The 72089-nt window shown below is 36.0% G+C and overlaps 1 pseudogene; it reads left to right on the top strand.

Moving 5' to 3' along the window:
• Nucleotides 1-11712: 11712 nt before the first annotated feature.
• LOC131429261 (uncharacterized) lies at nt 11713-44481 on the top strand (annotated as a pseudogene).
• The last annotated feature ends 27608 nt before the right edge of the window (nt 44482-72089 follow it).

The raw sequence follows: 72089 nt of genomic DNA, 5'->3' as shown, positions 1-72089 counted from the left end.
TGACGTCGAAACCGCACAACAATCGACCGAATGGCGCTTCGAAGGCGAGCCGAAACCATCCATTATAGAAATCGCCACACGAAAATTTTTCAACTTCTTTGTATAGACGCCAAACAAAGAGGAGGGTGGGTAACGTCAGAGACATAACTGGATGTCGTGAATACGAAAAAACTGGCACACTCCCATCACTTTTCCGAATATCAGTTAGTTGATTGATTGCATGAATTGTGCAGGCTTTCCCCTTTTTCACTAATAGAGTTTGAAGCGATGCACCTACATTAAAGTACAGATTAGTTACATTAAACAGCTACTATTCTACAACTATATATTCCAAACTTGAAACAATTCCTTTTTAATTTGCTAATATAGAAAGCTAGGTACGACAAATTTGTAGTTTATTTTTATTGAAGCTATGAAGTTCGAAGATATCTGATTCTTCTCGAAATTTCAATACGAGACAATTGCAATGGTCTGGTATGGAATGTATCGACGATCTTCGGTATGCAAGAGTAATTTTAATAATAATAATGATAATAATAATAATAATAATAATAAAGATTAATCCGTATGTATGGCAACCCTGTTTCCCATGGCATATTTTCACACGACCCATACTAGTATAAAGATGTGTTCAACATCATCACTTCCACTTTCGCATTGCCGTTCGTAATGGAATGTGTTAGTGACGGTGCAAATTATTTTAACTTTCATCTTGATGAATCTTTTGGTAGGAAATATTGAAAGTTTAATTGACTCTTAATAATTATCTGTGGCACTAAAAAGTGCCTTGAATTGTCACAATCATCAAGATCTGCATTAAGATCTGAGATGGTTCTCGTGTGTGTCTTGTTTCGGCAACAGTTGCTCAGAAAATTATAGGAAAGCGACAAAATTCAATTAGTTCTTTATGATGATCTTTAGCACTGAAAAGTGCTTTGAATTGTCTGAAAACCACTGAAAAGTGCTTTGAATGGGCCTTGCTGGACTTTTTGGCTGCCTTTCTACCGATTTTCGGTGTCATCGTGCTGACGGTGTCTCGTGCGTTCAGGGTAGCTTCTTTAACTTAAATGACGCTATTTCTCACATCACATTTCATTTTATACCTGCTACTGGCAGCGGTATCCGGACAGCCCCTTTGCCAAAATTCCTTTCCTGTTCGCAGATCGGGAAACAGTGAGACGACAGGTCTTCTATGTTGCTCTCGTGTGTCTTGTTTCGGGAACAGTTGCTCAGCAAATGGTAGGAAAAATGAACCACTCAACTTTTATATGGATGCTCTTGCAGACATTTTGCGTTCTGATTGGCTGGTGCTGTCATGGGTTAAATCAAACAGGTTTTTCAATAGTGTACTATTGAAAACTTCAATATTGTTGCAATACACATTCAAGTTGAAAATTTTCGATTCTATTGGTAGTTAGATTATATAAATTCTTCCACAGATCACTGAGATATGAGCTTTCAAAATACGAGAAAGGCAAACGCGCCTTATGAATTATCCACTTTGATACTCGTTTATACCAAACATTTCAGAGAACTTGATTTTGAACTATTTGAGATTATATCACACCACTGGAAATTTTATCATAAAATTGTGATCATATTTTCGATGGCATGTAGAAAGAATTATGTTGATTCATTAGATACAACCGGAGATATTCACGATCAAAAACTTATCACTCTCTCAGAGGGTAAATTTTGAAAAGGCGCCCCATAGTAAAGTAAGTAGTATTCACGACAAAACTAATCGTACGATATGCGTCAAAATTTTACAGAATGTGTATAAAAGTGTTGCCAACGTTGAGAGAATAAAAGTTTACCGATTGGACAAGCGCGGGAATTTTAAAATGAAAATTCCGGTTCTTTTTTTATCATAAGGTACACCGATCTGTGCTATCTCTGTTATTAACACTGTAATAATAACGAACTTTTGTAAAAGTAGATTTCTATCATTCAATTTATAATCTTGAAAGGTAAGCAACAACATACGCTGCTAAAAATCAACACTTTTTTAAAATATGTTTCTGTAAATACATATTTCTGGGCGCGCAAAGAAATCAATTACGCTCCATTTGTACTTTAAAAATTGAACGCATTAATTTAAAGTGTTTCGTCATATAATAACAAGTGCGAGTGTCATTACATTTGAATCCTATGTGTGGGCACGTTGATTTTGAAATATTTGAACATAAGACTAAAGTGTGTAACTTTCTGACATAAATCAATGTCATAGCATGTTAGTTTGAAGTGTCGCCATAGTGATGCGTATATGTCATCCCAATAATTTTTGTGTTCTTCGGCAATTGCATCAAACATATTATAAATAAGTTTGAACAAAACGACTGCAAGAAACTTCGTGAACTGATTGAATAAAATGTTCCTTGAATGTATGTACGTGCATTAAATTGCCGGTGAATTTTTATGAAAAACGGTTAAACAAGTGGCTGTCTTTGTTTATTTTCTCATCTCAACTCTATAAGATGTAACGAAAACCTAAACTAGCGACTTAGTATTGGAAAATCGGCGATAAAAATTATGATCATACACAGCAAAAAAATTTTTTTTATATAATATATTTTACCCCGACCTGAACCGTTTTGGTCGTTCACCGGGGAATATATGTCACACAAACCCCGCCTTTCAAGCAAATGGGGAAATTTGCATGTTTTAGCACTTAAAAATATGTCAGAAAACATTAAATATAAGTTAGATTTACTATATATAAGTGAGTCATTTTTTATGCTCATATATGGCGGTTGTTGAGGACGTAAATTTTCACCAGTTTTTCTATGTGTGCACCAGTCGGAAGAGAAAGTAAACAAAGAAAAATTGTCACTTCCTGAAGCAGCCATTTTAAAAAATCACTAAGCATTTTTTTATTCAATCAGGTGTACAACTTTGCTTCCGCCGTTCTTTTTCCAAAATTAAAAGCTTTATTGCGAAAAAGTGCTTACAGATGTATTATTCAAAGTATTGTCCGTTGTTAGCGACAACTTTCTCCCATCTTTCTGGTAATTTTCGGATCCCGGCTCGAAAAAAGGAGTCCTCTTTTGACGCTATCCATGAAGCAATCCATTTTTCCTACTCTTCGAAGGATTGAAAATGTTGATCTGCCAGGCCGAGTGCCATCGAACGGAATAGGTGGAAATCAGAAGGGGCGTCATCTGGGGAATACGGCGGGTGGGGCAAGACTTCCCATTTCAGCGTTTCCAGGTACTTTTCGACCACTTTTGCGACGTGAGGCCGAGCTTTGTCGTGTTGGAGGATGACTTTGCCATGTCGCTCTTGATATTGTGGCTGCTTTTCTTTTAGCGCGCGACTAAGGCGCATCAGTTGCGTTCGGTAGAGATCTCTTGTGATGGTTTCCGAGAATATTCGGTTTTACCTTCGACGAAGTAGCATGCCCGGGCTTTCCTCATGATTTTCTGCGTTAAGGATTATCGTATCGAACCCACTTTTCATCATTGGTTACGATTCAATGTAAAAACCCCTTACGATTTTGTCTTTGAAGCAGTTGTTCACATACAAATAGACGACGCTCTATGTCCCTCGGTTTCAACTCGTACGGCACCCAGTTTTCTTCTTTCTGAATCATGCCCAGGGCCTTGAGACGTTTTGAAATGGCTTCCTAGCTCACTCCCAACGATTCGGCAAGCTCTTCTTGGGTTTGGCACGAATCTTCATCAAGCAATGCTTCTAGTTGTTCATCTTTGAATGGTTTTTCTCTTCCACCACCATGTTCGTCTTCGACATCGAAATCACCATTTTTAAAACGTTGAAACCACTTCCGACACGTTCTTTTACTCAGAGCAGCATCACCGTAAGTTTCTGAGTGCATTCGATGCGCTTCAGCTGCATTTTTTTTTCGAATTATAACAGAAAAGTAAAACTTCCCGCAAATGGCGAGAATTGAGCACATAAACAGACATTTTCGAGCGTGAATAATACGAAAACAAGAACAACTGTCACTGAAACGGCGATGACAATTCGTTAGGCACTGTACACACTCACTTCAAAGGCTATGTATTTTGTATTTTGACCAGCCTCAGCCGGTACAGCCATCTATCGGAAAACGGCGAAAGCAAAGTTGTACACCTGATAATTTGTAAGTTCCCATGCATTAAACATTAAAAAGTATTCTACATGAGAATTAAGTGTGAAATGAGCTAAAACTTAAACAGTTCAATCAGTTTATATTGCTTGATAATTCAACTGTAAGTGTTGAAAGTGGTTATCTATATGTTTCAATGGGATTTCATTTGAATAAGATTTGTAGTGATTCATATCTGCACTTTATGTATCCAATCAAATACGGCAAAATAAAGTGTGAAACACTTTAGTCTAACGTGTCGATTTTTATCAGTGTGGAAGAAGAAAACATGCCACATAAAACTTTTCTCAGATACTAGATGGAAATAGGTGAAAACTATTATTAATCCACCTAGTGATATGATAATACCTCTCTCTCTTTCATCGACATAGCCTCATTAAAATATTTAAGGCCTTTTTATTAAGGTAATTTCTGACACTAATTTGAGCTCATTTTGGATACTAGTTTATTCAGATTGATTCGGGTAGTTGACAAAAGCACGCTTCCGTGTTTATGTCACGTATTCGGCAACATTTCCCAGATCAAACGTATCAGCATTTATACATTTGTACGTGATCATAGGTTCTGAAATAATTTTACGAATAGAAAAAAAAAATTTGTCGATTACGCGCCATTTGTACGATTTTTTCTCCAAAATTAGAAATTTCAGCGATGTCAAAGATCATGAATTCGACCAACAACCCAATTTTAGTCCCGAACGAGTCTAAAATTTTTTAAATTTCGGTTAATTCATATACAAGAAAATTGAGCGGAAATGAGTTTTAACATTTAAGTCATTTGGTATCTAACACATTTCCTTTCTATACAGAAAAACAAAAAATAATTCTATCATAGGATTATGAGAAAATATTTTTGAGAAAAAACTATTTGTTGTATGAAGCAATAATTAGGAAAAATAAACCGACCGCAGATGTAAATCGTTGAAAAATTCCGATGATTGAAAAAAAAGAAACTCTTGCAATTGTCGCCTTTTTACGACATGGAAACGGGAACCCAAAGGATCTATTCTTGGTTAAGATCTTTTCCCGCCGGACCAGTGGGCAGTAGCTCATTTTATGTGGGCAGTGAACTCAAAATTGTCCAAAGGTGGGCAATGAGTCTTAAAGAGTGAGTTACACCACCTCGAATCTATATCTATTTTTATGACAAGTGTATATAGACATGTGAGAAACTTTTCAATAAATAATTACTAAATCCAACCCGGAATCAAACCAATCTAATAGTTACAGAAATAATCAAATATTTTTATGCGGCTCTATGTGACCTTTTCAAGTGAGTTTTCAAAATTATGCGGGTTCTTATGCAAATTTTCAAAGTTATTCGCTTTTCTTGTTTTGTCTTAGAAATTCTCGAAACGTTGAAATCTATTGTTATCTCGAAAAAAAAATCGAACGTGGAACTTATAATTTTTGTTTTTGTTTTTTTAGATAACACCAGATTATGATGTTTCATGCATTTCTGAAGCATTTGGCATAAAAAAATCGATTTCGGAAATCTCAAAGTTCTAAAGTCGATATTGAAAAAAAACTAATTTTTCTATTATTTTTACGTTTCGTCTTTGACTCATCAGTGCAGAGCAGTTCAAATTGAACTGCTTAGTGCTAAACTCGGCAGTTCAATTTGAACCGCTAAGCAGACGTAAAGTTTCTGCTACTTACAGAACACTTTTTGTTTTGCAACGAAGTGCAATGTCTTTTCTGACGTGCCGAACGAAAACGTGTTTTCGACTATTTCTGGCCGATGCAGGTATGGTCATTTAGGGGTTAGCCAAATTTTGTGCTAGGGCACATAACCGTTTTCATTAATTTTTCTAGGTAACACCAGAATTCGATGTTTCATACGTTTTTGAAACATCCGGCAAAAAAAATTTCTACATTTACGACTTTTTAATTGCAATTTTCTACGTTATGCGGCTTTTTTGAGGCAAAACTTTCAAACTTATGCTGTATGTATCACTCGAGTATGTTGAGAATAGTGAATCATTCAATTCTTGATTAATAAGAAATAAAATAAAAGTCGCTCTTCAAGTCTTTGTACGAGATGGCTCGCTACTCGAGATACCTCTTCAGTATTGCAATCTCTTCTTCCTGATAAAGGAACCTTTTCGACTCAATATTATTTAAGAATGTCGAAATTTAAAACCGTAACTAACCACTTCAAATATCGTTTTTCGTCATCTACTCATCAATCCCGTTCCGAAAATACCCACATTGTAAGGGTTTTTATTATTATTATTAATATCATTTATTTTACCCCGGCTTTAACCTTTTGGTCGTTCACCGGGGAGCCGTAAGGGTTTTTAAGCAACATCGATAAACCGGAAGTCGCCATCTTGGATTTCCGAACCGCTTAAAACATCGTTTTCCGTCATCTACTCATCATTTCCGGTCCGAAAATATCTACAATGTAAAGGTTTTTAAGGAATATCGTCAAACCGGAAGACGCCATCTTGGATTTCCGAACCACCTCAAACATCATTTTCCGGAATCTACTCTTTAAACTCGTTCCGAAAATACCCATATTGTAGTGATTTCCATGGAGCCCGAAATCGTTTTCATTGGATGCAAAAACCTCTTTTTACGTAGTTGGTTCGTAAAAAAAGTTTACGTTATTTGGGATTTGGTTCGTAAAACAAGATTACGTAAAAAGAGGTAACGTAAAAAAAGTGTTCGTGAACGGAGGTTTGGGTGTACTTCGACATTGTTCGATTGATAATAATCGAGTGATATCTTGCCAGTATTACGGCTGGCTATCGAAAAAAGTAGAATACAATAATTAAATGTATGATTTGATAGCGACCCGAGCCCGACAGCCGGCTGTCCAGAGTTCTACGAGTTCCGGAAGAAATTTCGTACTTTAATAGGAATCAATATGCGATAAAAATTGCAACATATTCTCGGTAGCCGGCTACCCAGAGCAATGAACACATGATAATATCAGTCGAACATTTACTAACAAACAACCCCTTCCTGTCATGCATGAGGACATGCAGAGGATTCCTCACAACATGTATTGAACTAACAATCCTTTCTTCCCAAGTAGATCTGCATTCGGATGTGACCGGCGTCGGTAATGATCAGCATGCAGTGGATCAATGCAGTTTACACAATGTGAAACAATCAAATTGTTTCAGAACAACATTTTGCAAGCCTAACTGGTTCTGGTCAATAACGGAGTAGCAACACACGGGCGGTGTCCAATGATGATGCTAAACAGTTGCTGTTACTCAAAAGAATTATTATTTGCTTTATACGTCGAATAATTTAAGGATGAGATGAAAATGCTAATTTAATGATAATGCAAGGAATTTTACAGACGGTCCTTATGACATCAAGTTGAAAAACGATTGGATAAATCAACGTCAATTTAAAACCACAGAAAGGTGTTCGAACTAACATCAGCAACAGGATAGTTGATCCATTTGAAGGATTTGAACAAAAAATTGCAAACCAATTCGCATCCTCTCATTCTGCTACTAACGCATAAGGTGATAGCACCCAGTCGGTGCCGTTCTATTGACCAAATGTCATAATAGACACACGGGGAGGCATGAGATAGGAACTTATGAACACTTATCTCACCTATTGACGACTGTATTTTGTAACTAAATTCTAAAACTGAAACTAAATTCTAAACCTTATATCAAGTTCAGAAATCAGGTGGACAAGAGTCCAAGTTCTGACTTCAATTCCAAAATGCAATTTTAGAATTTTGCTACAGAATTCAATCCAAATGAGGCTTTACAGCACGCAAAATGGTTTAGTTGCCAAAAAGGGGTATCTCCATCCATGAAATATACACGCTTTGTCACACTGAAGATTTATGCAAAGTTTAACTTTAAATCAAAGTTTTGGAAATCTAATAATCTTATTAGGAAAATGTTTAATAATATGCACCTAAAACGGTGCCATTTTCCTTGCTGCTACAAAACCGGGGTATGCCCAGCTAAAATTCCACGTTTACGCGCATTTTTTACGCTGACCTGCTTCATGAATGACATGCCTGCACTCGCCGTTTGTTCCAACACGGCTTTGATGGATTTATTTGAGTAAACTTCAGCCGCATTCCCACGCTCTCGAGAGCAATGGGCTGCTGCTGCAATGTTGGCTGAACCCCACCGATGGAAATCGCGGATAGGCCGGGTGCTAACAACCGCACATAAACCGCCCCGAACTGTCGGTCGGCAGCCGGTGAAAACATGTTACGCGTATAAATACAGTTCGTAATGTTTTCTGTTGATTGAACGGTGTCGATCAAGCGTGGATCACCACACAACGGTTGGGTTGATATGGTCAGTCAAGGATCTTTGCCATGCCACCTTTTTTTCATTTGCTGATAGTGGGTTCATTTTTCAGTTTCAGTTTAATTGAAACAGACTGTCAGCATAATTCTTAATTCTAATGCTGAATTCATCTTTTCATAGCACTTGCGCCAGGTACGGAGCCCATCAGTTCCGCTGAAGGCTTAAGCTTAGGGAAGACCCATTTATTCACATTTATAATTGAATATTTAATGTTACAAACGGCAAGAACGAGTCACTCATGGTTCAACCCCGTTTGTTTCGAGCCAAGTTGTATGTTTAATTATTCCACTAATAAACGAGAACATTGCATTGCTTTGGAGTGGGAAAAATAATTATCATTCCAGCCCAGGACCCAGATGTCGGCAAGACCGACCACGTGTGAGATATGAATGCGGGAGTAGAAATTAAAGAAAAACAGCACCCATCTCTAACGAGCTGCATGCTGCTTGAAAGTGCTCTCATTAGACTTGGTTGGCACCCGGAACTGTGTGCCTTGGGGCCCTCTCTCCCAATTCCAATCTCCGCAAGCCGACTGCTTGGCACATACAAACTCACACACACACGGAGAGAAAATGAGCTTGATTTGACACCGTGCTTCCCGTGCCTGGAATGGGGACTCGGAACGAAGCAAAACTATTTTTTTGCGGAGTGACCCAGGTGTGAATAAATGGAATTGCCTGTGTAATGATGGGACCAGGCTGGTTTTTTAGCCTGCAGATTCCAGAAACAGCACAGTTATTTGGCACAAAACTCGTAATGAAATTTGTAAGACCTGTACCCTTTTTAGTTCCTTTTCTTTTTGTATATCACACTAGAAATCATTTGGAGTTGGAAATGTCCCAAACAATGGTGGCAAAAACTCGCTCATGAGATTCGATTTTTTCTATTAATCAGCTCACCTAATGATTTACGATGTAATCCGTAAAATGATTCTACGCATAAAACTTATCGCTAACCAATACGAACTCACTCATTTGTAAAATCGTCGCACCAGGTTGTGATGGCAATGATGGTTTTCAGTTCTGATTTAATAGTTTTTAACTCCTTCTCTCAGTTGTCAAAAGTGAGTGGTGAGTTTGGCATCATCGAAACGAGTTACTCTAGTGATTCTATCAGTGCTGTAAAACTTCATTCAATTCAATTGAAACTGAATGTGGAACACATTGACGATCTCTCTAATGCAGTAAACTTCACTCTCTGACACACACAATGTTTGCTGACGGCCCGAACGGGCAGCATTCAGTTCATCACTCGTTTCTCTTCAATCGAGGCTCAGTTTAACCACCGTCAGTTGATCTCTTGAAATGACAAAATATCTCTTTCAATAGTGTGAGAGCGGCCTTCAAATGAGGTTCATGTAAACATTCGAATTGGTTCAAGAAAATAGATGAAAGACAAACCAGATAGCTGAAATATCAATCACAGAATACACATAAATTAATTGTTTCCTCCTTCAGTTTTCATTTTTAATACTTTACTCCATTTATAATTCTATTCGTTCGAATTTGCTTACTACCAAGAGCGAAGGCATTGAAGCAGGTAGACTACTTGGTACTCGAAACTGAGCAAGCAAAACTTCAAATGACTAGATACGATTATTCAACTGACGATGAATTCCGGGAGCTTCACTTGAATATGGCAGCAAAAGTCAAATGAATTAGTAGGGATATGCTGACTGTCAGCGGCCATAAATTTCATTTTCATCTTATTTTATTCGATTGAAAATGAAATTTTACCGCACTGGATTCTATGTTTATTCAACAGAGATGCCGATACTGTAGATTTATATTCATTTGCACAATTGTCCTGCTAATGATAATGATTTGGTCATTTCACGACATTTTGGTTTTCTTACAAAACATCATTGTGATGTGTCATCATTTTGCTTATTAAAATTGTCAAAATTGAAGGATTCATTCATTTATCCCCTTTTCAGCTATCATTCCTCTCCGAAACATTAGATAAATTCAAGAGATTTGAAAAAATGCCTGGCATCCCTGTTGCCCTATACACCGAAACCTCCATTTACTAACTAAACGGGGGTTCGTAAAAAGAAGTAGTTCGTAAAAAAAATTTACGTTATTTGGGATTTGGTTCGTAAAAAGAGTTTTGTGTGATTATTGTGGAAACCGCGCATCATATGTTTATTTTCGGAATGGATGTGAAGAGTAAGTGCAAGAAAATGATGTTTGGGCTCGTTTCAAAATCCAAGATGGCGGCTTCCGGTTTATTGAGATTGCCAAAAACCCCTAACAATATGGGTCGGAACGGAATTGATGAGTAGATGTCGGAAAACGATGTTTAAAGTGGTTCTGAAATCCAAGATGGCGACTTCCGGTTTGTTGATAATACTTGAAAACCCTTACAATATAGGTATTTTCGGAACTGATTAATGAGTAGATATCAGAAAACGATGTTTGAGGTAGTTCTGAAATCCAAGATGGCGACTTCCAGTTTCTTGATAATTCTTGAAAACCGTTACAATATGAGTATTTTTGGAACGGGATTGATGAGTAGATGTCAGAAAACGATGTTTGAGGTAGTTTTGAAATTCAAGATGGCTACTTCCGGTTTGTTGATATTCCTTGAAAACACTTACAATATGGATATCAGAAAACGATGTTTGAGGTGGTTCTGACATCCAATATAATGACTTCCGGTTTCTTGATATTCCCTGAAAACCCTTACATAATGGGTATTTTCAGAACGGGATTGATGAGTAGATGTCAGAAAACAATGTTCGAGGTGGTTCTTAGATCCAAGATGGCAACTTCCGGTTTCTTGATATTCCTTGAAAACCCTTAGAATATGGGTTATTTCGGAAAGATGGGTTATTTCGGAGATTTAAAAGTAGACGTCTGAAAATTATATTTGAGGTGGTTTTGAAATGAAAAACAGTGACTTCCGGTTTATTAGTATCTTTTGAAAGTTTTTGCCATTTTCCTTTAACTTGGTATTCCTTTAAAACACTATACCGTTCCGAAAATATCCATTTTGTATGGATTTTCAAGGAATATCAACAAATCGGAAGTCGGCATTTTGAATTTCAAAACTGCCTCAAACATCGTTTTCTGACATCTGCTCATCAATTCCGTTCCGAAAATACCCATATTGTATGAGTTTTCAAGGAATATTAACAAATCGGAAGTCGCCATCTTGGATTTCCAAAATACCTCAAACATCATTTTCCGGAATCTACTCTTTAAACCCGTTCCAAAAATACTCATATTGTAGTAGTTTCCATGGAGTCGGAAATCGCTTTCGATGAATGACAAAACCTCTTTTTACGAAGTAGGTTTCTAAAAAAAGTTTACGTTATTTGGGATTTGGTTCGTAAAAAAAGATTACGTTATTTGGGATTTGGTTCGTAAAAAGAGGTACGTAAAAAAAGGTAACGTATAAAAAGTGTTCGTAAACGGAGGTTTGGGTGTACTGTCAACTTTCTCTCCATTTCACAGTTTGTTGATAAACTGCAATGTGAAAAATATTGTTTTGCATCGATTGTAATTTTGTCTGTTCATTTAATGAAATATGTACAGCTCATAACTTTTAGAAATTGTTTACCTGTAGAGATTAGAGAGTGATTAGTGATTGGAGTATTTTGGTGTTTCGCGGTAGGTGTATCAGAGTTGATTTAGATCAGTAGGTGTATCAGAGTAGGGTTAGAACACTATTTTTATTTCCAGACAATGAAACCAAGAAGCATATTCGATTGTTTAATTTGGGAGGAAAACGAATTGTACAGTTGTATCGTGACGGGATGCACTTATAGTCAAAAAAAATTTCACTCTGGGAACTTTTCTCGACATGTACTGGCCAAACATCAACACACTGCCAATAATTTGGCACTTGCAAAACCTTTCGCACAACACAACAATGGGAATAAAAAAAGAACGAAAAAACTTACCGTCGTTAGTGATAAAGAAACTATTATTTTGGGTACATTGCAGCTGGCAACTGTGAATTTTCTTTCCTACCGATTTCCTGAAATGGAAGGATTTTTTTTTTTTTTTTGTTTCAATTATAGAGGCTTTAACATTAATGTCATTCGCCTCTTCGGGCCAGAAAAACTTTCTGACCCTATGTGCGGGGTTGGGAATCGAACCCGGGCGGGCGGCGTGAAAGACATCGACTTACCCATCACGCTATACCCGTCCCCAAAGAAGGATTTAAAACACTCGTCGAACCAATATGGAAAGCCGCAGGTTTACACATGAACAGAAAAAATCTAGCATCTTTCGTACATCGGGCTGCTGGAATCACCCGTTCAATGATCAAAGATGAGCTTAACGGAAAACTAATAAGTATAAAAGTTGATAGTGCATCACGCGGTCATCGTACCATTTTAGGTATTAATTGTCAATATTATCACAACGGGAATGTTGTCATACGAATTTTAGGTTAATTCACTGTCCTAAAGTACGGAAAATTTTTACATTTCGTATTATTCTCAATAGCCGCTCGTGAGATAATGCACCAAACTTAGCTGCCACGGTTCAACTAATACGGAACATACTTTCTATGGACGCGGTGGATATCGAGGCATTCATTGACCACAAAGATGTTATTGAGCTGATGAAAAACAGTGGTAGTCACTTAGCCAAAGATGATGAATTCTCCGAAGAAAATGTAGTCTTCGAGTCTTCAGAGCCAAATGAAAGTGATGATGATGATGCTGTTGGAGATGAAATGTTTTCAAGTGAACATACAATCGACAGTAGCGATTCAGGTGCTAAGGGCATGGAAGAAATTTTGAACAGCTCAAGATGCGCGGCTCACACTGCCCAACTGGCCTGCTGGGACATTATAAAGCCTCATGAAAGGAAAATTACAAAAATACAAAAACTCGCAATTAACTTGAGACACCGGAAGTATTCCAAGTTGTTCAAGGAAAATGAAGCTCATTTACCACCGCTGTCAAATAGAACTCGCTGGAATAGTACTCTCCTAATGCTGAAGTCTATTTCAAAACAAAAGTCGTTCTTCAATAACATGAAAAATAAATTTTCTGAAATTGGTGAGTGTTTCGCATTGCAAATGAATATAAAGAGAAAACAAGTGATTAAATCGAAAAGGAAAACCTTGAAACAAACTACTGATCTCAAATTTATATTTTATATTCCAATTATAATAATAACAATAATATGAACTGTTTGTAGATTTTACTCCATTTTGGAAATTTCTTGAAACTTTTTGTGAAGCGTTTGAACCAATGTTCATCTTAACACTACGACTACAAGCACACCATGTTCCGTTATCGGAGTTTTATGCGAACTGGCTTATTTGTTACGCTCAACTTATAACGTTGACAGAAAATGGCACAGGAGTTGTCAGTAGCACTTTTAAAGCAAGTTGAAAAATTAACCGAAACTCTTCAATTCAAATCATGTTTGTATCTTGATCCACGGTTCAATTTTACTGGTTCGAAAAGATTAAGTGCAATAGACAAGGAATTGGTACAGGTAAGATTTTATCTAATTGAATGATACAGCATTGTTTTTCTCGTAGACGTATACTAAAAGGTTGGTAACTGATGAATAGCATATATTAGCTTACTCTGTAGTGATTAGCTTTTCAAATAACAACTCATGATGATTACGATCATTACAAAAAGTTTACAATTTCATTTTTCAGGATTTTATCGTCAAAATAAACGGGAAAATCTCAAGACTGAGAGGAACAACAACTAAAAATCCAGATACAGAGACTGCATTTATTAATAATAATACTTCGGACAGATCTATCGAAGAGACGTTGTCTAATTTCTTTGACGAAGAATATATAAGTGCTGCAGCTCCCAATTCTAGTAATATTTTGATAAAAGAATTGAAAAAATTGGAGATGCGTGAAAAAATATCCATATTGCAAGAGTCGAGAGTCAAAGCACAACAATTTGACTTACTGAAGTGCTTCTTTAGAGGATACGTTAATTTTGAAACTGAATCAGGAATTATTGACAGAATTAGCTGGCAAAATGTGCGACGATCTAGTATGATTAAATCTTTATAAAACGATATCGATATTAAGACGTGTTGGCGTATTTTCCACTTGCAGCGCATCAACATGGAATGGTTTACTAAAACAGCGGTGCTGATATTTTCACGCGGAAATGTGTTTAATGTCGTTGCGATAATTTTTAATAAACACTGAAAATAAAAACCTGTTTCAATCCAATTAGTGGTGTAATGATGCCTTTCTTATATATAATACTGTGGTATTCTATTTAAAATGTTTCTCTTCGATGTTTGAATGAAAGCAAGGGATCGTTTGTGCATTCACTAGTATAACATACAGAATAAAACAGTGCTTTGCTCGCGAAGGTCATCCTTCAGAAAACGAAGTGGGTTCACTATTATTTTATACCTTTCATTTAACCCAAAGATTGGGATTCGGAAGTCGGATCCGGATGAAATTAAGAATTTCCGTATGGGACCAGGAGATCTTTCATTTGAATCAAAGTTTGTCAAAATCGGTTCAGCCATCTCCGAGAAAACCTAGGGAGATTATAACCCACATTATACACACACACACACACACACACACACAGATATATATATATATATATATATATATATATATATATATATATATATATATATATATATATATATATATATATATATATATATATATATATATATATATATATATATATATATATATATATATGTATAGAGAGATAGAGAGAGAGAGAGAGAGAGAGAGAGAGGAGAGAGAGAGCTCAGCTAGATGAACTGAATCGAATGGTATATGACACTTGGCCCTCCGAGAGCCTATTTTTACTAGGCGGTTTTTCAAGTCTATCTATATGAGAAAGGCAATAAAACGATCAGAGATGGTTGATCATAATAATTTATGTAATTTATGTACATTTTATATATTTATTCTTGTTTCCAAATCATACTTGGCGATAGCAACTCTGTTTTAAGATAAAAAATCGATCGTGCTACAAAAATTTATTTGATGCAAATAAATTTGTATATATGGCAACTCTGGCGAATAGCGAACACTCACAAGACAGAATCTTAAGAATCTGATGCAATATGTTGATGTACAAACACATAAAATCAAAACTCACAAATCGTCTCTCAGTGGATTCTAATATTTGATGTGCACTCAGCGCTCATCTGCTGAATGCTTGACACTACGATGTTGAGACGATGTTTTCTCTGCACAAATGGTTACCCAGTTACCAGACCCTGCCAGCTTCGAGCGAAATCAATCTTCAGTTCAGCAACGACATCGCACGGTGTCACATTCAACATATCATGTCAATTGTATGGGTGCGCAGTGCTGCTATTTTGGCGCGCACGAATTTGACATTTCTCTCCCCTACTTTTGTGTACGAGATTCGATGCGAACTCGCCTGAGGGCGCCATGCTCGCAAAAAATGTTGTTGCCAATGATTTGTTCGGGAAATGTGAGAGCTGGATATCTTGTTAATATGATGTCTTTGCAGTTACTCAACTCGCTCAACGATGCTTCTGAAACCGATTTGCAGGTGAGCTGAACTCAGTGATGATGAAGTACTGAGCTGATTATTGCCAGCCCTGGTCCCAAATACTTACTTTGGGAGGGGTATTTTTGGGGCAACTCTGTTGGGGGTCCAGATTTCCGAACACTTTTCTACCGTCCTTTCAAGACGGCCCAGATGGTATACATAAGACCATGGAAGCGGGTCATTTCGCCGAAAGGGTCGTTTCGTCGAAAGAGTAATCTTACTGGAAGGAGTTTTGAACTGAAAATATCGTATAGAGCATAAATATCACCTAATTTTTGAATACTATAAAACTACCCTCTATGCAATGTACTACAGCAGCGATTCCTAACCTGTGATCCGTGAAGTACCGGATGGGCAATTTGAAGTGAAGCATCGGGCAACCCAATAACTTTTGACAGAACTGTCAGAACGACTAATGACATACCGCGTTGGAAGTGCAATTTCGAGACAATTTTATCATGGAACAGCACACACAAAAAGAACACGCTGAAATTGTTTCCGAAATTGCCGAGAATGTGGCCAACTTTTGGCGAAAAATCATCATGTCAGACGTCATTGTCGGTTCTATGAAGCTGAAAACCTTCAATCAATTGAGAAAGAGCTTCCATACGTCTAAAAAGTTACAGTTTGTTGTGGTGTTTGTGCGGATTTGGTGGTTGGTCCCTATTTTATCCAAGACCATCCATGGTTTGAATGGCTACTGGTTTTTAGAGGACGATATATCCGGCGAACGACCAGGTTAAAGCCGTGTATAAAAAAAACAATACATAATAATAATACAGGACGATGCAACATGCCATACAGCTCGACTAACAATCGATTTGTTACGACCATTGTTCCCCGGTGGAGTGGTTACGTAGTCTCAAATTCAATATAATAATGTTTTAAAGTCAATGTAATGATCATGTCGTTTTTTGCTCAAACTTGTGTCTCATTTTTCGTAGATACTATATAATTTTCGAAACAGAAAGTAAATATATTTCCAGCGGACAAAATTAATTTTTAACCACTGTAGTATCACATTCAAGTCTAGCGGTTTTTCAAACAAGAACGGCTGACGGTGATGCCGCAGGAGACATCTGTTCATTTGCGCTTAGTTAATGAGAATGTACCGTGCCAGGTAAATACACCAAAGCAAATGCTGTGATGCTTAGCAGTTAATAAAGTCCATAAGTTTTCCTAGGGATCCCATTTTGAGGATCAGGCTGAAAATTTTCAATAAAAAGAGTATTCTTTCTGAGGTAAATAAGGGGTAGTGAATTTATCAATTTTCACAAACTAACAGATCGGCTGAAAAGTTCGTATCGTTTCTATGAGAGGGCGCCACTAGAATTAAATCCACACCATTTTCAGTTAGTACCAACCTTCAAAAGATACGTGTATAAATTTGACAGCTGTCTGATTATTAGTTTGTGAGATATTGCATTTTGAGTGAAGGTTTTGTTATTGTGAAAAAAATGGAAAAAAAGGAATTTCGTGTGTTGATGAAACACTACTTTTTGATGAAAAAAACTGCCGCCGATACCAAAAAATGGCTTGATGAGTGTTATCCAGACTCTGCACCGGGCGAAGCAACAATTCGTAAGTGGTTTGCAAAATTTCGTACTGGTCATATGAGCACCGAAGACGATGAACGCAGTGGACGTCCAAAAAAGGCTGTTACCGATGAAAACGTGAAAAAAATCCACAAAATGATTTTCAATGACCGTAAAGTGAAGTTGATCGAGATAGCTGACACCCTAAAGATATCAAAAGAACGTGTTGGACATATTATTCACGAATATTTGGATATGGGAAAGCTTTTTTGCAAAATGGGTGCCGCGAGAGCTCACAATCGATCAAAAACAACAACGAATTGATGATTCTGAGCAGTGTTTGGAGCTGTTATATCGAAATAAAACCGATTTTTTTCGTCGATATATAACAATGGACGAAACATGGCTCCATCACTTCACTCCGGAGTCCAATCGACAGTCAGCTGAGTGGACTGCACGCGATGAACCGAACCCAAAGCGGCCGGTAAGGTTATGGCGTCTGTATTTTGGGATTCGCATGGTATAATTTTCATCGACTACCTTGAAAAGGGAAAAACCATCAACAGTGACTATTATATAGCGTTATTAGAGCGTTTGAAGGACGAAATTTCAAAAAAACGGCCTCATTTGAAGAAGAAAAAAGTTTTGTTTCATCAAGACAATGCACCGTGTCACAAGCCGATGAAAACCATGCTGAAATTGAACGAATTGGGCTTCGAATTGCTCCCTCATCCACCGTATTCTCCAGATTTGGCCCCCAGTGACTTTTTCCTGTTCTCAGACCTCAAGAGAATGCTCGCTGGTAAAAAATTTAGAAGCAATGAAGAGGTAATCGCTGAAACTGAGGCCTATTTTGAGGCAAAGGACAAATCGTACTACAAAAATGGTATCGAAAAATTAGAAGATCGCTATAATCGCTGTATCGCCTCTGATGGCAATTATGTTGAATAATAAAAACGAGTTTTGGCAAAAAAATGTGTGTTTCTATTAAACGATACGAACTTTTCAGCCGAACTGTTAAGATTTAAGGGGTGGGTAGGGTCTAACACTTTTGATAAATCATTTATTATTTTCTTTCAATTTTCTGATAGTAAAACATTTCAAGAATATTCTGTGAAATTTTCAAAAATATCGGAACAAAACTCAGCATGTTATGTGCCTTTATTTTTACTTATCTCATACTGCGAAGAAGTAAGACCTCGGCGAACTGGCGCAAGATTTCTGCATAGATTGACTTCAAAACTTGACAAAACATTCTTGAAATGTTTTATTATAACAAAATACAAAAGAAAAAATATGATTTTCTAATATGTTAGACCCTACGGGCTCCCTTGAGTGGTAAATTGTTTCCATCGATTTTTTAGACAAAAACTTTAAACGAGTTTTTCTCGAAAGCAGGTTTTGAAAGTCCGTGTCCAAAAACTACTGCAGCAGTTTTGTTCAAATTTTTCACATACTTTCTACAAATAAAAACCAGATCCCAACGTTTTCCTTTTCGTTGTTCGTTACTTCGGGGAGGTTTTACAGCTACAAAATGGCGGATTTTGTCGTGAAAAATCGTAGTTTTCACTTTGAACAACCACCAAAAATTAAAAAAAAAAACATCAAACAGAAACGTTGGGGTCTAGAAAAACTTCTACTCTAACTATGCTGCGTTCATTTGTTCACTTCTTGTTAGTCTGCACTGAGATACAGTGGACACCGCAAATCATGATTTTTAAGAAGCATCTTCAAAAATACCTCTTCACCGACTTATTTCTCAATATTTTTCCACGAAAAAAATTACAAAATGTTGTCCGAATGATGCTCTTTATCATGCACAAAATTCGAATTTATTTTGTTGAACGAGTCCCTTTTTCAATTCTTCGGATGCTTTCGCTTTTTCTGAGATATGTTCCTTGAAACGAATGTCTAGTGTTCTCTTTGTTTGTCTGATGTATATTTTATCGCAATGAGGACACGAGATTTTGTATACTCCAGACTTTATCAAATTCTCTGTAGGATCTTTTGTGGAACCTAGTAAAGTTTTCAATTGGTAGTTCATACTGCTGAATACTAAATCTAAACCAAATATTTTTAAGTTTTGATTTTAATGGGTGTGAAATATTTCGATTGAAGTCCACCGATATTCTTTTAAAATTTTCAGAAAGGGGGGTCAAAGTTGTAAGTAATTGTTTTTTCAACAGTCTTATTTTTTTTATTGAAGATGGTTTGAATGGTATGTTCTGGATATCCATTGAACTTTTCAATTTCGAAAATAAAGTTTTTCTCTTTTATCGCAGCATTTTTTCTAAGGGGCAAGGATAGCATTCTGTGAATCATATGGTGGAATGCTGCCATTTTGTGTTGATGGGAATGATTAGAAGTATTTGGTATGACACGGTCCGTATTGGTCGGCTTTCTATATATTTCGAAAGTTAAGGATTTTGCGTCCCGGACAATAAGAATATCCAAGAAAGGTAAACTGTTGTCTTTCTCTTCCTCATAGGTGAATTTAATGTTTTTATGTGAATTATTATCTCCCCCAGCGATTAGGTAATAATCCCTGCTTATTTAAAAGTTCTTCAAGGTTTGCCATAAATAATTCACATAAAAACGGGGAGAGTGGATTACCCATTGGTGCCCCTCCCAAGTAGCACGTTAAGATGCTGTCCTGTATTTTTCTACAGAACAACGCAATTTTTCTGTGTTGTGCAACATATCTTTAAGTTCTTCCGTTGACACGAACATTTATTCACAATTATTGTGCAACTGATACAAAAACTCATGCATCAATCCCATTACAAATGCAGCAATTAAATCAGCGAAAAAACAATTGTGAAACTCATGGGAACTACTATGTAATGTAAACAAGAATTGAATTGATGTTTACAAAAACATAGCAAACATAATTTCTAATGAATAAGTTTCACATTTGATTTTCAATACAACTGTCCGTAACACCAACATGGAACTTTAAAAATATTCTGCACATAATAATAAATGGTAATACAATATATTGTAGAATCGATCTTTTATGTTTTATGGTGGAACATGTCTTCGTACGTTTGAAATTTTCAAGCGCCTTTGAATGTACGTGTTTTGATGATTGCACATCAATTTCTATGAAAATAACAATCTATTCTTTTCAATGAAAATGATCGGGAGAGCATTTGCAATATGTATAAGAAAGTTATCAAACATTCATACACCATTTCAGCCAATTCAATCATATTGATATTCAATTAATCTGAAAAATCTTGAAATGAATTTTTCTTCAATATGTTACAATATGGCATCGAGAATAACAGTGTGTTGAAAAGAAAATGGTTCACCCAACGTAATGATTTATTTTGCCTAAATAAAAGGAAATATAAGCATGTAAATATTGAAAAGAGAAATTTTTGTTATTATTTTTATCAAAATAGTTGTTTTTAATTTTATCAAACTAGTTGACTTAAAAAACAATATAGTTTAGTCATTCATCTTAGTGAACCCGACATTTGTGATACGCACTGTAGGTATTATTTTGGTGAGCCCATGTGCTTTAGTTGCAAAAACAAGTTGTTCAAGCGGTAATATATAACTATGAGAGTAACTATGATGAACTTAACTTTTCGTTCAATATCTTTAAAAAGTGATGTCAGGTCTGTTCATTTTTTTCGCGAGATAAAAACCGGATACAAATTATCTCATTGTTTTTTGTTTTCATTGCATATATAATGCTGTATTTCTGGAACTTTTATGATAATATTCTCATGTCGGCAAGTTTTGCGTTCATTTCAAGCAGATAAACCTGGTACAACTTATTTACAAGTTTCGAATTTAGTTTCTAAAAATGAAGAAAACTGCACACACTGACCTAAAATTTCATGAGGCAGTCAAGACAAAGCGGACTCGGCAGCGAAATAGTTTTTCTGCGAGGTTTTCAACTCGGCTTATCAGTTTTTGCCTTGCAAAGAGCATAATTTCACTATTTTTTTCTTCGCAAAAGATATACAGCCATTTCGGCATATATTGAGTCCGATACAATTATGACAGCCATTTTAAAATTTTTTGATAAGTTGAACAATTGTAAGTTGAACAACTTATCAAGTTGTTCAACTTATCAAAAATGTTCCAAATGACTGCCATAATTGTATCGGACTCAATATATATCGAAATGGCTGTTTATCTCTTGTGAAGGAAAAAATAGTGACGATGCGAAAATTTTGGCAGAGCTTCTATAACTACTAGTGCAACGTGGGCAAGTTGGTGATTTGCTGCACAATTATTTTAGATATACTTAAAATTGTTCTATAGTGATTTTTTCGGTATTATCGTGAAACTTAACAGGTATAAGTTGCACAACCGATTTTAATATATTTAAACATCTTTATGAACATATTTAACATAAAAAATTATTCTAAAACAATTGTAGAACCTCTAGAAAATTCAATAAGTTACATTTGATACTTGTGCTTGTAATTGTTTATAAAATTCCCCTCTGAATTTGAAATAAATCCATGCAAAGCCGGGTTAGAGTAAGATAAGACCGTACTTTGCATTTCCATAAACTACTACTATTTTGTTGAAGTAACCAATCTTCCAACAGATTGATTGAGTCCTTCACCGGGACACTCCAACAGAAATTTAGTAAAAAAAAAGTGTCATAGCGGACCCTGTATATATAAAAATTCAGAGGTCACCCTTTGTACCGGATGGATGGATTTACATGATTCTTTTTTTGTTTGATCTGTTTTTACCACCACCGGGTTCGTGCATCAAAAAGGCGGGTGGGTAATGTCAGAGACATAACTGGATGTTGTGAATACGAAAACAACTGACATGTTCCTTAACACTTCCGAATATCAATTAGTTAATCAATTGTATAAATTATGCAAGCATTCTCCTTTTCCACATTTTTCGCAAAAACAAAGAAGGCATCACTTGATCTCGATAACTGTGAATTTCACACAGCGAAAAGTGCACAAATCTAACCAAACTGTTCTAGATTTGCACTAAACTGAGGATATTCGCTCTTATTCTGAATAACGTCGTATCGATTTTACGATCGTATTTCATTTGTATTAATAATAACGCTAGCAAAATCAAAGGTAGCTAAGATTCGATCGAGCCGCATTCGATCGAAAAATCTATACGTCGTTATTCAGAATAAGGGTGATTTCCCTTCAATTTGCGAACAACAAATCCTAATAGTTTTTTTGAAAACTTGTAGAGCCATTAGAACGGTTGATTTTGTGTAATGCTCTCTACCGTTGTTTTTTCACCAATGCAAATGACTGGTAGCTGTGACGTAATCGCTCTTGCCGAAAGAAAGCGAAACTAGCTTTGCAAACGACACAAAATACATCTGCCCGCAGTGGCGATAGAATCCAAACTGATCCAATTTTTGTTGAGAGGTTTGTTTTTACGTGATTTCGTTTGTAGCTTTTTCACTAATGGACGGTCCTAACGGCTATAAAAATAGCCGTATACAGAATTTTAATGTCGATTATTTCATTTCGGATTTGTATAATTTATTGAAAGAAACTATCAATATGCTGTAGGGTTTCGTTTCTAGCATTCAGAAGGACCAAATTGAGGAACTCACTGCGATATTAAGCACTGTACGGAACATTTTTCTCGAACGATTTGTTGTACAGCAGCAGATATTTTGATCTCTTCCTCTAGAACGCGTTCTAATTGGATGGTGTTAACATGGGTCAAATGAGACAGGTTTTTCAGAAGTGTCCTATTAAAATACATCAATGCTTTTTCTATACACGCTTAAGTTGAAAAATTTCGATTCTATTGGTAGTTAGATTATATAAATCCTTTCACAGATCACTGAGCTATGAGCTTTAAAAATACGAGAAAGGCAAACGCGCCTTATGGATTATCCTCTTTGATACTCGTTTATACCAAACATTTCAGAATAGTTTAATATTGAACTATTTGAGATTATGTCACACAACTGAAAATTTTATCATAAAATTGTGATCATATTTCCGATGGCATGTAGCATAAATTATGTTGATTCGTTAGATGCAACAAGAGATATTCACGATCAAAAACTTATCACTCTCTCAGAGGGTAACTTTTGAAAAGGCACCCCATATTAAAGTAAATCGTAATCACTACAAAAAATTTAAAAATTTGCCGGATAAGTTGTAAAAATCCATAAAGTTGTTGTATGGAGAATGGAATTTTCCGTTGAAAAAGTCGCCTATGTTGTGTGTATGTGTTTCGCCGTCAAAGAAAAGAATACTAGATCGTAGAAAGAATCGCTTGGCGCACAACGGGTTCTTTTGTTTGGATATTTCACATGCCACGTGCTGAATTGGGTATCAAAATTATTGCTAGACAAATAACATAATGACGGAATGTTCAGTCATATGTTTTAGCAAACCCCTGTAGGCCGGAGAAAAAGTTCTGATATCATTTACCAGTTGATGTATTGTGTTCAATGGAGTCAGATGAATAGTATTGGTCATCGCGGACGCGAGTTACAATAATCAGAATATTTTAGAATGAATCAATGAAAAGATTGCGCTGTAGAGGCGGTATAGTAAAACTAAGAGATTTTCTTTGCATTTTGCTTTCTAATGATTAGGATTACAAGAATCGCACATAATAAGTGGTAATTAGATCAATGCTCAAGATGCTTACCAAAATGGAACGAGACTGTCATTGTATAATTCATATTCTGTGAAGAATGTTCAAATTGGTAAAATGAATATCAAATTAAAATTCAAGCGTCGTCTCTCCATGCAACCAAAAGATCCACAGTACCTGAAAAATATCCACTATATTAGAGCTCTTAAGCACGCGTGGCACTTTTTGGCAACTTGAACGTACAGAACATGTTCCTTTATGTCGAAGCCATTAGAGAGAAATCTCTGTTCAGTGCTTTAATTCAAAGGATGTGATGATAATCTGTACATTTGTTCAATGTTTGCTTAACAGAAGTATTTCACATTTTCACATTAATTGTTGGTGATATTTCTTTTTTGGGCTAAATCGAATTTGTGTCGAATTCTGTTGATTATAGGTTAATCAGAAAAATAATGCAGAGAAACGTTAACCACTTAGTCGTTTGACAATTCTGCTGTCCGAAAACATAAGTTCGAACAAATAACAAATCGGCGAGACGAAGTTCGACGGGCCAGCTAGTATTTTAATAAATCTCCTCCATTATTCAATCAACCATTCCGAAATCAACAAGTCATACCAAGGGGTGGGCCGCTTAGAACAGTGTGCCAGTCACATAACAACACAATGCACTGGTGCATTGATCAATATTGGCACTTTAGTTTTCATTCAGTTGCACAGGTTGCGCCACACAAAGGGCTCACTTTTGACAAGTAGCCGTTTCTATCGTATTTTCAAAAATTCAACAAACCCGAAACTATGGAAAATGATCTATCTCTCAGATCAAAGGAAATCAATTATGCAAATAGACCCTCGGTTTTTAATAAGGCTCCAAAACAATTCAACATTCAAATGGAATCTTAAGCCATAAATCAAATATTGTTCATAAACAGAATTTCAAGAATATGAACAAATTCCTATGAATGATGAAGATGAATTGAACGAGGTTTAGTTAATTTCTTTTTTTTACTTCTGCGTTACCTTATTTTTTAATTTTATAGGGCAACGGCTCCCTATTTCATCTGAGCTCCTATTTCCATCTCATCCCTTCACCTCATATCTTTGAACATGAATAATATTTTACAACCTACCGGAAGCAAACTGTGAAATGTTTTAAAATGATTTGAAAAGCTATTGTCACACTTTCCTATTGAAAGAAATGGTTTTAAATTTTTCGGTGATTGTTTTTTTCATATAAAATAAACTTACTTTTCAATTTAGGACACACTTTCGTCTCAAGATTTACAGTTCGTCATGTTTCTGAATATCTACTAATCGATTCGTTTCAAAACATGATCACTATTTCGCACAATTACACTACCATTGAATGCTGGATGACTTCATAATTAGTTATGTTCACTTGCCACTTGTTTAGTTAACGATTAAAAACTTCAAAATTTACCCGACAAGCAATAAAAGTCTTCAAAAATATGAGATGAAAGTTTTTCACTTCGTTCACTTGATTGCGCTTTGTTTTCATCTCATTTGGTTTCGCAAAGTTGTCAAGTTATCTCATAATGTTACAAAACAAAAATTGTTTAACTTCTTCAAATTATCATCAAAAAGTATTTTTTTGGTATCCGTAACATTAGTTTAATTATATTATTGATATTAATATTTCAATAAAACTGTTTCTGCTTTGAATATTACCAGAAATAACGTGTTAAATACTAATGAAATAACCATTGTGGCAAATCTAGTAGCACTGGTTTCATTCCGCTATACGCCAACATAACGCTGTGAAGTGTGTGTATGTTTCATCGGCTGTGCACAGAGATGCCAGGTATTTTCATAGAAAATATGTATTACTTTGCATAGAAAGTCTATATCAGTTCTATCTGTTTTCACTAATAAAATGATGTTAAAAGATAGTTCTTTAGATCTCCGTAAGTCATTGCCCCATTAATTAGATAATTCAACGAGTAAATTATAAAGTAAAGTAAATTAATTAAAATCCTGGTGGGTACGGTTGTATCGTTTGAGTTGTATATCTGGCAGCGGTAAGGCAGTCGGTCACCAGAATGTCTGCAAGCCATATTTTTCCAGCTGACAGCAATTAGTCAGCCATCTGGCAGCCATGCGAATGCGGGTGAGAGTGTAATAGTGGAATATTTTGTTTTGATTGCTGTCGCCATTGCTAATTTATAGGATGAATAAAAGATCAACGGTAGGATGGATAAAAATCCATTGAGATGAAATTAGGAGCAGAGTAGTGGAAACATCATTAGTGTTTTTAGCTGTTTTATAAATATTAGTTGAATTTTCAAGAAATGTGAATCAATTTTCAACGTGGAGCAAGGCGAATGAAGCAGTAATATGAAATAGTTACAGTGATTTTAATGGCTAAATCGGGGTTTGAAGGCGACGTCCTTACAAATGAGATGAAATAGGGAGCCCTTACCCTAGTAATCGTAATGACCCATTAAAACATTAGTGATTAATCTTTTTTGTGTTGTTGGCATCTCGTTGGCGGAAGTATAAAAATTTGCAATTACCCGCAGGCTAAAATTATTATTAGCGCAAGTTACATTAATTACAGCAAGTGATTCAAATCCAAATAAGGGATTCAGATTTAAAAGACACGAAAAGAAAACAGTTGCGGGAAATATTAACAAATTTTCAGGACCTTTTCCAACCAGTTGACGGTAAATTATCTTTTACAACAAAAACAAAAGTGAAAATCCAGCGACATGTGATGACAATATCATATCCTAAATCTTACCCATACCCCCAAAAACAGAAGTGGAAAAACAAATCAATAAATTATTAGAAGATGGAATTATTTGTCCTTCTAAATATTCAATTCAATTTGGATAGGATCTGATGCTGCTGATACAAAAAAATAATAGATTAGTTATTGATTTCAGAAAACTAAACATAAAAACAATGAGTGACTGTTACCCAATTTTTGATACTTCTACAGTTTTGGAAATTTTACGAATTCGTTCGTGCCATTTGCTCTTAAAAACACCCCGAGTATATTTCAAAGAGTAATGGATGATATTCTTAGAGAATATAATTGGGAGAATTCGCTTTGTATACATTGATGATATATCATCAACGGTAGGCAAAACTTTCGAAAAATATTTGAAAGATACTGAAACGGGAAGCTAATTTCCTAATTCAACCTGACAAATGTGAGGTTCTTGAAAGTGAATTTGATTTTTTAGGATTCATTGTACCAGAAAATGGTTTAATGCCGAATCCAAAGAAAATTGAAGTCATTAAAAATTACCCACATTTTGTTTAATTTTGTTAAAAACTATGCAAAATTCCTGCTAAACTTTTGAATAAATTTTTGAAAGTCACTAATGGACACCGACAAATTTCCAAAAAATTACACGAAGTAGTGATGGAATAAAAGGCTTCAAATTATTAATGGAAATATTATCTTCGGAAGACAATTCAACATTCCTAGATTTTAGAAAACCCTTCTTTCATAATGAAGAAAGACCCATTGCATTTACTTTAAAAACTTTCTCTAGCACAGAAAAAAAATAGGCAACCAATGAAAAATACATGCTTGCTATTGATTGGGAAATACATTCTTTCAGCAATTTTATTTATGGTCATAAAATAATTATATTATTTCAGCCAACATTACATTAACATTAATTTTCCAAAAATTTTGTTGCTTTTGAATCAGCTGCTCGCAAGTGTAAAATCGCCTTTCAATGTTTCTCGATTTCAGTTCAAATGGCACCCCTTTCGAATCATTGCCATGGGTTTTAATCATACAGAAACTACTTCCAATGATTCTGCAAGCTCTTCTTGGGTTTGACTCGGGACTCTTCATCGAGTAACGCCTCCACATGTTTGTCTTCGAATTTTATTGGTTGTCCAGAACGCTGAAATCTCCATTTTTGAAACGTCGGAACCATTTCCTAGATGATTTATCAATTGGACCATTATCACCATAAACATTCACAAGCGTTTGATGCGCTTTTGCTACATTTTGCTTCCAGTTAAAAACAGAAACCTAAAACTTCTCGCAAATGCTGCTTACTCAACACAAAATTGCTCATAATTAATACTGTGAAGAACATGGTTTGTGAAGAAAAACTCTAAGCAATATGAACTGAATATTAATGACGGTTGTCTAACCTCTTGAAACTATCGACATCAGCCGTTACTGTTCAATATTTATAACAGCCAGAGCCATCTTTTGAAAACGAGCCGACCTAATTTGTACTGCCACTATGACCTTTATCCAATATTAGTTTATTTCAAACTGATTTTTCAAGTAAAATTTACTATAAAATAGTTTGCCAAAAAATTGACAGGAACGCACAAATTAAATATTTGTTAATTTTACCAAAATATATATTGAAACCAACTTTTCCACTGAGAAAAATCAAATATCTAGTTTTGCAATCAAATAAATCGTTTATTTAGTTACTTTTTTCAATATTTTTCTCTGCTTGTATATGTGAGTGTTTAACACATTAACTCTTCCTTATGTAAATTAGCTAATTTATTATTCTCCTCATCCAAAATATTGTAACTGTTATACACGAGAAGCAGCCTGAAAAAGTGGAACGAATGGACCAAAAGATCGAATCACTGTAAGTTCCTGAACAAATTGCATTGTCAGTGCGAGATACGAAAAAACGGTTTATTATCTTCCCGATTAATGGGTTTGCTTCAATGGTCGAATGAAAAACAACTTATTCCACATTTTACCGGACAATCAATAAAACAGCATGGTGTCTCGGTTAAGGGTCGATTCACAACATGATGATATCCTTCATAATTATTTCATGAGCACATTTCCACTTGCCCGATGCCGTTCCCTACTTTTACTGAACCAGAAGAGGATGAACAAGAAGGAACCGATCCTGGCAAGATGAATTCTCTCCGTGCGCCGAATAAGTAATACTTTTTATAACTAGTGAAATTCAACTCACCTTAAACAGTATAAATGATCGGTAAACTGTTCTGAAAATAAAAAGATTAAAAACAAGCATTAGTTTCAAATCAATACAGAATACCAAATGAAAATGCAACAAAATTTTGGAAACGAACCAAAAAAAAAACACACCTCGAAACTCGGAACCAGAAACTCAGATTCGTTGACCTCTTCCAAGCGCAAACGAGTAGCACAATAAATCGGCAAAAGAGGTCTTCGCTTCGTTATGGGGCCGGTGGATCTTCCTGGCTCCGACTACAATTAAGAAGCCGGGTTGTTCAGGAACCTGTCTTTTGGGGTTTCTTGTTTTTTGTTTTGCCATTTTTTTTTTGTTGACGCACAAACCTTTTTCGTTTCGCGTTGCCAACTGGCTATACGGTTGTGTGTTTGTTGCTTCTGTTGATTCGTTTCTGTTGCATATTTTAAATGGTGTGAACAAGCCTACTATGTATATGCGGGATTGTGACTTTAAATGTCAATAAGTACGTTTTGTAAAATGATTTCGCTAGAAACGATCAATATCTCCAATTTCTACCACAATCCAAACGTAAAATATTCTCATCATGGATCCAACGCGAATATCTCACTCGATTTTTTTTCCTTCTGAACACCGAAAAAAAAAGCTCCAGCCTAATAACGCGTTCCCGTGTTATTTATGGCTTACCATTATCACGGTTGTGAATATTTTATTCTGGCTCGTTTCCTCAATCAACTGCCGCCGTATTTCTCGTAGCAATTTGTCCTGCGGACGATCATTTCTCATTGGTGATTTCTTTGCTTTAGAAGAAATAAAAATCATCAGAATCTTCTCATCATTGCTCTGGTGGTGAAATCGGTGTGCTTTGCACCTTCTCGGCCGTACGTCAATAGTTCGATAAATTATTCAACGGATGTGTGAGGAATGGCAGCTCAGCTACGTTTGGCAACCCATCAAATGGCAGGCAGGTGAAATGATAATTTTACAGGAACGAAACTGACCAGATTATGCATGTTTTTGGAAGGAAATTTGTTTTAGATTCGGGAAGCGTTCTGTGCTCGAAATGATTTGATAAAAAAAAACTCAATATATATGTTGCTTGTATGACAAATTTCCCAAATTCAGATAATATTCGGACATTCCAGTTAGAATGTGTTTAAGTTAAGTTAAGTAACAATTTTTATCTATCACAAATAAGTGCGCAACTCGCATTTTGAAAGCCAGTCCATATAAAAAAGATCGAAGCAAGCGTCTGCGTTTTCAAGCGAGCTAGTTTCAAACGGAAGAAGTTGAAGGGAAGTGGAAATTCGCTTTAAAATACCTGATTTGGCAGGCCATATGAACTTGTAGTAATTCGAGTAAACCGTTCGCGACTACTGCCAGTGCCTACAAAAATACTAGCGATTTTGGGCTGGAGCCCCTCAATAAACCATTTTTATACAAACATAACGACAAATGTTTTTCAATCCATTGCAAAACTATCATTTCATCATTTCCTAGATGCTCCGAAAATACTAGCTCCCTTCATCTCGTTGGAAGATATATTACCCTTTAAATGATTTGAAATATTCACTCTGGAACAGGGCTTTTTTTTCCTGCTCTCAGGCCCATTAATTCGTAAGAGCGACGCTTTTCTGGAATCATTTTGAATTACTTTGAACTGCATCAGAATCGCAACTCTATTGGAAAGGGTATAGCCGAGTTTTCATACAAAAACTGCCCCCAAACAGAACAAAAATTTATATACGCTGTTTGAAAGGATTTATATTGGAGATGATTTTCCCTAAATTTTAACCCTTTAACTGCCATATTGGTGGAGTTAGGGTGGTTCTTCTGATTTTCATTTTATTAAATTTTTTCAAAAACCTATTTAGCAACAAAATATATATTTTCGGAATTATGGGAAACCTCTCTGATTTTTTTCAGAATTTTTCAAAATGTATTTCTTGTAATGTTTAAATTTACGAATTTTTGTTTTATTGCACTTACAATTTTGGTACCACTCTAGATTTTACATCAAAAATAAATCATTTATGAATACATTACGCTGTATTTTTTTCAGAATTTAAAAAAAATGTATACTTATAATATCAGATTTTAAAAAAATCAATCATTCGGAAAAGCATGCGTGTCCATCAAATTGTCATCATCCGACGGAGACGCATGGTATTTAGTTCTTAAATCATATATCACATGCCCTTAGAACTAAATACCATGCGTTTCCAGCTACAACTTGATCTCAGGGCTTGAATATTGACGTAATTAAAAATGATAAAAGAACTTTATTCCTTCTGTTATTTACACACGTCCGCACGGCTGGGTCGATATACCAAGCAATGATGTAAGGAATGTATTAGTGAACATGTGTGCCAGCGGACGGTTGTAATTCGTTTCAAACTTCAACATCTTGAGGGATACTCTGCAGGTTTCGAGGTTAGCTATTAGCAGTCCTAAGAAATGCTATAAACCAGATAGAAATCAAGTCGAAGCGCCTGCAGCAAGTCCCGAAGACCCAGTTTGATTAATCCATCTTTATTAGCTTAAGCCGTTTGACTTTAGCTTTCTTGTTGAGCAGTTTCAGGTAACTTGGCGTATGAATAGCCAAGTGATACAGAACGTCGACGAACATTTTACACTAAAACTGATAGATTTTTAGATTTCGCTTGGTTTCGGATTTTCTTGATTTTGCGCTTGGTGTCTAGGAATACTTTTTTTTTGCAAAAGAACTATAATTTAATTGTCCTTTAGAATTTTTACTCAATATAGTTATTATTTGATTTGAATAAAATAAATGTAAATTAAATGTAAAATGACTTATCAGTTCAAGAATAAAAACTTTAAATCGTATATTAAAACCTAAATATTTGTCAATTCATTAGTTCTTATTCATGTTTCTCTCACCGGTCCTTCCTTATGAAAATTCTTTCTTAAGCCCTGAGCCGAAGTTGTAGATGGAAACGCATGGCATTTAGTTCTAAGGGCATGTGATATACGATTTTAGAACTAAATACCATGCGTCTCCATCGGATGATGACAATTTTATGGAGACGCATGCTTTTCCGAATGATTAATTTTGTTAAAGTCTGATATTATACCCGTCCACATTTTTTAAAATTCTGAAAAAAATACTGCGTAATGTACTCATAAATGATTTACTTTTACTGTAAAATCTAGAGTGGTACCAAAATTGTAAGTGCGATTAAAAAAAATTCGAAAATTTTGAACATTTTTTTTACATGAAATACATTTTGAAAAATTCTGAAAAAAATCAGAAAGGTTTCCCATAATTCCTGAAATATTCCTGATTTTTTTATAATTTTTTGCTAAAGAGGTTTTTGAAAAAAATTAATAAAATGAAAATCAGAAGAACCACCCTAACTCCATCAATATGGCAGTTAAAGGGTTAAAATTTTGGAAAAATCATCTACAATATAAACCCTTTCAAACAGCGTGTATCAATTTTTGTTCTATTTGGGGGCAGTTTTTGTATGAAAATCCGGCTATACCCTTTATCGTCCTTTCATAAATTTTTATCGAAAAAAAATTGTTTTTTTTCATGATTTTCAAAAATTCACATTATTTTGAAAAAATGTAACTTTTCCAAACATTATTTCTCCACTTTAAAAACTAGACAGTTACTTATTTTGGACTTCAGCTACAACATATCGAAAACAAAAAAAAATCAAAAATACGTTTTTTGAAATATTTGAATTTTAAGTGTTATTTTTAAAACAAAAAAATGTTTTCAACGATAATTTTTATAGTTATATTATAGTCTTTTTATATTCCTTATAGTTATATAAAATATTGCAGAAGATACCGGTACGATCTTCGGCTAGAATTAAAATGACTATCTTTGGATGCAAATTGTTTCGTTTGGCCATAAATAACGCTTATGCAAAATTTGAACCAAATAAAATAAAATACAAAAATATAATTTCAACATTTTTATGGTTTCTTTATTGTTCAAAAATATTGTTCATAAGTCCTCATAGTTATTTTCAATATTTCTGGAATTTATTCAGTTTAATTGAATCAAACTTTTTATTCAAGAAACATAAACTTGTCCCGGCGAACGACCGCAACTTGATTAAAGCCGGGTATAAATAAACGATATAAAAAATAAAAAAAAAATAAACTTATTTTAGCAAAAACTTTCAACGTATTTTATTTGATACGTAAAAAACTAGATTTAATTAAAATAAAATATGCATTCGCTTCTTCTCCTAATAAATATTCATATTCGTTTCCAATATTTTGTATATATTTTAAGTCAAATTCTTTGTAAATTGGTAATAATTGGAATTCCAATTGGCTCAAAAATGGAATTATACCAACACAGTGTAAAAATTTATTCATACAACATCGGTGAACGACCGGGGTTAAAATAAACGATATACAAAAATTTCAATTTTTTTTATTTATCTGTCCTTGCATTTTTGAACCAAAGGGGAACATTCCTATGAAATTGCAGAAATACCTAAAATGTTGTTAAACATTTGAGTGTTCTTAAGTTTTACTATAACTTTTAAAACCAAACAATGTTTTCTCTGTATATCTATATTCCTCTTAAATCTTCTTGAACCATCTTGAATCCTCTTGAATCTTCTTGAATCTTCTTGAATCTTCTTGAATCTTCTTGAATCTTCTTGAATCTTCTTGAATCTTCTTGAATCTTCTTGAATCTTCTTGAATCTTCTTGAATCTTCTTGAATCTTCTTGAATCTTCTTGAATCTTCTTGAATCTTCTTGAATCTTCTTGAATCTTCTTGAATCTTCTTGAATCTTCTTGAATCTTCTTGAATCTTCTTGAATCTTCTTGAATCTTCTTGAATCTTCTTGAATCTTCTTGAATCTTCTTGAATCTTCTTGAATCTTCTTGAATCTTCTTGAATATTCTTGAATCTTCTTGAATCTTCTTGAATCTTCTTGAATCTTCTTGAATCCTCTTGAATCTTCTTGAATCTTCTTGAATCCTCTTGAATCTTCTTGAATCTTCTTGAATCTTCTTGAATCTTCTTGAATCTTCTTGAATCTTCTTGAATCTTCTTGAATCTTCTTGAATCTTCTTGAATCTTCTTGAATCTTCTTGAATCTTCTTGAATCTTCTTGAATCTTCTTGAATCTTCTTGAATCTTCTTGAATCTTCTTGAATCTTCTTGAATCTTCTTGAATCTTCTTGAATCTTCTTGAATCTTCTTGAATCTTCTTGAATCTTCTTGAATCTTCTTGAATCTTCTTGAATCTTCTTGAATCTTCTTGAATCTTCTTGAATCTTCTTGAATCTTCTTGAATCCTCTTGAATCTTCTTGAATCCTCTTGAATCTTCTTGAATCTTCTTGAATCTTCTTGAATCTTCTTGAATCTTCTTGAATCTTCTTGAATCTTCTTGAATCTTCTTGAATCTTCTTGAATCTTCTTGAATCTTCTTGAATCTTCTTGAATCTTCTTGAATCTTCTTGAATCTTCTTGAATCTTCTTGAATCTTCTTGAATCTTCTTGAATCTTCTTGAATCTTCTTGAATCTTCTTGAATCTTCTTGAATCTTCTTGAATCTTCTTGAATCTTCTTGAATCTTCTTGAATCTTCTTGAATCTTCTTGAATCTTCTTGAATCTTCTTGAATCTTCTTGAATCTTCTTGAATCTTCTTAGATCTTCTTGAATCTTCTTGAATCTTCTTGAATCTTCTTGAATCTTCTTGAATCTTCTTGAATCTTTTTGAATCTTCTTGAATCTTCTTGAATCTTCTTGAATCCTCTTGAATCTTCTTGAATCCTCTTGAATCTTCTTGAATCTTCTTGAATCTTCTTGAATCTTCTTGAATCTTCTTGAATCTTCTTGAATCTTCTTGAATCTTCTTGAATCTTCTTGAATCTTCTTGAATCTTCTTGAATCTTCTTGAATCTTCTTGAATCTTCTTGAATCTTCTTGAATCTTCTTGAATCTTCTTAGATCTTCTAGAATCTTCTTGAATCTTCTTGAATCTTCTTGAATCTTCTTGAATCTTCTTGAATCTTCTTGAATCTTCTTGAATCTTCTTGAATCTTCTTGAATCTTCTTGAATCTTCTTGAATCTTCTTAGATCTTCTTGAATCTTCTTGAATCTTCTTGAATCTTCTTTAATCTTCTTGAATCTTCTTGAATCTTCTTGAATCTTCTTGAATCATCTTGAATCTTCTTGAATCTTCTTGAATCCTCTTGAATCTTCTTGAATCCTCTTGAATCTTCTTGAATCTTCTTGAATCTTCTCGAATCTTCTTGAATCTTCTTGAATCTTCTTGAATCTTCTTGAATCTTCTTGAATCTTCTTGAATCTTCTTGAATCTTCTTGAATCTTCTTGAATCTTCTTGAATCTTCTTAGATCTTCTTGAATCTTCTTGAATCTTCTTGAATCTTCTTGAATCTTCTTGAATCTTCTTGAATCTTCTTGAATCTTCTTGAATCTTCTTGAATAAGATCGTGGATCGTATGCAGAGGTATCAAGAAAATTGTTGCAGTGATACGAAAAATGCTCACGAGTTAACGGCATTTTTATTAAAATGAGAAGTAGCTTTGTAGGAAACATTTCAAGTGATTATATCTATTAAAACAAAACGGCCCTTACTGTTCGAATCTGAATCGTTAACGCCAAAAAAGATTTAATATTACTTATGCACACACTTATCTAATAATGAGTGCTTAATCTTTATGAGAACGATTTGCATCGGTAATTCTTGAGCGGCGTGTGAATTATCTTCGCTCCAAATACGGTAATTTTGCTTGTTGACGTATCCAATCAAGTAAAAATTCACGTTATAACTGAAGAGCATTTCGCGCTACAAACAGTTTTAATTGAACACTGATTTTAAAAATAAATTTCCACGATTTGGAAGCGTTGTTCTGGAGTTAACCTATTCATAATGATTTACCAAACAATACTGAGTAGAGACGACACTTTACACTGTCAAAATAACTTACAGACAATAGAGCAATCCCTATTGAAAAAAAAAAAATAAACCTTTCAATAAAACATCCGTTATATCGCTTCACTTCTCATTTATTATTAATATAGTTTTATTATCATTTTTTAGGCTACCCTGTTTTAACTTGCTACCCCTCGCTGGCAGTGTTCAGAAAATCGAAACGATTGTGCTATATTGAAGATACAATATTTATTTTATACTTCTATGTACGTCTTTTGAGGCTATTGAATAATTAACATGATTTAGATCAGATTTCCTGTTTTAATACAGTTTTTCCATGCGCACCTTAATTGTTAATTATTTCCACTGTATGACTACTATTTACCACGAAAAAATAGTAATTGGAATTTTTGGTTGATTTGGGTAGCTGGCTACTGAGAAAAAATCTCCCATTGGCTATCAGGAGTTTGGTGATCAAACATTTATAGGTAATCGAACAAACAAGTATTTATTCATTATACCTATCTATGTCATGTCTGTTAACAACATTGTAGCTTTAACGGATTTTTGCAATAGTTCGCAATTTATAATCTTGAGAGACAAGCAATAACATGGAAGAATAAAAAAAATACAAAATAAAACAAATTTTTCTTAACTAGATGAAAACAGACGAAAAATCATTTTGTCGTAATATTATGAGACCATAATTTTGAAAACAAACTGTAAAATAGAACGACCAGATGTAAAATGTTGAAAAAATCCGATAAAAACAAGTTGAAAAAATCTGACGGAAAAAAGAAACTTCTGCAATCGTCGCCTTCTGCGACATGGAAACAGGAACCCAGTGGATCTATTTTTGGTTAGAATTTTTTCCCACCGCATTCCATACGGCCATTATTGCCTTTAATAAATTTGGTTAAGTAGAAAAACTTTTTAGGTCGCAAAACTATCCGACATTTGTAGAAAAAGTTATTAAATAAAAACCGATACAAAATCCGAACAATGGCTCATTTCTGAATATATCTGGCAGCACTGCTGCTAGTGATCGTAATATGATGTGACTTTCTTCAAGTGTTCTATAACGGTTGATCTGAATTATTTTAAATCTTCACGATAGCAAGTAGTTAGCTCAGTATGAAGAGTCTTTTTAAGTGACAAACCATGTTCCAAAACTTACTGTAAAGACACAAAAAAGTCCAACTTTTTAATTTGAAGAAATAGGTTTTTTTGTGCTTTTGACAATGTTTTAGAACCAAAGATAAATCCAATAACTTTTCCGAAGACATAAACCCTCTATCTCATACAGTTTAGCAGATAAAGATGATGTTGTTTTATAGCTACAAATCAAAAAATACATGGCTTTTTGTGTCTTTACAGTAAGTTTTGGAACATGGTTTGTCACTTAAAAAGAATCTTCGTACTAAGCTGGGTAACTATCGCGAAGACATCAAATAACTTGTTATAGCACATTAAAAGAATGTCCCATCATATTACGATCACTAGCAGCAGTGCTGCCAGATATAATCAGATATGAGCCATTGTTCGGACCTTGTGTCGGTTTTTCTACAAAAGTCCGATAGTTTTGCGATTTTCAAAGGTTTTCTTCCTCGCTAAATTTCCAACAGAAATAATACATTTTTTGATTTTTAGAGTCTATAGGGTGAACTCCAGTCGCTTTTTTTGTAAAAAGTCAATTTCTTCATACTAAATCCCATACAAACTTTTGAACCAGAGGTGGAAATAAGCTCCTTTTGTGCATTAAAATGTGAATTAAGATTCCCGATTGTGAATCAAAAAACCGAACACCGTGAATTGAAAAATTGGGCAACAAAACTAAAATTTAATTTTTTTTTAAATTGTGGGAACTGTATATTACTTAGAGTGTCAACAGACCGGTGGAGAATCAACGAATTTCATAAAACCGATTTCGTTGAAATTTTTGAAATTCGTTGATTTTCTATGATAAGCGTGAAAAGGTTTTCCAACAATGTGTCCGAATGTAATCTTTGTTGCCATCATTATTTTTCCAGATAATTGTGTAAGATCACTAAAACACTCATTTTTCAGAGCTATTTTTGATAAGACTCGAAAAATTGTCCGAATTTTCCAGCCATTTTTGCCCTGCAGATAGATGAAAACTTTTCAAAGGTCTGTATGTTTTTGGATTTGGCAAATTTTTCGAAATTTCCATCGAACATTAAAAAAACACCCGCGCGCATGGTGCCTGGACGATGGCTTTAAGACGTTTCAATACATGTTCTCGTTTGTTACAAACCGTGTTTGATTTGGCAACCTGTTGTTTAATTAGCAATTAAATTAATACTAGATGAAGGGAAATGAATGCTAGATGAAGGTTTTATGGAAATAATCAGTTTGGATCGTAATGACATTGATAATTGTAGTTTAACAGTTTTCACTGTTAATGCAACATTAGTAAAAATGTACCGCACCAAAAAGTAATTATAGAAGCAACAGGAGCGCAGCATTTGGGGCAGCGTTTGAATGATCCGTTTAAATGGTGCGTATAAATTGGTGTAGCAAAATCCTGCACTCCTGTTACTTTTGTGTATGATATTCAGACTAAATAAGGTAATATTAATCAGCTGCATAGCATGCTTTGTGATTGGACATGTATGTTCAAATTATTAGCTGTTTTCATCGATGATATTACTCCTCCACGACGGTAATAAATAAATAAATTTCAAATACATCACGAAGCATGCAATTCCGATGCGACCGACGAAATAAACTCACCTAGCGAGCCGCGATATCGGATAATCCATATCCGAGAAAATTGAGCGGTAATCAGTTTTGACGTTTACGTCACTTATACCATTCTATCACCGGAACCGTAAGTGACAGCCATTTGAACTTTATTGGTTGGTGGATTGGTTTAATGACCACAGAGTAAAGACTGTCCCAGAAAGTATGGATACACTTTGATTTCGCTGAAAATAATTCACAAGTGTTAGATATTCAAATTTTATTCGAAATACTGATAATATTAGACTACAACATCAGAATATTATTCTCAACATTTGCTACTTAGCCATTGTCGACTAGCTGGCGCACCTTCTTGCGAACGTTCATTAAATTCCGTACAGACTTCTTGGCGACAAGTTTTGACACTTTTTTCCAATCTTTTTCGAACTGTTGAACGGTTCCGGCTGCCGAGACATGTTTCCTAAGATGTGCCTTTGTTAATGCCCAAAATTCCTCAATTGGTCGAAGTTGTGGGCAATTTGGTTGATCCATGTCCTTTGGGACGAAAGTGACATTTTTGGTAGTATACCATTCTACCGTTGATTTCGAGTAGTGGCAAGAAGCAAGATCTTGCCAGAACACAACAGGATCCATGTGGCTTCGAATCATGGGTAGAAGTCGTTTTTGTAAACCTTCCTTGATGTATATTTCGCTGTTCATTGAAGCAGTGGTGATGAAGGGTTTCGAAATCTTACCGCATCTACAAATTGCTTGCCAGACTATAGCTTTCTTACCAAATTTTTCGACTTCAATCGATGTCTCGGAATGGTTTAACACTTGCCCTTCTCGCACCGTATAATATTGTGGTCTCGGCAAGGATTTGTAATCGAGTTTCACGCAGGTTTCGTCGTCCATGATTATGCAGTTCAAATTTCCAGCAAGAATCGTATTGTACAGCTTTCGAACCCTCGGCCTGATCGATGCTTCTTGTTTCGGACTACGTTTTGGTTGTTTCTGCTTCTTATAAGTTCGAAGATTTAACCTTTCTTGAGCACGAAGAACATTTGACTTCGAAGTGCCCACTTTTTTGGCCACATCCCGAACTGAAACCTCCTTCTTTTGCTCGAACGCCTTGAGTATACCAATTTATCCAATTAAGGGTTAGCAAGACCTTTTTTTCGACCCGTTTTCGGTTTACCCTCAAAGGTGTTATCTTCACCGAACTACCTGATTGCATTTCGCACGGCTTTTTCACTTACTCCTTCCATTTTTGCTATCTTTTTTAATGACAGTCCGCGTTCTGTGCATCATTTGTACACAATTTTTCGACGTTGTTCTGCTGAAAGTCCACGCATTTCGAAACAAACTAATGAAAACGAATAAACAACTGCACAAGTGGTTGAAGAAGAGTGTAAACAACAGGACTCAGCCATAAAAATTGACAGATTCTGAACCATTGCGAAATGGCAGCGGTTTTTGGTTACTTTCATACTTTCTAGGACAGTGTTTAGCATTAAAACGAGCCTAACTTTGTTGAAATATTATTTCCGAATGAGACAGTGACACTGACAACGATGAAAAAACTTTAAATTCCATGTAAAACCAAAATTTATCTTATCGAAAATTATCGTTTAAAAATTCATTATAATATCTACAATGAATATGTGATATGAAAAGATAGTACTGACAATTTTTATTTACTGTGAATTGAAAAAAAATTGCTTTTTTTTCTCACTGCTTCAAACCTTGGGCGCAAAAATATAATTTCACCGATCGAGCTAAAATTTTGCATATTTCATATGAAACCCCAAAGAAACACGAGAAGTTTGGTGGAGCTGTAATCTAAATTTTGTCCTACCCTAATGTACAGGTTAAGAAATTCTACTAACAGTTTTCTTCTGGTGAAAAGAAATATACGGAGCAGAGTTTTTTGATGTGGAACACTTCTTTATTTTCTATATAGGGGTGCAAATCAGAAACTCAAGGAAAAATACACGTAGAAATGTAAACACGTTTTAAACACTTACAGCTCAGTATATTTTGTATCAATTATTAATATTATTTCATTATTTGATTGGACATATTTCTAAGATTCGTTTTGAATGTATCAAGCCACGTATTTTCAATTATAAATGATTGAAATTTTGATTAGTAGCGAGCAGTGTCTTTTTTTGTCTGCTAAAAATCTCCGGCATATCGGATTTCCCTGCCATAGACGACGGTTTTGAAGGAGTAAGCGATATATCAAAGAGAAAGCATCGCTCTGATTGGTCAATAGATGCAAAAAGCTGTTGGAAGCACGCGAATCTATAAACAGAGGCGAAATTATAGCTAACGTCTCAGTCCTACGCGTAGCATGCTAGAGGTAGGTTGCTGCTAGACAGCAAGACAAAAAGTGCCATAAAACGATTTGAAGCTTTAATTGGTATGCTCTGATCTTGTGTCATGCAAGTTTGGATGAAATTCCATGTTATGTCGTTTCGCCTGAGAAATTGACAACTACCCCAGAACAAATTTTGAGTGCTTAATGTTAATTTCTAATTTATATAAGATGAACTCGATTGATAATGAGAAAAAGTTTATCGTTCAACAGAAATCGAAGAATGGTAGAGAAACTTAACGCTATAAAAATAATTGCATGTATACAAAACTTGATCACAAGCTTGGCGAAGAGAAGCTCAAGTATCGAAATCCGTATAGCAAGTATGTACAAAGATATAATTTCATAAATTTGGGATATTCGTGTAATTTTGTCGGCTATAAAACAAACACAAATCATGTTCAGTGTTGATTCCTAATCAAGATCAATCTAAGCAGGCTCTCGTGCAATTGCGGATGCAAAAGTATGACGATTTATTGAACTGTTTGATTGTAGATCATTAGAAATTTTGGTTGCTTGTTCCATATCAATGGCTCGAACAACCCCTTGGGGCTGATCCTAGTAGTTTTTTTTTTTTTAATTATTAGTATTTCTTGGTTATATATCTCCTGGAAAATGGTTTTCAATTTTTGATTGGTTTTGGAATTTAACCTTTGCAGTCAAGCGCTTTTCGGAATGGAAAAACTTTCCACGATATGAGCGCCTTCCTATTAAAAAGTTATTTCCTGGAGTGTCATTCAGGGATTATATTCGGCGTGTTCTTCACAAAACCGTATTTACTTTTTTCTTGCGATTCGTCTTAGACTCGTCTGTACGGAACAGTTCATTTTGAATTGTTATGCCACCTAGCAGTTTTTGTTTTGCACCGAAGTGCAACGTCAAGTAAAATTTAAGCAATTATTTATTACTTCAATGTCGGCCCTAAACAAATCACTTTTTCTGCTGTATTCACTGATTTGGATGCTGAACAAAATATACATTCTCAAAGTATTCACCAAATCCCCGCAGAAAGAAACAAATTTCAAGCTCATAAAATCACGTCAAAAAATGTTTCTTCTTTGTGAAAAACAAAAATCACTGAAAATAAAAGCCAATGCAAATAACAAGGTCATTACACTAAGGTTAAAAAGCTCACATTACGAAGTCTTCTCGTTGCCGCTGCAGCCTCGGGTTTATAGTCTTTGCTGCGAGAGAGAGAGAGAGAGAGAGAGAGGGGGGGATGAGGTGTTGGAAGGTTTAATTTATCACCAAAATGGAGGAGAACACTTTGTTCCCTGGTGGCACAACAACTCGCTTCGTTGCCGAGAGCAGCAAAAAAAAAGCTTTCGTAGCAATCGAAGCAGGCGGAGTGAAATGAAACCTTGATCGTGAACTTGCGATTTGTTTGTTGTCCGGCGAAGGAAACATTTGCCTCCCCCGAATACGGAATAATAAAACTGACTTGTTTCTTATTTTTCACTTTGCCTCATATTTCTGCACGCCCGTGGCTTGGTGGTGGCATGGCGAACCATAAATTTTAACATATTTTATTCATTATGAAAATGGCCATTTCGCCTGCCGCGGTGCGGCGTCTTCGAATCGGCACCGAACTGGCACTTCTCTGGCAGAAGACGAACATTGTTGCGAAATGGTTGGTTTGCGGGATGAGGAAGTGATGGTATGCAAAAACCGGTACATCGTCAAGGCGCAACATACGGCTGCCGTGTAGTCTTCGAGTCGACTTTGCACGGTCAAAAGTCATTGTTCGCTTGCGGGGAAGATGCTCTGCTAGATGGTGACCGATGGCAAATCTTGGCAGGCGGTGCCATTAGCGGTGAGTTATGGCACCGGGGGCTTTAATTTCGAACAAATTGCATCACAGTAGGCAAGTTGACGATATGACCTGGCAAAGCCTAGCCATCAACAGTCAAATGAGACGGCTTTCATGTTCTGACAATGTAACATCAATTGCAAAGTAGCATCCAAACCGTCGTTGGGTCGTGACAAAATCGGTTTCAACATAAGTTCCCTCCTCTTCAATCAATTCGGATTCCTTTCACTACCATCCATATACAAACCCAGCCATCGTCGCATCGTCGCCGCCGTTGAAATGTTGCAGGGCTCCCTCTTCGGATCCCGTGTAATCATCGGTGGAGCCTTTCACCGGGTGCCAAGCAAATCCAACCTAGCAGAGTAGGTATGTTGTAATAGCCCACTGGTGTGCACTCAAGCTGTGTTCGGAGGTGAAACATGGGTGTTCGATGGTTTCAATAGGAAAGTGAATCATCAACAATCAACATGTGCTCCGCGTTGCCCCGGCGTCACATTCCGAAGGCTAGAGAAGAGCAAGTCTTTTCGCTGCAACGATAAAAGCTATTTTGCTTGTTCAATTACCGGCTCACGGGATTCCGAAAACTTTGTCCGTGTGCAGAAATAATATTCCAACGTGACAGAAACTTGTGCAAATTGATATTCATTCTACCCCGTGCTCGGCATCTTCACATGAGAACACGTGGTCGGAAGAACACGGGGCACGTCTGATTACGTCTGACTGGCTGCCTCGGCGTTTTCTTGGCACTCCTCCAAAATGGCACGAGTCAAAGAACTTTCTTCCGACGAACAGTGCGATTAAAAATTCGATAACGTGAAGCTGCCTGCATGGGTTGAACTTTTATAATTTCCATTTCGATAAGGCAAAAGTTTTCCGGGCGAAAGTCACTGCCGCCGCGTTCGGAGCAGGTTGATTGATTTCGGATGTTTGACTTTCAAGGGCTGGACTGGGAGGTACTACGGGAAATGAAAAAGTTTCCGCTGAAATCTGCATCTTAGCATCGGGTCATGAATTCCGAAACTTTTACGCTTTGGCAGGACCTTGAAATGAAATAAAGGTCTTCTGATACTATTAGGTCGAACATGGTGTTTTATTCGTCCAAACAGATCGTCGTTTTAACGAAGGTTTTGGTGGATTTCACTCCGACGAATTCCAGAAATGGATAACAAATCAACAGATTTAACATACTCCGATTTGGATGAAACTTTGCACATGATTTCAGTATAGCAAAACTGAAGAAATGAATCAAAGAAGCAGTTGATTATTAGTTATCTTAGTTACTGAGTTTGTTTACCGCCTATAAACTATTGAAAATTTATTTATTATTAAACCAACCTTGTTCCAGAGCACACGTTTTTCTCTAAAGGTTATGGGCCCAGTTCCGTTTGGCCACTGAAGTTAAACCTGAAGTTCATTATATTGAAGGAAATATGTCGAGTACAGCGAAGGTTGGAATTGTTCAGTTTGCCGGCGAGGGATACGATGTATGGAGGTTCCGTGTAGAAACGCAGCTATCGGCTCATGGAGTGAAAGAGATGATCACGCAGGATGAACCCACGGATGCAGCACAACAGGAGGCTTTTCGTGTAAAGGACGAGAAAGCTAAGGCTCTTCTGGTGGCGTATGTAGCTGATTCTCATTTGGAATACGTGCGCGACAAGAATACTGCAAAGGAGATGTGGAACTCTCTAGCGAGTACATTTTCAAAGAAGGGATTTGCAACGCAGACCTATATTTGAAGATCCCTGGCAACTATGAAGATGGAAGAAGGAACACCGCTAATGAACCATTTTCGACGATTCGACGAATTAATTCGTCAGTTAAAGGGTGCTGGAGCCACTGTTTCGGAGCTGGACGCGGTTAGTCAATTGTTCATTACACTGCCATCGTCGTATGATGTTGTTACTACGGCCATGGAGAATCTTGAAGACAATCAATTGAAATTGGACACTGTAAAGGCGCGTTTGCTGGCCGAAGAGCAGAAACGTTCGGGTCGGGAATCAAATGTAAATGGTGTTCTGGATGGATCAGGATCGGCGTTTGCAGCGAAATCATTCAAAGGCAAAAACAAAAGCAAGTTTCAAGGAAATTGCTTCGTGTGTGGCGAACCAGGTCATAAAAAGTTCACCTGTCCTAAGAACAAAACCCGTCGAGATAAAGCTCAAGCGGCAAGTATACCCGTAGATAGAGAAGTGGCGTTAATGTTGTCATCGGCAGAAACGACACAAGGCCTGAGAAAGGATTATGAAATTGAATGGATTCTTGATTCAGGAGCAAGTCGTCATATGGCATACGAGGAAGAATGTTTCCAAGAGTTTTCAAACTTGGAAATCCCACTTGTGATCGAGAGTGCAAAACATGGTGAGAAGCTCAACGCCACGAAAGAGGGCACAGTAAAGGGAAAAACCTTCGTGAACGGAAATGCAGTTACACTATCGTTTGGAAAAGTACTGTTTGTCAAAAATCTGAAATACAATTTGCTATCATTGTCGTGTTTGTTGAAAGCTGGAGTCAAAGTTAATTTCATGCCAGATCGAGCAGTTTTATCCAAGAATGGCGAAATCTTAGCTGTGGCACTATTACACGGAAACCTGTTTTTCTTAAAGATGAAATGTATGATTCCCGGTTCAGCAATGATTGTGAAGAATAACGATGACAAGATGGAATTGTGGCACAAACGATTTGGACACCTCAGTTTCAAAAATGTACGACGCTTGAAACAGTATGGAATGGTTCACGGCATCGATGATGTTTACGGTGGTGGATTTTACGATAGCTGTGCAGAAAGCAAAATGGTTCGGTTGCCGTTTATCAAGAATAGACCTAAAACAACACGGCCATTGGAGCGCGTCCACACTGATGTCTGTGGTCAGATTACACCGCGGACACTAGAAGGATATCAGTATTTTGTCTCATTCATTGATGACTATACTCATTTTGCTGTGGTGTATTTGATGAAGCGTAAGGACCAAGTTTTTGAATATTTCAAGGTATTTGAGGCTATGGCAACGGCAAAGTTCGGTATGAAGATAGCAAATTTGAGATGTTACCTCGGAAAGGAATATTTTTCAAATGAGCAGTGTGCCTACTATACAAAACAAGGAATTCAAGTCGAATCAACCGTTGGCTACACACCACAGCAAAATGGAGTGGCAGAAAGATATAACAGGACGATTGTCGAAAAAATGAGAGCAATACTTGCGGAATCCGGAGCACCAAAATATATGTGGGGAGAAGCAGTACTTAATGCAGTATTCATTACAAACCGAAGCCCTACTGATGCACTAAAATAAAACAAAACTCCTGCTGAATGTTGGCACGGTGAAAAGCCGGATATTGGGAAACTGAAAGTTTTTGGATGTCAGTCATTTGCGTGGATTCCAAAGCAGAAAAGGGGCAAGTTAGATGCAAATGGACTACGCAGCGTAATGCTGGGGTATTCACCGACGGGTTATCGTCTATGGAATACCGATAAGAGAAAAATGTTCGTAGCAAGAGATGTGAAGTTTGACGAATCAAAATTTCCTTCCAAGACACCTAACGAAGATATAACGAAAATAGTGGTTCCGGATGGAATTCCTGTCCTAGAGCCTTTCAGTAATGACGTGTTGCAAACAACCGAATCTGAAGATAAGAATGGAAGAGACAATAATTCAAATCTATCAAAAGATCATTGTCTCGAGGAAGAAGATGACGAATATATATCTGCGCTCCCACCACATTTGAAAAATGGGAACAACTGTGAAGAGAATGTTCCGAGGTCTAGTGGCCGGGAGCGCAAGACTCCAGGTTGGTTCACCGATTTTGTTGCCCCGTATAAAGCACTTTCTGCTGTAGATGAATTTCAACAGGTGCCTTCGTGTTACGCCGAGGTCGATGGACATTCGCAAGAATCGAAGTGGAGGCAAGCAATTAATGATGAACTGATGTCATTGCGGAAAACTAACACCTGGACGATGGTCAAGTGCCTTGATAAGGTTAAACCAGTTCCAAACAAATGGGTGTTCACCATGAAAACCGATGCTGATGGGAATCACGTGCGCTACGAAGCTCGACTGGTTGCTAAAGGGTACTTACAGCGGAAGCACGTGGACTATGATGAAACTTTTGCACCGGTAGCCAAGCTTTCAACCATTCGTACGATTTTAGCTGTGGCAACGAATCGAGAGCTAAAAGTTCATCAAATGGACGTGAAAACGGCGTTTCTTAATGGTATCCTCACAGAAAAGGTGTACATGCGAGTTCCAGAGGGGGTATGTGGTCAGCCCGACGAAGTTTGTTTATTAAATAAATCTTTGTATGGTCTCAAGCAATCGCCTCGCTGCTGGAATGGTCGTTTCAACGAAGTTCTGATGAGTATGGGTTTTACTCGGTCTCGGCATGACTATTGCGTCTATATTCGTGGACAAGGAGAGCAGATAATTTACCTTGTGATCTACGTGGACGATCTTCTTGTTGCGGCTAAACATTTGAAAATGATAGATGAAATCAAGACGAAGCTTAAAATGGAGTTCGAAATGACGGATTTGCACGAACTCAACCATTTCCTAGGAATCAAGATAGAGTACAGCGAAGAAGGTGCAATGCATTTATCTCAAGAAGCACTAATTCAGAAAATATTGCTACGTTTTGGTATGGAGAACTGTAAACCTGTTAATACACCTGCTGAAACAAAACTGCAACTTCGTCGATCAACTGAAGGTTGTAGTCATCCCTATCGAGAACTTGTGGGTAGTCTCATGTTCCTGATGATGGGAACAACACCAGATCTTTGCTATATTGTGGCTTACTTAGCAAGATTCCAGGATGCTGCAGGAGAAGATCATTGGAAGCATGCTAAACGAGTGCTGCGGTACCTTCAAGCTACCAAGAATATGAAGCTGATATTCAGAAGAAACCCGCATGATCCTCCAGTCAAGGTATTTGCAGATGCAGACTATGCCAGTGATGAGCTGGATCGTAAGTGTGTATCCGGATTTCTGGTCAAAGTTTTTGGGTGTACTATTGCGTGGTCGTCTAAGAAACAGCGAGCTGTGGCAATGCCTTCAACGGAAGCAGAATATATTGCAATGAGTACTTCTGTTAGTGAAACACTTTGGCTGAGTGGATTGATGACGGATTTGCGAGAATCAAGTTTGTATCCCATACCAATTTTTGAAGATAATCAAGGTGCGATTGCTATGGCAGAAAAGGAAGAAACTAAACGTGTCAAGCATATTGATATAAAGTTTCATTTTATCCGAGAAGCTGTTGCAGAAGGAAAGGTCAAGCTTGTATACATTCCTACGCATTTTCAAGAGGCGGACATTCTGACGAAATCACTGCCTGCTCCATCATTAATACCTTTACGGACCAGAATCAGATTAGAGAGCATCAACTGAGAGGGGGTGAAGAAATGAATCAAAGAAGCAGTTGATTATTAGTTATCTTAGTTACTGAGTTTGTTTACCGCCTATAAACTATTGAAAATTTATTCATTATTAAACCAACCTTGTTCCAGAGCACACGTTTTTCTCTAAAAAAACATGTGTTTGGCATGGATAGAGAGACCGAATCGAGTCAAGACTGATTAGCTGGGTATTACACAGTGGTTTGAATTGACAAAAACATGAACTTAATTCTCTAGCTGCTAAACCGTTGATCCGATATACATAGTTCCTTCGGAGAACTCATTCACAAAAATATACCTCGTGATTTGATCACAATAAAAATTGTGCAAAGCCTACTACGATAAAAGTTCATTTCAACAACTTTTTTCCCTTAAGAGATAGAAAAACGATGTCTTCGACAAAGTTTTAGAACTTCCAACGAGAAAAAAAACCAAAGAAGCTATAGGTCTAACGCATAATGTTTCGAATATATGAAGCATTTTCGTTTGAAACCACTTAAAATCAATTTTTTGTACATAACTTTTTTCGCAATTATTTTCTGTGACTACCATGTTCGAGACAATTACTAAAAACATAAAATTACATATTTTTATTGAAAACTGTACACGGTTTGGCCTTTTCCCTAAAAAGTTATTTAACATTTAAACTTTTATATACACTAACTTTAACTACTAATAGGAAGTAGGGTCGCAGACCAAAAGGCACATACATATACTTTTTGGAAAGCTTAAATAAAGTTATATAAAGCTACGAAATGCGTAACGTGGCCCTTTAAAATTGTGTAAATAAGACAACGAAATATCGAGTGCTTTTTTGACCATTTTCTTAGCAAAAACATTTACTAAAACGGCTACTTTTTGTTTATTAAAAAGAGCTTTGTAGGAAATGTCCAAAAATTGGAATCGGTCGTTAGTGTAGCTTTGGTGCAATGGTGTAATGATTGAATATATTGAGCTAACGAAGCATATTAAGGGGCTCAACAAATTTCGACAAGTTTTACTTATTCTTTTAATAGAATATTCCTATCCGTTCTTTTAATTCCAATCCAATTCATTTCATGGATGATATCTTACACCATTACTAGTACGCTTAAAAACATCGTTTAAATTTAAGTCTTCTGAGATTAATTTATATGTGTTGAAATGTGTAAGTGTAGCCTGCTTGAAAGGCTGAATTTTTTTTATGTAAAATCTTGTCATTCTACGAAATACGTTCTTATCAATTAAGCCATACACTGAACAAAATTATTAAATTCTCACGATTTCTATATAAATAGTACTATGAAATGGACATCAGTTGAATAAAAAATTCGATTCAAAACCATTCTCGATGTAAAACTAAATTGGAATACATTAATTTCAATGAATATGACCGTTTATTTATACTGACGATTAGTTTTACTTTTAAAGTATATTGAAAAATGAAACACACTGAAGTAACTTTATATTAAATTGCCTGCTCCAAATATGCACTGTTGGTGTTGGTGAGAGCAGCGCTGCAAATTATTTTTAAGAACACAAATAAATTGGTTGATAATATTGGACAATAAAATGCGTGAGTGGTTCTAAATTATGAGTCTAGACATTTTTTTAAAAGAGAAATGCAAGAACTTGAGTATAAATACGTGCACAGACTAAGAATAAAGAATAACAACCAACAAAAACAAGTTTTTTGGTTTTAGGGAATTTGTAACCAATCTGTTGCCTTACTGTAATTCTATTACATTTTCTACTGAAATCGGATTTTTTTGTCATAACGGTCAATAAGACACCTATCAACATTCACTTTGAAGAGAAATTCCGAAAAACTCGGTATTCGCTGAGATTAAGTCATAATAGTAAGCTATAGTGAAAAGTCTTCTCTTTCGTCTGGGTTAAAACTAATGATCTATTTTTTATACCTCGACTGCAATTTCTTGCAAAAGTTGTTGCCTAAAGGTAACTTATCGATCGATATCACAAAAATCGCGTGATATGAAGATAAACAATTTTTTAATGTACGTTTTTACTAAGGAAATGGTTAAAAAAGCACTCTATATTTTGTTGTCTCATTCACACAATTTAAAAAGGCCACGTTACGCACTTCGTATCTTTATATTACTTTATTTAAGCTTTCCAAAAAGTATATGTATGTGCCTTTTGGTCTGCGACCCTGCTTCCTATTAGTAGTTGAAGTTGGTGTATATAAAAGTTTAAATGTTAAGTAACTTTTTAGAGAAAAGGCCAAACCGTGTACAGTCTTCAACAAAAATATGTAATTTTATGTTTTTAGTAATTGTCTCGAACATAGTAGCCACAGAAAATAATTGCGAAAAAAAGTTATGTACAAAAAATTGATTTTAAGTGGTTTCAAACGAAAATGCTTCATATATCCGAAACATTATGCGTTAGACCTATAGCTTCTTTGGTTTTTTTTTCTCGTTGGAAGTTCTAAAACTTTGTCGAAGACATCGTTTTTCGATCTCTTAAAGGAAAAAAGTTGTTGAAATAAACTTTTATCGTAGTAGGCTTTGCACAATTTTTATTGTGATCAAATCACGAGGTATATTTTTGTGAATGAGTTCTCCGAAGGAACTATGTATATCGGATCAACGGTTTAGCAGCTAGAGAATTAAGTTCATGTTTTTGTCGATTCAAACCACTGTGTATTGGTAGTAAAATAACCACTCGAAACCCTGAGAAAGTTTTCCAATTTACCGCGAAAAATGTGAGCGCGTTTTTCGGTCTTGCAATTTTAACATTTTCACATTGTGTTTTATAATAACATTACTAATGCAGAAATCAATCAATCAACCACTACATTATTTCAGATCTATATTTTTCCTTTTGTGGTTCTATATCAGCTTTATAGTAACATGTAGGACTGATGAGACATTAATGGCAATTCCATATTCGTATACAAGGAAAATGTACAAGATCGTTGTGTACTTATTGATTACTTGGGTGTACTATGAAAAAAAAATTGGAAAAATTGAATTCAATGATGAATGAAAGGTTTGTATACATTTTTGTTTTTCTTACACAAATAGAAACGTTCGAGTGTGTATTTCACTTGAATATGCTGATTGAAATTTTCAATCGCGTGGAAATATTAAACAAAGACTTGCAAGGTCTACTCTTTGCGTCATCGAATCGTATGAAAAAATACAAGCAGTTTCCGACGGTCTTAACACTTCACGCAATTTAACGAAACTTGGAAGAAAAGCATTCAAGCTGTTACTAATTTTATATTAAGCGTCGTCGAAAAATTTCAAAATGTTTCGAGCCTAAGGCTAAGGCTAAGAACATTGAAATTAAAAAATCGATAGATTTTTTCAGCAAATCTCACTATGAAGTTTTTGATCAATTAATTTCGTCACTTTGGAAAGATTTGTAGTTGGTCAGCCAGCAGATATCGATGAAACTGAAAAATTGCTGAGAACCACCTTGCCTACTCAGTGGCAGAGATATGTTTTTGCAACTACTGAAAAGGTAGAATGAACATGCAAATAGCCAGAGGGAAGTTGTAGATATCTTACAAAAATATAAATGGATAGAGGGCTTGTTCCAAAGTTTGTACGCTTCGTTCACTTACTTATAACAGGTTGAAAACGTACTCAGGATCAACAATGTTGCAACATCGACTTATCAACGTTACTATTTTACATATCGCAACAAAATAGACAAACTCGATTTCGAAAAAAAAAATGTAAGACGACTTTGTTTTGCGAAATGCAAAGCGCAGCTCTGTGATTGCATTGCACAAATGATTTTTTTGTATACGAGGTCTGTTCAAAAAGTACCCGGAATTCTCATTTTTCTAAAAAAATATTTATTTATTCGTCTACATCTATATGGTCCCCTTCAAAGTAATCCCCCCTAGATATAATACACTTATGCCAGCGTTTTTTCCAGTCTTCGAAACACCCCTGATAGTCACTTTTTGTAATGCTCTGTAGCACTCTCAGCGATTCTGCCTTTATCTCTTCAATCGATGTAAAACGCTGTCCTTTCATGGGTCTCTTCAACTTTGGGAACAGGAAGAAATCACACGGAGCGATATCTGGTGAATAAGGAGGTTGGGGCATGATTAAAGTCTTGTTTTTAACCAAAAAATCACGAATAAGCAACGATGAATGAGCAGGTGCGTTATCGTGGTGCAAAACCCATGAATTGTTTTTCCATAAATCGGGGTTTTCTTCGAATTGCTTCACGCAAACGTCGCATTACTTCAAGGTTATACTCCTTATTGACGGTTTGACCTTTTGGCAAGAATTCTTTATGCACTATGCCATTATAATCGAAGAAAACAGTAAGCAAAACCTTGACATTTGATCGAACTAGACGTGCTTTTTCACTCTTGGTGACGTTGGGTGCTTCCACGTGGACGATTGTGCTTTTGTTTCGATATCATAACCGTACACCCATGTTTCATCACCAGTTATGACCCTTTCAAGTAAATTTGGATCGTCGTTGACGTCGTTCAACAGCTCCTGAGCGATGGTAATGCGTTTGTTTTTTTGATCAAAATTCAGCAGTTTTGGAACGAATTTTGCTGCCACTCGTTTCATGCCCAAAACATTTGAAAAAATATGATGGCATGAACCAACTGATATGCCAACTTCATCAGCAACTTCTCTAATAGTGATTCGGCGATCATCCATAATCATTTTTTCCACTTTTTCCACATTTTCATCGATTATTGACGTGCTGGGTCGACCGGAGCGTTCGTCGTCTTCAACGTCTTCGCGGCCATCTTGGAAACGCTTATACCACTCGTAAACACTTGTTTTTTTCATAGCAGACTCACCGTAGGCTCTCTGTAACATTTCGCACACTTGGTTACACTTTATTTCATTTTTCACGCAAAATTTAATACAAATTCTTTGACTCTTCAATTCTTCCATTGTTTAAACTAACAAAAATCGCCGAGTTCAAAAAACACGTCTACACCAACCGCTACAAGACAGAATGTAAACAATGAATACAGCTGAAAATTTCACCATACATTAGGGACATATGTACCAACACAATAAAAAAAAAATTTTGACCACCGGACTCTTCAGACGCGCGCAATTAAAAAATTCCGCGAACTTTTTGAACAGACCTCGTATATCCTGATGACTTTTTACACACTGTAATAAATCAATTACAAAACTACTTGTATATCCCTTGTCTATTCATGAAAAATAGAAAGAGAGGACAAACTACCCACACGGACCAAAAATAACACACAGTAGGCGCAGCGTTTGTATTGGCATAGCGGTAGTCTGCGCTCCTGTTACTTTTTGCGTACGTTAGCTAAATTGGCTAATATTTTTTAATCAACTGCATAGCATGATTTGTATTTGTTTTTATTAATGTTTTAATTATCATTCTATCAGGTATACAACTTTGCTTCCGCCGTTTTTTTCCAAAATTAAAAGCTTTATTGCGAAAAAGTGCTTACAGGTGTATTATTCAAAGTATTGTCCGTCGCAAGCGACAACTTTCTCCCATCTTTCCGGCAATTTTCGGATCCCGGCTCGAAAAAAGGAGTCCTCTTTTGACGCTATCCATGAAGCAATCCATTTTGCCAACTCTTCGAAGGACTGAAAATGTCGATCTGCCAGGCCGTGTGCCATCGAACGGAACAGGTGTAAGTCAGAAGGGGCGACATCTGGGCAATACGGCGGGTGGGGCAAGACTTCCCATTTCAGCGTTTCCAGGTACTTTTCGACCACTTTTGCGACGTGAGGCCGAGCTTTGTCGTGTTGGAGGATGACTTTGCCATGTCGCTCTTGATATTGTGGCTGCTTTTCTTTTAGCGCGCGACTAAGGCGCATCAGTTGCGTTCGGTAGCGATCTCCTGTGATGGTTTCACCCGGTTTTAAGAGCTCGTAGTAAATCACACCGAGCTGATCCCACCAAATACAAATCATAACCTTGGCGCTGTGCACATTCGGTTGTGCCTTCGACGAACTAGCATGCCCGGGCTTTCCTCATGGTTTTCTGCGTTTAGGATTATCGTATCGAACCCCCTTTCATCACCGGTTACGATTCGATGTAAAAACCCCTTACGATTTTGTCTTTGAAGCAGTTGCTCACATACAAATAGACGGCGCTCGATGTCCCTCGGTTTCAACTCGTACGGCACCCAGTTTCTTTCTTTCTGAATCATGCCCAGGGCCTTGAGACGTTTTGAAATGGCTTGCTGACTCACTCACGATTCGGCAAGCTCTTCTTGGGTTTGGCACGAATCTATCAAGCAATGCTTCTATTTGTTCATCTTTGAAGGTTTTTTCTCTTCCACCACCATGTTTGTCTTCGACATCGAAATCACCATTTTTAAAACGTTGAAACCACTCCCGACACGTTCTTTTACTCAGAGCAGCATCACCGTAAGTTTTTGAGAGCATTCGATGCTCTTCAGTTGCATTTTTTTCGAATTGTAACAGAAAAGTAAAACTTCCCGCAAATGGCGAGCATAAACAGACATTTTCGAGCGTGAATAATAACGAAAACAAGAACAACTGTCACTGAAACGGCGATGACAATTCGTTAGGCACTGTACACACTTACTTTAAAGGCATTATCATCTATGTATTTTGACCAGCCTCAGCCGGTACAGCCACCTATCGGAAAACGGCGGAAGCAAAGCTCACATACTCCCCAACGACGACGGTAAAGTGTTGTGGACCTGGAAGGGTTTTTGAGTCCTCCTTTATATTAGTCTCATCGTCCATCAAAACGCATGCATCCGGACACTGCAAAAGACGCGAATACAATTTCCGAGTCCGTGTTGCTGCTCGTTTCTTCTGTTCTATACTTTGTTTCGAGATTTTCTGCTTCTTGTAGGTTTTCAGGTGATTTCGCCTCTTGATGTGCTGGATCATTCCGACACTCGTTCCTGATTTTTTGGCCAAATCACGTATTGGCATTGATTTGTTCGTCATAATTAGAGATTCCACTTTCTGGTCCAGTTTCGGGTTGGAAGAACCGGGTTTTCTGCCTCTTCCTGGTATATTCCTTCAAGAAATAGTGTTCCCCAAACTTATTAATGAAGGTTTTAACACTGGCATGATGAATTCCAAATCGCTTCGTTAATTTTCGCATAGTAATACCCTTCTCACTTAGCCATGTGTCCAGAACCTTAATTTTCACTTCGTTTTCAATACGCGACATTATGAAAACGCAGATTTTCAATCGCACAAACAAGTAAACAAACTAAATCTGACAGCCAAATGCACAGCATACTGTGATCTGAGATTAAAAAACCATCACAAATACATGCGTTACAACACAAATGTATGTGGATAGCTTATTTTCGATACACTCCTTTTTCATCTATCTATATATATAAAAATGCAGAGATCATTCTTTATAATCGCATCACGTAAGAACGGATGGACGGATTGAGATGCTTTTTTTTTGTTTGATCAGTTTTTACCCCCACCGGGTTCGTACATCAAAAAAATTTGGAAAACTTACCGGAAAAGTGGGAAAAACCAATAAAGTTATTTTGTATTGACAATGGAATTTTCCGTTGAAAAAGTCATCTATGCTTGCTAGATCATCGATAGGTGTTTGGCGTATAACGAGTTGCATAAGTATCTAGCAGTCGAAGAAAAAAATACGAGATCGTTGAAAAAATCGTTTGACGCGCTACGAGTTGTTTTGTGTGGAGATTTCACATGCATACTTGATCCGCGTGATTCATCATTTCGAGCAACGTGCTTAATTGGGTATCAAAATCATTGCTTGCCAAATGACTTGGTGAAATGCATACGACTATTCTAGAAATACCGCTGTAGGCAGAAGAAAAAGTTCGTTCACAGTTGATGGATTGCGTGTAGGGATGTCGGAAATTTCGAGTTATTCGATTATTTAATAATCGAGTATAATTTTGAAACAAATCGATTGAAATTTATTCGATGATCTGGGTTATTAATCGATTACTCGATTATTCATTCGATTCGATTGCTCCAATGTTTGTTATGTTGCGTCGGTGAACATTCGAGTATGAGTAATTCCTTGAAAACGGACTGTTCAGAATACTTTGTATGCTACTTAAGCCAAATCATTTTTACGAACTTTTGGTTATTTGGCTAAACACAAACTGTAAATATATCATACTCTACCGAATGAACAACTCTAGAAGAGACACTCTTCAATATTTTGTTAAGTATATCAATACAAAGTTCTGGTTAGTGAACCTTTCTTTATCGATTACCGGAAGCAAGAAACACATCTGGGAAAAAGCCATTAGAGAGGGATCTCGGTTCATTTGTGCATTTGCTCAATTTTTGCTCAACAGAAGTATTTCACATCTTCACGTAAACTTTTGGTAATATTTCTATTTGGGCTAAAACGAATGTGTGTCGTACTTCTTTGATAGTAGGTTAAGTAATTAGAAAAAATGTAGAAAAACGTTAACCACTTAATCGTTTGAATTCTGCTATCCAAAAACATAAATTCGAACACATAGTTTTTAGGCGAGACTAAGTTCGACGGGTCAGCTAGTAGAATATAAATATAGAAAGGGATACCGATCGAAGCAGAACAGCTACTAAATTAAATTCGAGGTGTAGACCAACGATGGAAACCGTCGTTATTTAGTGAAACGATTCTGACCAATTTTTCAGTAGTATACTATTGAAATACTGCACATACATGTTTAAGTTAATGTACATGTTTAAGTTAAATATTTCATACATGTTTAAGTTAAATGTTTAAGTTAAATGTTTCCGAATCTATTGGTAGTTAAATTATATAAATCCATCCACAGATCACTGAGTTATTAGCGTTCAAAATTATGACAGAAAATTATGACGCGGCTTTTATGAAACTTTTGATTGACACCCGGCCCCGTATAGTGAAGAGTAGGTTTGTTTGCTTGTTTGTTCAATATCTTACAAAATAAAATAAGATTCTTGTTGTTGTTCAGCAGTTCCTGAATATTCCTGACGGTTAGTTCGTAGATATTTCGGTGTTTCCGTGTTTCAACGAAACGGTTTTATCACCAAAAGTGTTTTAAGTTCAGCTTAGAAAGTTTGCAATTATGTTCCAAGATAATGTATCTATCTAATCAGGCGATAAAAAATTTGATTTTTCAGGAAGTGCTCCTCGTAATCGCTTCTACCAAAGCCCTATTCGGTAGTATCAGTCACTTCTTCAGAGATCCAGAGCTCTACTTTTTGTCAAGGCCAATCTTTTCCCTCAAGCCCTCAATGACCTCCTGATTCACAATTTGCGATGAAAAACCACAATCGAATTACGGGCACTCATCTGCAGCTGCCAAGGTATAATTCTTCAATTTCAGAGGCCTCGAAATGCACTTCCGTCACTTGTTCGAACATGTGGTCCAATCCGGGTACAATCGGTACAATCGTCTGTTGGCTGGCAGCTGGCTTCCGTTGGCAGGCGGCCTCAAATTTCCCGGACCCTTGTCTTTCAATTGTACGCAATAATACGGAACATGCGGGCCAAGCATAAATCCGCGAAAAAACATACGCTCAACAGAAAAAAAACAGCTTGACAGGTTTGGGTTTCCTTTTTCGCTGCTCGGCCGAAGCGTTTCGGTTATTCATGATTGTGCCAGCTGATTGTTTGCTGCGACGTAGGCAAAAATTACTGGAATTAAGAAGACATGATAACAATGAACGTTTCTCAACCTAATGAAGCCCAATGCACGCAGACTGCTGCGGAGATGCTGGGCACATGAATTATAATTATGAACGGATTTTGCACGGTGGTGTGCGGCATGGAGTCGTCGTCGTCGCTACCACAGACAAATGGACCAAACACAGTCGGATTGAACACGCAGAAGACGGACTGTGACGGGGTTGTAATCCGTCCTTGGCATGGGTTGATGTTATATTTTCAATTAGCTTGGCATTCCACCTTAGATGAATACCGTCATCGGTGCAATTTAATTAAGCTAACCTCCCCGGACTTCTTCTCCTCGTCGTTATGCTTCTCTCACTCCGGCAGCTTTGATCATGACGGTTCCAGAGGGCACCGAACACCTTGTCATGTCTTTCGGTTGCCACTGTGTTCCGAGTTTCACAGCATGACTGTTTAACGTCCTAGAGAAGAACCGGGTGCAGAGTAGCAGCGTTTACGTTTTTTGCTTAAATTTTTATGGGAAATAAAAAGGTAACGATTTCAATTAGAACAGATGAGGTTAACTAGTTTTGCGATCATTGGGTCGTGGTTTTTTTTCCTCCTCTTCTTCAGAATGAGATGAACTTTTAACATTTAATTCCGCACCAATAATGCCATCAACGGCGTCCGTTACGAACAGTGAGCGATCTAATTTTATGATATTTCACTTCAATTTGCTGAAATTGGAGAATTCATTCAACTGGTTTTAAAAGGTTCTGTTTATCTCTGACTCGCGGTTCCACGATCTGAGTCGTAAAGTGCTGTAAATTTTTTAACGATTTAATTTTCCTTCGTAAACAGTGTTTTACTGCTAGTTCCAGTAGGGTTCGAATATTTGTTTGACGGTTGGAAAGATCAACAGACACGATTTCATTTTGAAGTGAAAATCTAATTTGGGTAGTTTTCATTTATTCATTTATTTATTCGTTAAACAAATGTAGACTGCATATTCAAAATTTAAAAAAATATGCGATCTGGGGTGGCATTATGTATCTCGATTCGACTGAAATTTTATCGAATTGACCACGTTTCGTATAATGGTTCTCGATTCGAAGTCGATCATCGAGCTTCGTTCGACATCACTCGAAGAAGTATTAGATTATCGAGAAGTTTTGGCATTATGGGACCAAAACAATCGAGCTCGTAAACGACTGAACTCGATAAGAAATGGTCGAAAGCCTTATTACTATCGACTATGAGTTTTCGAATACGTTTCTTTTTTATCTAGGTAGTTATCGATAACATCTTAGATTTTCATAAACATATTAGTATTGATAATCTTTATTTTAATGCATTGTTTTGTATATCGTTATATATATATATATATATATATATATATATATATATATATATATATATATATATATATATATATATATATATATATATATATATATATATATACATATATATATATATATATATATATATATATATATATATATATATATATATATATATATATATATATATATATATATATATATATATATATATATATATATGTTACGAAATACCGGATCCGGAACAGCAACGTCAACAGTAAAGAACCCATAGTTCAACATAGCGACCAACGCAGCAAGGAAAATGCTGACACGGGGTAAACCCGGCATAGCAACCATTCCAGCCGCCAACCACACGACATCGAAGACAACGTGGCCGATCGACGATATCGAACTTTGCTGAATTGTCAAATCCAAATTAACAAAAGGTTTAGCGATAGGAATTTTTAGTCAGGCTTGAGTGAGATACGTAAGCGAATCCATGTAAAATTAAGTGAAATAAAGTTTTTTTTATTCAAACCGCGATAGTACACGGCATAATTGGCGCAGTCTGTAAGCCAAGTGGTAAAAAACGAAACAAAAAGTGTTAGTGAAGTGAATATTCAAGAACATCTTTTATCGTGAAAAAAGTGGTACGATTCGACGTCCAACGGGGAACACGGAGGACACCGACATTCCAGCGTTAGCTATTTCGGAGAGGACATCCGGAATTTGAGATATCGGAAAGGATCGAGCCCGCCACCTGTAACCATCCCATAATCGCTACACACTCAAAGAGCAGACTCCCTGATGAAAATAATCATCTTATAAGTAACCTTCACCTCATTATTATTATTATTAAGAAGTGAAAACGAGTGCCTAAGAGTGGCCTAAAAACAGTGAAAAACTAGAAACGAGGTAGTAGGCAAATAGTGAGGGTATATCATTAGTAGCTGAACTCTGTGTGACTAGAAGTTTAAAATTCACAAAATAAACTGCAGAACATATCACTGGCAATTAAAGACCGTGATATTCAAAAATTTAAAATTCCAAAAATTAGTGCAAGGTTCGACGCAAATAGAATTATGGTGGAACCAATTGACACGCAAGAGCTGGTCGAACAAGTCAAGCGACTGACCGAAAACCAAGCTCAACTAATTCAAACGATAAGTTCTTTAAAGAGCAAAGAGAATGACCCATTCTTTAGCTACACTACACCTGACCCGATCAGGAATATTCCAAATTTTAGCGGTAATAAGAAGGAAGTCTTAGCCTGGGTGCAAGACACCGAACAAACGCTACAACTTTTTGAACAATACAAGAATGATATATGTTATGGACAAATAGTCCGTAGTGTAAAAAATAAAATCACGGGAGAAGCAAGAGAAATCTTGATAGCTTCCGGTAACCCCACAACGTGGGAGGAAATTAAAGAAGCGCTGCTTACTGCGTACGGTGACCGTCGCGATATAACAAGTTATATCCAGTCACTCTTTTATGTCAAGCAGGGCAAGAAAAATTTGTCTGAATACTATAATAAAATCCGAGCAATAGATACTGCTATTAAATCAGCAGCTGCCAATATGGACGACTACAAATCATCCACAAAAGCAATCAATTCTTTCATAAACCTCATAACACTAACACGGTTCATTGACGGGTTGAACGAAGAAATATCAATGCACGTGAGAAGTTGCAGACCTGAAACATTAGAACATGCTTTCGAAATTACGCAACAGTACTCTAATGCGGCATATAGATTTAGACTCGACAAAAAAACACACAATCCCACACCTTATTCCACTCAACAGAACAGCGGACAAAATAAATACACAAAACTAAATGCAGGGAATTCTAACCCACGTCAGCACGATAAGACCCCATCAGGTAAATTTAAAAACCGTTCACAAAATGACGAGGACATATCTATGCGGACTCATGTTTCCAAAATGCATATTAACAACCACGGATAAAAACAAATTGACACGGAACTCGACTCCGATGACGAACCAGAACAAGAATGTCAGAACAAAAACACAAGAGACACTACGCTCGATTCCGAAGACGACGAATATTTAATTTCAGAAGAGATAAATTTTCAGCTTGCCCAAGAAAGAAATCAAAACAAATGATGAGCCAGAATAGCTTCATACCATATATTTCAATCATGACCTCTAAAGGAGAGTTAAAGTTTTTAGTCGACACAGGAGCGAACAAAAATTATATCTCTCCGGCTCACGTCAACATTGAAGATTGTAAAGATGAACCACCTTCTACAGTAACAAATATCAAGGGCGAATATAAGATTAACAAATCAGCCTCAATAGATATTTTCCAAATCAGGAAAAAATTAAAATTTTACGTTTTCAACTTCCATAAATTTTTTGATGGCCTTATTGGTTACGAGTCTCTACGCGAAATTAAAGCGACACTTAATACATCCACCAACACCTTGAAAATAGGAAAGAAATTAATTAAAATGAAAAAAATGTTCCCAGGAGAACAAAAATTGAACTTAACTGAACACAAATTTCAATTCATCCAGATACCCGTGAGACGAAATGGTTCATTCATAATCGATCAGGAAATCGTTCTCAAACATTTTTCAATACTACCAGGACTATACGAAGAAATGAACGGAAAGGCAATTTTGGCAATTCGGAAAAACACCGACGAAAGATCTGTCGAAATAAATTCTAATGAGCTCGAACTAGGGAAAGACTATTACGAAATTGAGAAAATCCCCCTAAAAAATACGACGACCAAGTACGAAATAAGGGACGAACACCTAAACGAAATAGAAAAGATTGCTCTGAAAGAAGCAATTGATAAAAACAAGGAAGTTTTGTACTGCAACGACGACAACCTCACTTTTACCCACAAAATAAAACACAAAATTAGAACCACCGACAACATACCGATCCACACCAAGTCCTACAGATACCCCAAAGCTTTTGAAGAAATAGTGAGACATCAAGTAGATAAACTTTTGAAAGACGGTATTGTAAGAGAATCTATCTCTCCATATACGTCACCAGTTTGGGTAGTACCCAAGAAAGCAGACTCTTCAGGACAAAAAAAATTTCGACTGGTAATAGACTATCGTAAACTGAACGAAAAAACAATCAGTGATAGATATCCTATATCGGAGATTACCGATATATTAGATAAGCTGGGAAGAACAAATTATTTTTCTACTATAGATCTCGCATCAGGCTTTCACCAAATTCAGCTCGATGACGAAGACATTGAAAAAACGGCATTTTCAGTAAACTCTGGTAAATACGAGTTTACGCGTATGCCATTCGGGTTGAAAAACGCCCCTGCGACTTTTCAACGCGTAATGGACTGCATATTGAGAGAAGAAATAGGAAAATGTTGTCTGGTATATATGGACGACATCATCGTATTTTCACCCTCTCTAGAACAACATAAAATCGACCTGGACAAAATTTTGAGAAAATTAAAAGATGCTAATTTAAAAATACAGCTTGATAAATTTTTCCGCAAAGAGGTCCAATTTCTAGGACACACAGTTTCGGAAGATGGCGTAAGACCAAATCAGGACAAAATCGAGACAATTAAAAATTGGCCACTACCGAAAACAGAAAAAGAAGTGAGACAATTTCTCGGAATTTTGGGATATTATAGGAGATTTATTAAAGACTTTGCTAAACTGGTGAAACCGTTTACTACCTTACTACGTAAAGACCAGGATTTTATCATTGGGCCAGAAACAGAACTCTGCTTCGAAAAATGTAAGCAAATTTTAATGAGGGACCCAGTGTTGATTCATCCGGACTTCTCTAAAGAATTTAACTTAACTACTGACGCTAGTGACTTTGCGATAGGAGCCGTACTTTCTCAAGGACCTATCGGAAAAGATCGTCCAGTAGCTTATGCGTCAAGAACTCTAAACAGGTCAGAAGAAAACTATTCAACAACTGAAAAAGAGTTCCTGGCAATGTATTGGGCCGTTAAACATTTCGAACACTATCTCTGGGGGAGGAAATTCAAACTAATTACAGATCACCAACCGCTAACTTACTCTCTTTCAAACACAAACAAACGCATTTTTAGAGGTAAACAAGAACTTGAAGGATACGACTACGAGTTAATTTATAAACCAGGCAAAAACAATGTCCTCGCGGATGCACTTTCAAGAATAAAGACAAACGAGATTAACGCGAACCCACAACACGAGACCAGTAATGAAGAAACAGAGAGTGAGGGAACAACCATACATTCCGCCGACTCTAGTGATGATTACTACATTTGGTGTACAGAAAAACCAATTAACACATTCAAGACACAACTCATCCTGAAAATTTCAAACATTGATTCCGAAGTGTCAGAGCAAATATTTCCGAATCGTCGACGTATCACAATCCTCAAACCAAATTACACCGAAATAGATATAGTACAATTATTCAAAAGATATCTCAACCCCAGAGGAATAAATTGCTTACGCGTACCCATAGGATTGAGACAACTGGTTCAGGAAACTTACAAGAAACATTTCGAATCTAATCACATCTACAAAGTTCTAATTTCAGAAATTTTACTGGAGGACGTCAGGCTGGAAGCAGAGCAGGATAAACTAGTAAGAGTTACACATGAATACGCACATCGGGGCATAAAAGAAAACAAAGCCCAAATACTACAAAGGTATTATTTTCCCCAACTCGATCGAAAGGTTAGAGCCCTAATAGATAGTTGCGGCGTTTGCAAGAAAAGCAAATACGATAGAAACCCGCCACAATTAATACAGAAAAGCATTTTCGGGGAGAAACCCTTCGAACGAGTTCACATAGATGTTTTTTTCATGAAAGGACTAAAGTGGTTGACGATAGTGGACTCCTTCTCAAAATTCGCTAACATAATTCCTTTAGAAACTAGAACAATAGTTGACTTAAAAAGAGCACTTAGTGAACATATCAGAATATTTGGCAGACCACTAACTATCGTCAGCGACCAGGAACCAGCATGCATATCCATAGACTTTACAGGGTTTCTGAACGATCTTGGCATTTCCATCCACCATGCCAGTAACTCTCAATCAAACGGAATAATCGAGAGATTTCATTCTACAATAATTGAGTTATATCGAACATTAAAGCATAAATTTCCAAACAAACCAATTATTGAAGTAATGAATCTTTTAACCGACATTTACAATAACACTATACATTCAGCTACAAAAAGGAAGCCTAGAGAAATCATCTTCAACGTTTCAAACTGCACGAACGTAGAAGAATTACAAGAGGCAGCAGACAATATTCAATCGGCAGTCAAAACGCAACTACAACAAAACAAACAAAGACATGAAAAGAAACACGAAAATAAGCAAACACCACTCGAACTTAAACCTGACGAAACAAAATACGTTAGAATATCACAGAGACAGACAAAGGACAAAGACCCATTCAAAATAGTAAAAACAAAGACCGACAATCTACTCACTTTCAGAGACACAAACAATATAAAAATCCACAAGAACCGACTGAAAAAGTAACCTCGCACTACTACTCTAATTTCAGAATTTTCTTGACTCACTACGTATCGTCTACAATCTACAAAGATGTGACAAATAACAATGGACTTATAGCCTTTAAACTTGACACAGTGAGAATTAGATTAGGATACGAACGAATCGTTAAAAAAATCGATCTAGGCAACATCGAACTAAACATCAACCATATTGAGAAAATAACCCCATCCCTCAAAACTAGAGATCACTTACACGAAACACTTTCAAGAAAAATTAAAATTGCTAGAGAGAAACTTAAAAGCCTTAAGCCCCACAGACAGAAACGCAGATTAATCAACGCATTAGGAACAATGGTTAAATACATAGCAGGTAATCCCAACGAAGAAGATTTAAAAACCATACAACTAAGCCTAGAAATGTTACAGGATCATGAAAACAAAATTGTAAATAACTTAATGAAACAAATCAATATCAATACTAGTTTCCAAAACAGAATAAATAATGTCACAAATATCATTAGGAAAATTAGTTCTCAAATAACATTAATAAACAACACACTTAGAGAAGATACTATTACAGAACACATTAACTTAATATTCAGCATAGATTCTCTCATCCATACACTAGAAGACATAGAAGAACAAGTTGAATTTTCTAAACAAGATTTATTGAATAAAAATATACTATCGTTAGAAGAGAAAGAATACATCTTCCATAGACTAGTACAGCAGGACATGAACCTTAAATTCATAGACGAGATTTTTCAATTCAGTTCAGCAAGTTCAACAATCATCAAAGACAACATCGTTATTCTGATAAAGATACCAATACTGGACAGCAACCCCTACGAGCTACTAGAACTACAGGCTACCAGCATAAATAAAACAAGAATCAGCACAAAAATCCAATTTGCAGCTAAAAGACAGAACCACATATTGCCACAACTACAAAAATGTAAAATTTGCGACAATTCAACACCGCTGGAAGACGAATGCATCTATAGAATTCTAACACACCAGAAACCAAGATGTCCTATAAGAAAAACAGATCAAACGACTAAGATAAAAGAAATCAGAAGAGGCGTCATATTCATCGATACAAACATTCATCTAAAAGTCTCTAGCTCCTGCGGTGACTCCACAGTAATAACGGAACCGACCGTCATCGAGACAGAGAACTGCACCATAAACGTACTAAACTATACTTTCCACAAAGAAGACGAATTCTCAGCAAAAGAAGAATACCTGGTGCCAACTTACAACAAACACCCAGAAACAACCAATAACATACAAGAGAAAAATGAAGACCTCAGTATACAAAATCTGGAACTCCTAGAAGAGATCAACCTAAAATCTTACCAACACAGAAAAACCACCATCGTCGGAAGTACAATCGTCACAATAGTAATCATTAGCCTTCTCATCCTGGTAATCGCTATCACGAAGAACAGGAAACTCACTGAAGATAAACACACCACAAGAAAATCTGCGGATCCCGAAATTTCGGAGATCAGAATCGAGAAAACCGAACCGAAGACGATACATTTCAAAAAGCTTCCAACAATACAGCTTCCAAACAGTCGACCGAGGACGATCGACGCTCTTAGAGGGGAGGTGTTACGAAATACCGGATCCGGAACAGCAACGTCAACAGTAAAGAACCCATAGTTCAACATAGCGACAGCCGAGAGTGCCGACCAACGCACTCTCTAATATGCACACTCTAATATGCCAAACACACAATATATATATATATATATATATATATATATATATATATATATATATATATATATATATATATATATATATATATATATATATATATATATATATATATATATATATATATATATATATATATATATATATATATATATATATATATATATATATATATATATATTGTGTGTTTGGCATATTATGTACAAGTCGAACTGTTTAGAAAGCATATTAATTGAAAGCTGCGAGGCGGTTACTTAAAATAACAAAAGTAAGTCGAAACTAACCTATGCTCAGTAGCTGTAGTTTGTAATAAAATTTCTGAATCCTGTGGAATGAAAACGTCACTCAAACGGATTGTAGGAAAAAGCTTATTCGCTCGATAACAATGAGCAAATAATGTTTTTACCCATATTGTCCAAACACCTTGAAAGTATTTAGAATATGCCAAAAGCATCACAATCTCGTGCTATTAGCGTGTATTTGACTTTTCAATAGTACCTAAATAGATTATGAAGACTACAAAGAATGGGTTGCTCCTGGTATATTAGCTAAAGCAATATCTCCTAATAAATATGATAAAATACTACAAAGAAAGCTGCAAAACCTAAAAGCCTTTGATTGAAACTACACATATGGATGACGTAAATTGTATTAGACTTGAAACAATACATGAAAAATACAGAATTTTTTTTTATTATTTCAAAAGTTCATCGATAAATTGTGTACAAGAACACGCTTGAAAAAATTCTTTACGTTTTCAAATGGAGTGGAAACGAATCCGCTTCTTGATTCAAATTTCAGAAATGTGTTCATGTTAATTTCGTGAGGCAACTTAAAACCGCAGTATTACAAACAGTTTGCTTCTTTTCAGTACTTGAACTGAATAAATGTAATCGAAAATACTCGAACAATAATTCAGTTTAATTTTTTTCATGATTGCAATGTATATGGGTTTGTTTACCTATGTATGTTATGACCAGAGATGCCAGATATTTTCATAGAAAATCTGTATTGATTCGTATAAAATATCTGTATTTATCTGCATTCGCTAATAAAATGAAATTTCTACAATACAATTATGTTAAAAGGTGTTATTCCAATAGATTATGGTTATAGAGTGGTAGATTAAATTTCATATCTTATATTATATTCATCGACAAAATTTTATAGTTTTTTCCTATCAACAACAATTGAATTATGGTGCCATAATCATGTCTAATTTGAAAATGTTCACTTCATACGTTGAGATGGATTTCCAAAACCCAATATGCAACGTCGAGTCAGGTAATACAACTGTCAGTCTGGCAATAATGTTTCATGATGCCAAGACTTGTCTAACTTTTAAGTTCAATTTAGTTACAAATTTTAATTCAAATGGATTTTAATATAAATGTTCTTCTTTAAATATCTGCACAAAAAATATATATTTTAAAAAGTGATTTGTACGTTGATTCCTAAACGTTTATCTCGTCATTACAATCAAATACTAATAGATAGCTCAAATACTAATAGATAGTTTAATTTTTTCCTTAATACTTTTGGTGAAATCTGAATAAATCTGTATTGAATTTAAAAAATCTGAAAGAAATTTGTACTCTGTATTAAATCTGTATGCGCATGTAAAAATCTGTATAATACAGATAAATCTGTATAAATGGCATCTCTGGTTATGACAGTTCGAGCAGCGTCAGTCGAAATCTAGTACCACATTGTTAGGATCTCGATCACGAGGTCGAAAGCGATACGTAATGCCTCAGTTCAGTCGAATCGACTTCAAAAATAATCGTTTCGAGCAACTCGATTCGAGATGCATAATGTCAGCCCTGGTTTCAATTTCTTCTTTTAATTGTTTGTTGGTAGAATCAATTTTTGGTAGTTTTCGTTTCAATGACACATTGTTTGATTAAAGAATTATTTTTGCAATAAATTGTCTTCAATTCAGCCAGGTAGCGATTGGCACATTCTTTTTTTTGTGTAATTTTTATCCTCTTTTTAGTAACTTTTTAGTACACAATCAGATCGAACGGTTTTAAAATAGGATTCTAAAACTAATCGAAAGAAAAAGTAAACAAAGAGAATCTGTCATCTGCACATAAGGAGTGTTTCGAAAATAAGCAATCCACCAAATTTTCTTTCGAATTATGATAAAAACCGATATTTGATTCAAACTAAAAATTGATCCTTTATTGTACGAGGTTAAACTTGAGTATAATGAAAACCGGATGAAATTTAAGTTATTCCTTCACGAATTTTCGAACTTTTGTACGAACGCTCTTCATCAAGTTCCGGACAAATGTTGCATCGCATTTTTTTGGACGCTTGAGCTCAAATTTTGTTGAGTTCCTGCACGTTCCCAGCTGCCTTACCAGTTTTCTTTAAGACCCTCTTCACGGTTGCCCAGTAACGTTCGATGGGTCGAAGCTGAGGGCAATTTGATGGATTGATATTTTTCTCAACGAAATTGATTCCCTTTTCCGCAAGCCAATTGAGAGTGGTTTTGGCATAGTGAGCCGACGCTAAATCCGGTCAAAACAGTGGAGGTGTACTATGGTTCTTGTATAAAGGCAGCAACCTCTTCTGGAGACACTCAGATCGATAGATGTCTGTATTTATAGTTCCGGTAGTGTAAAAAATGGTTGACTTCAAACCACAGGAACATATTGCTTGCCATACCAGTAACTTTCGACCAAATTTCTCCACTTGAATCGAACTGTCCGAATCGCTCACATCCTCCCCAACGAGGCCAGTAAAGTATTGTGGAGCTGGGAGGGTTTTTGAGTCCTCCTTTACATAAGTCTCATCGTCCATCAAAACGCATGCATCCGGACCCTGCAAAAGACGCAAATACAATGTCCGAGCCCTTGTTGCTGCTTGCTTCTTCAGTTCTACACTTTGTTTCGAGATTTTCTGCTTCTGGTAGGTCCTCGGGTGTTTTCACCTCTTGATACGCTGGATCATTCCGACACTCGTTTCTGCTCTTTTGATCAAATCACGTATTGGTATTGATTTGTTCTTCATGATTAGAGACTCCACTGGTCCAGTTTCGGGTTGGAAGAACCGGGTTTTCTGACTCTTCCTGGTAGCTCATCCAAAAACTAGTGTTCCCCAAACTTATTAATAATGGTTTTAACACTGTCATGATGAATTCCAAACCGCTTCGCCAATTTTCGCATAGTAATAATCACTTAGCCATGTGTCTAGAACCTTAATTTTCACTTCCTTTTCAATACGCGACATTTTGAAAACACAGAATTTCAACCGCACAAACAAGTAAACAAACGAAAGCTGACAGCCAAACGCACAGCATGCTGTGATCTGAGCATAAAAAACCATCACAAATACATGCGTACAACACAAATGTATGTGGATGCTCATTGAGAAATAATATAAATTCACCTTCAAATCACCTAGTTAGAAGCGTTTCGAAATACGGCAATACTGAGTCTACTCTATTAGTACAACCCCATCGTTCACCGGTGAACCAAAATTAATAGCGAATTGTAATACAGTGAACATCCACACAAACGAACACAAATTTTGAAGCGCCGCACTGAACACCGACCAGATGACTACTCATCGAGTGGATGGTGAGACTAGTTTCAACAATTTTTAATGCCAATATTATGCTTCGTAAAACTATAACAATTTCTAACCATTAAATTGTGTTACATGATTATTGTTTAGTTCAATAACGGTAGCTGAGGGCTTACGCTGAAAGGGAGTTTATAGTGTTACTTTGAACCGAATCCTTTTGCGAGTCATCGTTTTGCTCGTAAAGGGAAATTCCGGTATGCACACGACCTCGTCGACAAATCAATCCAATTTTTGCGTACATTATTGAGTTAATGCTTTAGAATCAAGTTAAGTATGACAAATCCATCAACAAATCACCGAGATACAAGGGCTTCGAATAAGAACCAAAAACTGTAGCGCCGAACGTTCTAAATTGTCTGCTAGTTACCGGAGAATCAAAATCCACAACTAATTGATACTCAATAACAGTGCAGTAAAACTATTTTCAATTCAATTGAAACCGAATGTGAAAAACACTGACAATCATTCTACTGCAGTGAGCTTCACACTCTAACACCCAACCAACGCTGACGTGTCGATCGGGCAGCTCTTCATTCTCCCTTAACAGAAGCTTAGTTCAACCACCGTCAGTCGATCTCTTGAAGTAACAAAATATCTCATTCAATTGTTTGAGAGAGCGACCTTCAAGCGAGGTTCATGTAAACATTCGAATTGGTTCAAGATAATGAATGAAAGGTAAACCAGTCACGATAAGCATAAATTAATTGTTTCCTCTTTCTGTTTTCATTTTTAATACTATGAAACACATTTCATTACATTTCAAACAGTTGAAAATTATCGATTTAAACTTGCTGGTGATAATCGAAAACTCAAACAAGCTCTATTTATAATTCTGGCCGCACTTGAAACTGAGCAAGCAAAACTTCATATGACTAGAAACGATTATTTAATTGAGGATGAATTTTGGGAGCGTCATTTGAATATGGCCTTTAAAAGTCAAATGAATGAGAAAAAATATGCTGTCGAATTTCATTTTCATCTTAAATTATTCGATTGAAAGTGAAAGTGAAATATTCTTTTTTGTGCGATAGTTCGTACGGTCGAAAGGATGACATCATTATGGCAAGCTCTGATTGGCTCATGAAAACATAGGTCAATTCAAACCGATTTTTCAACCTGTTAAGAAAATTGAGCGCTCGTTTTCTCATAGATTTGCACATATTACCTTGTAATTCTGAAACCGGAAGTCCGATAAAAATGAAATTCGATAGCAGGCTATGGGGCCTTTAATTTGAATTTGAGTATGTGAAAATCGGTTTAGAATTTGAGTATGTGAAAATCGGTTTGAGTGACATTTTGTGTTCTCGATCTGGGCCTCGGTTGTAAAGTCGGTTTTCACAGTGTTTGCTTAACCTTTCCATAAGAGAAAGGCAAAAATGTTGACCAAGGCGCACCACACTAAAGTAAGACGTATTCATGTTAAGGTAATTTCAATTTGGTGGAATCTTCCGAATCCGTTAAGGAAAAGCAATTGATTGGAAGGATCACAGTAGGTATCTTAGTATAACCTACACTCTCAAAAATTGAGTGACCCACCACTCATATTCATAAAAAGTGCACGTACTCTAAACATGAATTACCACCTATCTACTCATTTTTGAGTTAAGAGACGAAGCTTTCAAAATTGGAGTATTATTTCCTCAAAATATGGTAAAAATGATTTATTAATTTGTATTTGGTTTGACGTAAAGCCACCATAACTAAGTTCAGCGGAAACATATATTGGAGAAGCCAAATGAATGAAAAACTAACAGAAAAGATGATTTTTTTGAAAAAGGTACTCTCAGAGACAGGACTCGAACCTGCGTTCTTATGCATTCCGTGCATACGCGCTACCATTTCGCCACTCTGAATCTTGTTTTAGTCACTCTAAAACGCCAGTCAGACACAGTAGAACGTACATCGAACATGGTCTACATCCTGGCCGTCACCCGCCCGATACCTTACATCCAAACTTTTTCTCTGTCCATCAAACACTAGTCTTCTCGTTTTATACCTATTTCTCCGATAAAGCATTGAGTAGGAGAGTGTATTTGTATTTATAGGTTTCCAATAAATAATCTTTTCTGTTAGTTTTTCATTCATTTGGCTTCCCCATAACATGTTTCCGCTCAGTCATTGCATAACTAATGGTAAAAATATTTTTTTCAAAATTTGAGAAAGTTTAACTCAAAACTTGAGTTCCTTGCACTCAACATGAAGACATTCTTATTCGTAAATGTTAATATACAAAGTCATTCTTCTTTCTTTTAAATTAAAGGCC

This window comes from Malaya genurostris, chromosome 2 (genome assembly GCF_030247185.1).
Source record: "Malaya genurostris strain Urasoe2022 chromosome 2, Malgen_1.1, whole genome shotgun sequence".
NCBI lineage: Eukaryota > Metazoa > Arthropoda > Insecta > Diptera > Culicidae > Malaya > Malaya genurostris.
This window is presented reverse-complemented; position numbering and strand designations above follow the sequence as displayed.